General features: G+C 40.1%; 1 protein-coding gene across 1 annotated transcript; it reads right to left on the reverse strand.

Annotated features, from left to right (window-relative positions):
- Positions 1-1,433: 1,433 nt before the first annotated feature.
- raver2 (ribonucleoprotein, PTB-binding 2) lies at positions 1,434-53,062 on the reverse strand. Its single transcript, XM_084723544.1, has 14 exons — positions 52,739-53,062; positions 50,571-50,735; positions 30,720-30,911; positions 23,337-23,457; positions 17,222-17,304; positions 17,018-17,116; positions 16,121-16,232; positions 12,919-13,274; positions 11,186-11,294; positions 9,093-9,274; positions 8,201-8,311; positions 6,137-6,238; positions 4,337-4,555; positions 1,434-1,840 (listed from the first exon to the last, which is right to left on the reverse strand). The coding sequence occupies exons 1-14, from the start codon at positions 53,060-53,062 to the stop codon at positions 1,700-1,702; spliced, it is 2,316 nt and encodes a 771-aa protein (XP_084579670.1). The 3' UTR covers positions 1,434-1,699.
- Positions 53,063-60,948: the final 7,886 nt, after the last annotated feature.

Raw genomic sequence — 60,948 nt, forward strand, 5'->3', positions numbered from 1 at the left:
ACCCCCCAAAAAACATACTTGCTTACAATTTATAGGAAATGCAATACGTGCACCATGTAAACTGCATCTTTGCAATATCACAACCAATTAAACTTCAGAGGAAGCAACATAGTTATTTTTCCTGGAGACAATCCACCTCCATCAACCATTAATTTGAAATTTTTCCATCAGCTCCGCAATTTCCATCAACAGCACACTAAAAAAAACAGGGTTTTCCAAATGCATACCGAGTGATTTGAGTATGCAAACGCACTGCATACTGCAACCTTAGATTCGGGACACACAGTCTCAAACTTATGTTGTAATGGCAGCTGGAAATGGAAGTAAAGCTCCTGTTACAGTCCCACAGACAGTCTGAGAGGAGAGGAGAGGAGAGGAGAGGAGAGGAGAGGAGAGGAGAGGAGAGGAGAGGAGAGGAGAGGAGAGGAGAGGAGAGGAGAGGAGAGGAGAGGAGAGGAGAGGAGAGGAGAGGAGAAAAAGAGGACTGTGCCCTAAATATTTGGCTTCAATGTTAAAAACCAAAGCAGATAACTACATTTAAGTCAACACAATTTGATTCAATATTAATAAAAGCCTTGAACTGCCTCAGAATATTATTATATTATATTACAAATAGATAAACAGTATATACTGAAAAAAATCAGACACGTAGTAAATGTTTTCCTTTCATTCATGTTGTACAATTTGCTCACAAAAGAGCAGGGAAATGTCCATTAAATATGATATTGTCTGTTACGCATGGCTTTATATATTCTGTATTACACACTGTATTTACACCAGCCTTTTATTTTCTGCCCAGTCTTTATAAGAAAGGTCCATTCATCGAGGGAAGCTATTGTAAGTCACCACAATCAAGGGCTTTGATTTGTTCAGGCCCTTTGTTTCCTGATGTGCTCCCAAACCTTGGGATTGAAATGGCTGACACTTCCTACAGAAACAGCATATCAACACGCATAAACACACACACAAGCACACACACACACACACACTCTAATTCTCCGCAGGGAGATATAAAAGAGGAGCAATAAAAGGAAAAGAGAAAAGACACTGAAGCGGGAACAAACAGATGTCAGTTCGACTGACGAATCAAAGCGTTGAGTGTGCAACAACAGACGCATTTTTGTCTTTTGAAAGGAGACAAAGAGGGAGACACCTGACTGTACGACCAGTCCTAAGACAGTTTCAGCAAGCAGGCAGACAGACGCCTGGCTGCAAATACAAAAGCAGCTTATACGTACAGATACAGTATATTTAAGTTTACATTATATTAGAAAAAATGTACAAGATAGAAGATTAATTAAGTACAGCTGACACACTGAGAAACATCAGTTTAAGTTAAAGAGTTAAGGCTTGAACAGGACAAAAGCAACACCATGTTTGTGTCTGTGTGTGTGTGTGTGTGTGTGTGTGTGTGTGTGTGTGTGTGTGTGTGAGTGTGTGTGTGTGTCTGTGTGTGTGTGTGTGTGTGTGTGTGTCTGTGTGTATGAGTGTGTGTGTACATAAGTGCCAGGATCAAAGAGCACTATGGCTTACTTTCACTTGAGCCATTTGCAACCCCAAATTCTATTAAACTCAATACCTACTGTAGGGATGCAAAATGGCCGCCACAGAAAGGCCACTAGAGGGAGCCGTGACATCCAGCAGACGCTGCGTGTGCCTCCCTCCGTAAGCTTTAGGCTTTAAGGTGGTTTGGTTCATACTAGAGCCTCTTCCTCTTGAAGTAGTCAGCGTACTGCCCTCCCAGACCTTGGGAGTGCTGCCCGATGTAGGCGCCGTCTGATGATGTCACTTCCTGCACCGCCAGCTGAGGGTACTCCCTCTTATGGCCCCTAGTCTGGTTCTGAGGAGACAGGGATGAGAAGAAGGGGAGGAGCTAGAGGTGAAGAAATTATTATATTTTTCTCTCTTTTAATGCAATTACAAAACTCAATGAATTCATCTTTTCACATAATTATTTATTAATAATTCATATTAAATAATCTTGTAAATAAACAATTTAAATTGTTATTTAGAGATTTCCCAACACTTATATTTTTGCTGATGTAATTTTTGTGTTTTTAATTGTTAAAAAAAGAGAAAGAGAGAAAAAAGAAAGAAAAAAGAGAAAGACAAAACCCTGACATGTTGTTCCAAGCATGAGGATCTTCTTCTAAATTTCCATACATTAACGTTTGATTGACTTAAGCTCATTTCATGCTGAAAGTCAAACACTGCTGTTGAAATATCTTGACAAAGTTTTATTTCTCAATTATTTTTGTAATTAAAGGGAATTTTCACTGCTTATTACTGACATGAGCTTCTGTAGTCAATATATCCTTGTTGAGGTAAAGTTTATGATTAAATGGTCACCAAACATTGATTTCTGTTGTGTAGAATATTACTGAAATAGGTGCACGCTCACTGTAAGTATGTAAGGACCAGTGTGTGGCATTTAGGGGCGACGTTGTAGATTTCAACCAAATAAATAACACTTGCATGTAAAAGCAACATGCAGGCGAAACTACAGTGGCTGCAAAACTTGCTAAAATGCAAAAGGCCGTATCTAGAGCTGTGTTTGGTTTGTCTGTTCTGGGCTTCTGTAGAAACACTGCAGTGCAACAGGCTGGACTGGACGACCCGCGCCCTCTGTAAATATGAACTATTCATAAGGTAACGAAAACACAATTCTTATATTCAGGTGATTATACACTAATGAAAATATACAAAAAATATATTTCTGCCATATTCTGTCAATAATACACACATCACATTGAGTGACACCTTAAGCTAAATTTAAAAATGACTGGAACTGTGACTAGTTTGCTTTAGGTTTAACGGTCTAAATGTCTCCAGTGAGACAGGGACACAGAGGCTGTCTGGACAAACAAATGTGAATCTTTCTAGAGACGAGGCTTAGTTCAGGCGTCTGGATCCTGTCTGCTAACGTCATCGTGCTTTCTGTGTCTCAGAGTCCTCTCCGCCTCTTCTTCTCTGAATTGATTTCACAGCCTCAAGGATCTACTTCGGCTCTTCTTGCCTCATCACAGAAATAAAGCCACGACATTTCATTGACAAAACACTTTCCTGTGGTTCCTTTATTCTGAAGCAGCCATTCAGTGACTATTTTCTTTATGTTTTTATGTTACGTGTTAGTCACTGCAGTACAGAGTTCAGATGTGTAAAATAATAATCTGTGATAATGTCTATTATGTTGTTTTGCCCTTTAGAATTGTTATTACACATAAATTCATCCAGTGGAAGTTATTTCTGAATTATTTCTTTGGTCTAAATTCAACCAACTGAACAGTGACCCTCTCCTTCAGCTCCCCACTGTCAACACATAATGCTGCCCACTAATATCAGAAGTAATAGAGGAAACACTGAAGTAGTTAGCTGCAATATGAAATGTTTGGATTTTGTCACCTGCTGAGCGGCTCACTCCAGACCGTCATTTCAAAATGGAAAGAAACGTGGGAAAAACAGTGGAAAGGCCAAAAAGATATTTTCTCCAGCTTATCAACTTATATTCAACTGAATACAGTACAAAGACAAGATATTAAATGTTCAAACTGATTAACTTAATTGTTTTTTGTAAATATACACTAAATCTTAAGCCTACAACACGTTCCAAAAAAGTTGGGACAGAGGCATGAACTGAGGAATGTCATGGGCCCCCATACCATCACAGATACTGGCTTTTGAAGTTGGTTCTGGTTACAACCAAGATTGTCCTTTTCCATTTTAGTCCAGAGGACATGACGTCCATGATTTCTGGACTCGTCAGACTTCAACACTTTGCCTCGGTCCATCTCACAAGAGCTCAGGCCCCAAAGAAGTCTGCAGCACTTCTGGATGTTGTTGATATTTGGCTTTCACTTTGCATAATAGATTTGTAGATGTCGCATCCTTTATTCAATTATGTGGGTTGTTCAGGCAGTTTTTATTGCAGTGCTGCCTGCAGGGTCAAAGATCACGAGCATTTAATGCTGGTTTTCATCCTTACCTTTTATGTGTAGTGATTTCTCTGGATTCTCTGAACCTTTTCTGAAACGTAGAAGCTGAAATCCCTAAATTTCTTGTAGTTCTGTGTTAAGAAATGTTGTTCTTAAACTGTTAGACTATTTGCCCACACAGTTTCTGTGGTGAACCTCACCACACCAAAACACAACGTTTATCAGTTTGAACATTAAATATCTTGTATTTGTCCTGTATTCAACTGAATACAAGCCAATAATTACTTGCAAATCATTGCATTCTCTTTTTATTTATGTTTTATAGAATGTGACAACTTTTTTGTAATTGTTGCTGCACTAAAAGTGTCACACACTGTATAAGAGCATGAATTTGCTCTACTTACGTAGTAATAGGTGTTCCAGTCAGTGGCAGCAGTGTGTGCATGCGTGACGGGGTTTGGCGTGGCTGCCGCTGGATGTGGCGCCCCGAGGAAGCCGGGCATTAAAGGCAGGGTGCTGTAGGCTGGGAGCACGGCAGCAGCTGGCAGGACAGCCGGTGGAGGGGCCGCGCCGTTACTGACCGCGTGCAGAGAAACTCCGAGAGGCTTACACACATCTACCTCCTGCAAGACAAAGACACACACACACACACTGAACGACAGGTGGTTGACTGTAATTTTAGGGTCCATTTTGTTGTTAGGTGGCGTAATTGTTATTGTTAAACCTGATTTGGCAAAGTAACTGACTCACATTCTTTTATCTATTCATTTATTCATTCATGTTAACCTTTTTGCCCCCTTTTGGCTAATATGAGATACACCGATGTCTACAGACGACACACTCAACCAGGATCACTTATTCCCCACACCTGCCAGCAATGCATCTCACCTGAAAACACCAAGAGCTGCTACATTATAACCACAAAGATCTCAGCACACAGCTATATTTGAATATTCCGCTTCTTTATGCAGGAAAAGTACAGTTAGACATCACCTGATGGAAAATCATACCATATGCGACTCTCTGAACCATCCAGACATGTTGGACATTTCCTGAGGTAAATCTTTCCATTTCCTGAGCTGTCATTGTCCCGTTTAACTGTGACAGGCACAGCTGTTTCAGGGGTGAGCATGGAGACACACAGTCCATGTGCCAGACCTACCACCTCGCACCTGGCATTTATTATTAAAATTTCAATTTCAAGGGTAAAAAATATTAAACTAAAGGTGCATTGCATGCTTATGGATCAATTTATGACGATTATTCATAATAAAGTCTGAGGGCCAAGCAAAATTACAAGTTTCCCAAAAGAGATAACAAAACAGGAGGGGGGGGGGGGGTGGCCATGAAATACAGGAGAAATCTGGAAGGAACTGGAGTGTTGGCAAGTTTGACACTGCAGGGTTGTTCTTTCTCCTGAGGAAAACGAGCCAAAACAAAATGCCACAATGTCGTGTCAACATATTTACAGGTCAGTTAAATGCCAGGAAGCAACGTTATGTCAGAACACCACCGTATCGGTTTCTCCAAGATATCAATTTCTCCTCCAAGAGTGAGCTCAGAAGACCAGAATGTAACTCTGCCACACAGAAAGATCAATGGCTGCATCTTCAGGCAAACACTTCACACACACACACTCACACAGCGTCCAGCAGCAGGAGCAGCAGATAAGCCTGAACCTGGCTGCTCAGGGTATGTGTGGAGATGTCCAGTATCAGCTGCTGGGTGCTGAGTGATGTGTTCCCTCTAACCGGGTATCAGTGTCTCATGGAGAGGTCACTGTCCCCAAATAACATGCAGTCACACTGCACGTAAATACCAGCATGCTGCTCTGAGAGCTGCTGCTGCTCTGCATGTGCAGGACAGGATGTTGTTTGCCTCAAATATTCAAGATGGGTTTTAAAATTCTCCTATCATGGATCTTTTTTTTCTGATAATTTGTACTTTGTCTACTAAAATTAATAATTTTTCCTTAGAAATTAGTGAGTCGATATCTCAAACTAAGAATTTTGCATCCTTAAAATACATGCTTTCATCAATGTCTATGTTTACAAGCGCAGCAGTTTTCCAATATAATTTTAAATATGACAATATTCTGAACTTGACACAGGTCATATAAACAGCCAAAACTGTCATTAAACCGCTGTTTGATGGCCCTGTGCGTGTGTGTGTGTATGTGTGTGTGTGTGTGTGTGTGTGTGTACCTTGCTGGTGTATGCCTGGTTGGCTGTTGCAGGCTGGGAGTAGTACTGAGTGACCGCCTGCATGTAGGAGCTGTAATCCCCGTAGGTCGACACTGGTGGAGCCTGGAACACAAGAAGGTGATTTTAAGCACCGTATCTCTCATTGATTAATTCTCATTGTGGTGCTCAAAGTGCCAAAAAATACATTTTGAAAAACTCAGCAGCAGTGTCTCTTCGCAGAAATGATGACCCAGTAGCTCCAGATAATCCAGTTTCATGCAGGAACTATGTGCTTTTTACTGCCGCAAACCGTGTTACTGCAGAGAAGTAAGCATGCATCTATTCACGGATGAGATGTTACAGCTCAGCTGAGGAGGATGACGTCCATGTTTACATCCTGTCAAAAAGCACGAGCCTCTCACCCATGAGTGGATGCACGCTTCCTTCTGTGAGGTGATATGGTTGGCAGGTGTAGTTCGATAGAAAGTAGGGCTGATTTTTTTCACTCAAAATCAGATTTGGCTGTCCAAAACGATTAATCAACAGTGCTCGTTTTTCTCAGTTCAGTGCACCACATTAAACTCCTACAGTAAATGAGTCTACATGAGTATGTTTTAGCAGTAAGCCTCATGTTTTAACACCTTTCTTTATTGTTGTAGATCAGAGCTTTTCTCCGCTGTCCTGCATCACCGGCTCTGCACGCTCCACACTCCTCCATGCTGTGAATCAATGATTTATTTCCAACGAAAGCAGAGTTGGTGACTGTTGGAGGAGTGGAAAGAGGAACCAAGACGTTTTTGGCGAGTTTTATTTTGTTTCTGTAGAGTCTGAATGAAGCTGATGATGATGTTAAATATACAAGGAGTCTTGTGATTTTGGTAGAGCTATAAAACATCTGTTTCTGGTTAGACAAACTGTATCTTACTCTTTAAAAGAAACTCACTGTAGTGATTCTTTCCATAATGCCATCAGGCACATAGAATAACAATCTGAGCGCATAAGTGGAAAAAATAAGCACAAGCAAACAAGCGTCACCTACCCTGCACACTCCGGTGCACTTTGGTGAAATGGCTGAGAGCGCATCAGCCCGCACACTTTGTATTACTCTTATCTGCTTCCTTCACAGTTAGTTTTGTGGTTTGTGGTGATTTAGAGACTCGGTTTATAAAGTTTACAGCCTATCATGCTGTTGAATTGCTCTGTGTACAATGACGCAGATAAAAAATACCAGAGTAACACGTGTTTCACCTTTTCTCATCAGTTAAGCACCATATGGATGTCTGAGGATTTCTGTGGATCTCTGTGTGCATTTGTGCAAGTTTCTGTTTTATCCTCTTATTATATTGCACATAACTTGCAATGGGGAAAAAAGGACTCGACTTGAAGAATCTCATTTGACTGAGGGGTCTCCGACTAATAATTTGAATCTTCTGACTTTGAGGGCGCAGCCCAAGTAGAAAGAAAATAGTTCCTACATGAAATTGCTCACAACAAGGTGTGTGGATTTTCTAGAGTAGATGTTGGTTTTGAGTTTTTCACATGTATTTATTTGGCTCTTTGAGCACCACAGGCCGAGTGCCATCTATCTTGTTCCATTATATTCAAAAGAAGACAGCCATCTCTACAGCCAGTATCTCATAAAACTCAGCAACGCACACCAGAACAGTCCAGACGGATAAATATCGCTACAGGTGAAATCAAAAATATGTGTTATTGATTTTGGGGTGAACTGTACCAGAACTATACCAGCTTAAACACAAACAATCAGTTTCATTTTTGGATGAATTTTGGTTAATCTGCGTCATCTTTTTTTCTCCCCCTTTATCTCCTCACTTTGAAAACATACTCTGATCTACCCTCTCTTGTTTTCTGTGACCTGAGGTGTCATACTTTGATGTGTGGGAACATAGTTCAACCAATCTGCTACTTTCTGGTGGAAAAAAATCCTAAACACTAAAAATAATGAGCCATAATTTTGCACCCATCAAATCCCACACAGTTATTATGAGTGTGTGTGTGTGTGTGTGTGTGTGTGTGTGTGTGTGTGTGTGTGTGTGTGTGTGTGTGTGTGTGTATGTGTGTTACCTGTGTGTGCTCCTTGCTGTAGTCTGTGGTGGTGCCGTCCTGTGGAGCAGCAGTGTTGTAGGTGTGAGCTTGTGCTGCTTGGTAGTGCTGATACCACTGCTGCATGGCCTCCTATGCCACACACACACACACACACACACACACACACACACACACACACACACACACACACACACACACACACACACACACGCACATCCGCAAACATCAGGTGAAGAGCGGCTGCAGCAGACAGATGAGTGTTTGCTCAGTAATTTTCTTGTCTTTGCAGATTTTTTTTGCCTCCTCCTTTATTTCCATCTTTCTTTGTCATTCATTAACTATTGTTCCTGCCGACGGCTCTCCCCTTTTCCCCTCCTTTGTCTCGTCTTTCCAGACAAATTAAACCGACCGTTTTATTGGTTATCTAATCATGATTCATTTGTTTGGATGAGTAGATTGTAATTAACATTTAAAATTGGGTTTGTATCGCGCTGCAAATATCAGATATGTCACTTGCTGCTGGAGGAGGAACACAGAATGACGGAGAAGAAAAGAAAGAAAGGAAGAGATGCAGACAAACAGCCAGCAGGGAGGATTCATGACTTGTTCACAGTGGAGTGTTGAGAGAGAGGAAGGGAGCAGGGACAGATGGAAAGACACAGCACTCCCTGCCAAATCCTCTTTCATTCTGTCTGTCCAAATATCCGAACCCATCCTCATTTCTCCCACCTCCCTGCCTCCTGTAGTTACAGCTCACTCTGTCACTGCTGCACTCATCCATCCTCTCATTATCCTTCTATCCATCGATCATATATTCACACCATCTCACATTTTAGGCCAAGCAACACTTATTAAAAACAACTGTGAATGTCTCTTCACTTGTGTATCTGTGTAGTGTGTCTGTATGTACCTGTGTGTAGGCCTGGTTGTACTGGGTGTAGTCGGTGGAGGTATCAGCGCTGTATGGAGCGGTGGTTGTAGCTGCTGCACTGTGGGAGAAGGAGCCGGAGCCCTGGGAGACGACGGGAGCGACCGAGGCGCCGTACACCCCGGAGCCAGGCTGTCCTCCCTGAGCTTTACTCCCCACTGACCCTGAGCAGAGGAGGAGGGAACCATGGAGGTGAAACAGTGAGCTAGATGATAACTTCTGTAATCACACTAATATAGACTGTAAAGCCTCTGAAAATTTGGCTTGAAGTGGTAAAAAGGCATTTATAATATACACAATGATATGAAAGTTGAGTGTGATGATTTCAGGAAAAAGAATCGAAGTAAGTTTAAAACTTAAACAACATTTTAGACTTGGATTAAAAGTAATTTCTAATGCTTTTTAGTTGCTTACTAATATGTACATAAGATCATAAATGAGAGGGCTAATGTAGATTTGGATTTCCAGTGGCTTTAACATTTTATATCTCAGAAATCCTCGGTCATAAAACTGCCCTCTGACCTTGGCTCGGGGAAGTGTGTAACGTGCTCCGTCATGGCAACTGTAGTCTGTTTAGATAAACAACAGTCACTGTAAACACTTGTCGAGCGTGATCCCCTTCTCCAAAGTTGACCCGTGTCTTCAGTGTGAACCAAACAATCCTCACTCAGCTTCTGAGCCAAGAGGAGGTGACAGTGTGATACAGATGCAGTGTATTTACAGTAACACTGTAGCACTGAGAAACTATTAGTGTTTAACATGCTGAACATGCAGACTAATGTTGGTGAGTGATTATGTTGCAGGAGAGTTTTAAAGGAACAGTTCAACATTTAGGGAAAATACGATAATTCTTGCTGACGTTTCCATGAGAAGATCGATTCCATTCTCTCATGTTTGTACGTTTAACATGAAGCTACATAAACCAGCCACTGGTTAGCTTAGCTAAGCAGAAAAGACTGGATAAATCTGTCTACCAGCGCCTCTAAAGCTCACTAATTACTGCAAGAGGTACTGTATCTTCTTTGTTTAACCTATTTAAAAATCAACGTATAAAACTGAGAAAACAGTTTTATTGGGAGGTGTTATTTCTTGGGCAGGTGCAGTGACATCCTGAAATCCGGTCGTCACTGTGAGGCTGAATGAGCGCATTTCTTAAAATACTGAACTATTGCTTTAAGGAAGTTTCTATGCACATTTTGATCCAATTTGACAGATTTATTTGACACGACTCTGGATCTCTGTCAGAATTAATTGGGCCACCTTTCAGCCCTACAGGCAGTTAAATATTGTTCAGAATGAAGGGGAATAAGATCTGTTTCTCAAATCAGATCATTAAGTTCACACTGTAGTTTGCAAATGTTCAGATTGGATTTGTGTGTCTGGACATCACTGACCTGCAGGGGTTGCTATGGTAACGATTTAGGTGTAGTTACTATCTCTACACTGGTGACACAGCTTTCCAACATGGAAGCATGAGAAACGGGCAGAGCCTGCAGAAGCCCTCCAGAAAAGTGCCAGCAGACAATTTATTTCAGCGTCCACAGACTGCTGTTCTCTGTCTTGTCTTGACGTTGTCGTGTGTGGTGTGAAATCCAACTCGAGTTGCCAGAGTGGCTGGACTGACACGCATCTGTAGAAATCCAATTGGAGCAGCATTTCACCACCACCACTTCCAAATGTGGCTTGGATCAGATTTGCAAAAAATCACACTTCATGTGATTTTTTTGCTGCCCAGACATTCTAAAATCAGTCTGGATGCAATCTGGACGTGCCAAAAGATTCAGGATGGTAGTGTGAACAAATTTTGGTCTTTGATAGTCGAAAAATAGATTTTGGGAGCAGTATTTATTCAACCGTAGTCATATAGTTTGTCTTGTTTTTGTTAATAGAGGTGAAATAGTTTGCCCAACTTCAACCGAGTGAGTGTCTTGAGTAATTTACTAAACAGAGGAATTGATATGCTGTTGCAAAATAGTCAACAGTACTGAAAGAGTTACCTCAATGTAGCAGATTGCACATACAGAAGGACAAGATAAAAGTGTTAGTCTTCATTTGTTGTGTGTTTTGGTGCTCACCTTGCAGAACCACGCCTGGCATTACGCTGGCCAGGTTCAGGTAAGGATTGGAGGGCAGTCTGACTTCTTTAGGAGGATCGCCCAGCAGAGAGCTCTGACCACTGCTTACCTACAGCGAGACAAACGGATTTCAATGGTATTATTCACAGTGCCATTAGCAGGTTTTACACGTCATAGAAAACAAACTTCAGGCTGCCCTTCAACCTCTGATCCACCACTCTGCATCCTTTCTATCCTCACTCTTAACTTGGTTTTGTATCAAAACTGAAGTTGCAAAAGCAACACTGTGGCCTGTGGTGCAAACTATGTTACTGCAAAAGTAATAAGTATACCAATCTCGACACAAGGTTTATAAGGTTGCAGGTTTTCAATGTTGCAAATATTCTGTTGAAGAGCTGAAGAGGCTGCGGAAACCAGGGAGGACTGTACTCTGTTAATTACACTTTCCCTCCATTAAAGAGACTTTAGAGAAGACAGCGCTGGGACTGGAATCAGTTCCCCTAAGAACTTCAGCGCTGTGATTATCTCTGTACATTAAATTATTATGGATGATGATGTTAGCATAGCGGTGCTTTATTTAAACCAGGCCTAGTCAAAGAGATGCAGAGGAGCACAAAAACTGACAGGAATTCAGACGGTGCAGACAGGCAGGTAGAGAGGCTGGCAGGGCTGAAGAGAGAAGGCAGACAGAAGGCCCCATACTGTATCAGTAAATAAGGGTGAGGAAGAAGTGCATTATGGGAATTTCCCAAAGGAAGAGCTCTTGAGGGAGAGCAGCTGCTTATGCGCTTACTTAATGTGTGTGTTTGCGTGTTTTGAAGGTTGAGACCCGATGAGGCTAAATTAGGAATAAATACCGTCCACAAGAGACAGGAAGGGTAGGAAGGCAGCAGTGTGGGACTTTTGTTGCTGTTGTCGATTTGATTTTATTGTGTTGTAGCCTATCAACCATAACGAGACGCAGCAGGTCTGTTAAGCTTCAGATTTCTCAGCATGTTGAAGCCTTGTGCATGAGGCTGTGGTAAAGAGTGACACTCAGAGTTTAAAAAGTTGGAAAGATGGTGTCTTTTCTGAATTTCTAAAACAAAAAGGACAAAATAAAAAGAGTATATAATGAATAAAAGTATGCTATGTATGCTTTAACATAAGAGCTAACTGGCTAACTACTTACAGCGATGAACTAACAGTTGTTTCTCAGGTCCTTTATTCTATATTTTTTCACATTTAGTTACATGGGTTTAATGAGCTCTAAACTGCAGAAAAAAGCTAAATTAAGATAAATGCTGCGTCTTCTTGCAGCATGAATGAATGAATGCTGACATTTTGTGCTGATGACATCATTTGGACTCAGAGACTGCAAGTAGTGACCCGAGTTGGAGCCGCAGTAACCTCCTAACTAATTAAAACAAAACGTTGTTGAACACATCAGCATGATGAGATCTACCTAAAATGACAGAAACTGTCTCTGGGAAAAATTTACCTGACATGTGCTTTGAATTTTTACATGCTAACACTGAAGGAGCCAGATTTATGACCAATACTGCAACCAGCCACCAGAGGGCAATGAAGATGTCTTGGCTTCATTTTGGAGAGCTCTCATATTAAAAGAAGAGGGAGAAAGTGGGGTAATATGGCCCAGTGGTGTGTGTGTGTGTGTGTGTGTGTGTGTGTGTGTGTGTGTGTGTGTGTTTGTGTGTATTTACTGTGTGTGTGAATGTGTTCATTATGCTCACCATGCCAGGCAGGGAGCAGCCATCTGAGCTGTTGTGCTGGCCTGCTGACGTAAAAACTCCCCCAGGAGGGTTGGGTGGAGGAGGGCCGAGGCCTGAGTTACTTATCCCCAAGGAGTAGCTCTGTCCCTGCGGGTGGGAGCTCACCATGGTCCCAGGAGGAGCTGGCTGCCTGTCACAGGAGGAGGTGGAGGAGGAAGAAGTGGAGGAAGAGGAAGCAGATGGGGTTGTGGAGATCGAATGGGTGCTGTTCGCTTCTCCTCCCCCAGCTCGACCCTGGAGGTATGGCATCACACCTGCTGCTGACACCACCACTGTGGCACTGTGGGTAGATGATGGCACTGACTCCTGGGCCAACTCTGTAAGAGGAGAGAGGAAAGGAAAGGTGAGGAAAAGAGATGACAGAGAAGGAAAGGAAAGCAAGAGCAAAGGAAAGGAAATGAGAACAAAGGAAAGATAAAGGAGGGGAAAGGACAAAGGAAAAAGACAAGTTAAGGAAGGAAAAGGGAAACAAACAAGGAACGTAGACAAACAGGAAAGACAGAATACAGAGGCACGGAAAAGGAAAGGAAAGGACATTATAAGAAAGAGAAAAGAAAGTACAAGGAGGGAAACAAACAGAAAGAAGCGGGGCCAGGGAAAGGAAAGGAAGGAAAGGAAATCAGAAGAAAGGACATAAAAGAATGGAAAACAAAAAAAGTCAAGGAAATCAGAAGAAAGGAAAAAAGGGAAAATAAAAGAAAGGACAGAAGACGGAAAGGAAAGAAAATAAAATAAATAAGGAAAGTAAACAAAGTAGTCATATTAAGAAAAACAGGAAAGACAGAGTTTAGAGGCACAGCATAAGAAAGGAGAAGAAAGACACATAAAAAGGAAAGACAGAGGAGGAGAGGAGAGGAAATGAAAGAAGATGGGAAAGGGATGGAAGGCATAACAAAGGAAATGACAAGGAAGGAAAGAGCAAGAAAAAGGGGGGAATTAATAAAAAGAGGGAGAGGAAAGGATGGAAGGAAAGGAAAGAAAGTAAAAGGAGGGAAAAGAAAAGAGGAAAAGTAATGAAATAAAAGTAAAGAAAAGGAGAAGAAAGAAACAAGGACAGGCAAGAAAAGAAACAAGTAATCAATGCAGTTAAAGAAGGTACAGAAATTAAAGGACAGAGAAGGAAAGGAAAGGAAGGAAAAGGAAGGAAATGAAATAAAAAGAAGGTAAAAAAGAAAAAGGAAGCAAAGGGAAGGAAAAAGAGATGACGATAAGAAACAAAGTCAATGAAAGCAAAATATGAGAAACACAAAATACAGCGCAGAGGAACAAAAAGAAGAGGAAATTACGTGAAGGGAAATGAAAGCGAGGAGAGATGCCAGATAAACACGTGAAATGCCTTTTCACCGATGACCATCAGTGTCTCTGTCTCCTCTGGACAGAGACGCATCACTCAGACGGCTGTAAACTGAGCACTCAGCCCGGCCGTCTCTGTAGAGCCCGTTGTAATATTGAGAATGGCTCATACATCATCACTTATCATGTTTATTTACAGCGCAGCACTTTGCTCCACACTCCCAATATTTCACTCACTGCAGGGTTTAATAAACACAAATATGTACACACACATACATATACACAAGCACAAAAAACATACATAGACATAGAATCATGAACACACACAATTTAAATTTGCACACACACACACACTACAGGTAAACACACACACAATCACACTTATTATAAATCCAATATTGTTGTGACAAATGGCCTCCACAGCACAATAAAGGAATCAACTCTAACAAGCCTTAAGCTAACAATCCCAGCAGACACATGCACTGATACAAGCCTCACAACACACACACAAAACTGCTAACTCGCACACACACACGAACGCGTCAGCGCACGTACACGCAACCGCTCATTTTTGTGCACAGGCAGGGTCCGTGATATATCATTTCCATTTAAAACAACAACGGTTTTCTCAGCTGGGGATCTGAATTGTAAATGCACTGCAGTTTCCTGGAGGATGTAGTACAGTGAAGTACAACAGTGAGACGTTCAGGTCCCTGAAGAGGGGCGACCCCGACGCCTGACATTAACATATGATGATTGAGGGCTATTTACATATCATTTTACATGTACATCACCCTGTTCTTACACCAGTTACTGTTCAGGAACACTGCTACACATCAAGCATGAAATTCACACTCAGTAAGAAGAGTAAGTCCTTTTTATAGCAGTGAGAAATACTTGAGAAACTACAAACACTCTCTGTGATATTGAGGCATTTGTACAGGCTTTGCTGCTTGAAACAGGTGGCCTCAGCTTGGATTTATATAAGCTTATTTTTCATGGCAAAATGTTGGTTTGTGTTGGAATACAGAGTTGCATACCTGTACAGCTTTCCTTATCTCAACAGCCTTAACACGAGACCGACTCTGAGCTGAGGCACTTAAAGTTTCTCAGTACAATGCACTCCTCTTTTATGGTTAAAACAGGGGGGGGGTTTGGTTATAGTTCAGAGAGACAGACAGAGTTCAGAGGTTTTTTTCCCACATTTCTAGAGCCAAAAATTGAAATGCCTCAGGACAGACCCTTTTTATGTACTTAGCAAAGTCTGAAGTTATGTAAAACAGCAATATTAAGCTATGCTGGCTCACCGCTCCTGGCTACACAAAGGCAGACACTAGAAATCCAAGCTGGAAAAGTCTGCAGTTCTTCCTTAACACCAACTACATCACTATGACATCACTGGATGCAGGAATAACGACAGATTTTGCAGCAGGAGAACTCGGCTTTCTCAGTCAATATAGCAGCACTGAGGGATTTATTGCTTCGACTGACGACTGATCTTACTTGAAAAAGCAATAAGTCCAAGTTAAACCTACGTCATTTCATGGGCAATGAATCATTAACACACTCATTTTAAGACCTTCGCTGAGAAGCTGCAGAGCCACTAGCAGCCTTGATCTTGATTTTACTGTACGTGCCACTCCGTCCCTTTACAAGAAGTCTGCTTTACAGCCATGTGAGAGATTATGTTACACCACGTAACGGGAACAGGGTGCAGAGTTTATTAATCAAAAGTTTTCAGATGCTCTTACGATGGCGGATGATAGAGTGAGTGAAAAGAACAAAACAAAATAACAAACACAGCCAAGGGACGTTCTGTAGGTCTTGCAGTAATGATGCATATGTCATTTCACAAGGACGTCCTGCTCACCTGTAGGCGAGTCTCCCAGGAGGCCTTTCCCCAGTGGCACAAGGCCCGGAGGCCGCAGAGACAAAGCTTTCTGCATCAGCAGCCTGGACGGGTCCCCAAGCAGACTGGAGACCTGAGGAGGAGCAAGGCAGAAGAGGAGGGAGAACATTATGTAAACAATGAGAGACAGAGTGGAAAGGAAATGTTATCAAAAAGAAAAAAGGGAGGAAGAGGACATAGAACACAACTTATTAAGAAGATAAGGTAGAGAAATGAGAAAGAAAGAGGGAGACTAAACAGAAACAAGACCTCGGTAGAGATACGTAATGTTGTGGACTGTAAAACGCACAAATAATTTTATGGGTACAAGTCATGGAAACAGCAGAGTGTTCAAGTATCATATGCATATGATGGTGTATCTTTTTTCCTTTTCTGCATCTCATTTTGCACTATTACAACTGTAAGTGAATATTATTTGGTAAGTCACAGGAAACGACGAGGAAGAGAAAACAAAAAAGCCAAGTAAATATAGATTTTAAAAAGTGAAGGGTCAAAAAATACAGAGAGAAAAATATACAGAGTTTTCTCCTTCTCTGAATCGTCATTATCCAGTTTCTAAAACAACATCAAATATTGCACACTGTGACTTTCAACTTTCACTTCGGCAATTAAAGAAAACACCGGAGACATTTCAAAATATGCAAATCAAAATGCAGAGGGAAATCTCAGCACCTCAAGGTCTCAGTTTAAACAGAAAAGAAGCAATTAGGTGGCGTGACTTTGGGGTTAGTTGGTTTCATTATGCGTAAAGTGCTGAAGATGAAAATGTAAGGGCACATATGCACATGCCCACAACTGCGGCTTCAACTCTCACCACCAACCTATGCAAATTATCACACACAAAAACAGGTGTCTTACACTGCTGATGCGTTTGTCTTTGATGTGTAGAAGCTGTTGTTGTGCGAGCTGCATGTGCAAGAGGTTCTGCAGGACCAGTCCATTACCAAGCATAGCACTCTGCAAGATAAAGGAAAATAGACATTATTGTTGCAAACACATCAAAACACAAAAATTAAAAAAAAAAAAAAAAAAAAAACACCACACAGATGTTGTTGTTGTGACCTGGTGTGCTTTTCCCAGTGTGAGCAGAGCTGTGGTGAGAGGGGGTCTGAGGAACGGCAGGCTGGTGTGACGCCCGTACTTCCCTAAAAACACACACACACAAACACGTAAAACATCAATCAGTGCTTGTCTTTGTGATTTTCTTTTATAAATTCTGTTTCCACTAATGCAAGAATCAATCATCCTCTCAACAAGCACACACAGCCAGAATTATTAGTCAGACAACCAATCCATCAGTCATTTACAGCACATTTTGAAAAATCACAGTTTTATAACAAGCACAATGTTGAGCACAAAGCAAATTGCCTCCCTCATAACTTCAAACTTTTTTTCCAAGTTTAAATTTCATTTTGATGTTGAAGACACAGCTGAAAAGAAGCTCAAACAAACAACAAAAGAAGTCAATAAAAAAAGAGAAAATGCAAAAGTCAGACTTCTTCAAACAGTCCTTATTTTGCACCAGTGCTCCTGACAGTTTCCTCAGAAACAACAGAAACAGCCTTGAGCTTCAGCGCCTCCCTGGCTGTTTTTCACAACTTCGGAAGTTTTTTATCTATAACTGTGAAATGCAAAAAAATCGAATTGTGTTGCTGTAGTGTTGAGGCAGTTAATGGAAATTAAAATCCCTGTTATGTAAAGAAAAAAAATGGCTGTGAAACATGTTGAAACAACCTCCACGCTGAGACGACTTCCACAGTGAAAAATAATCCCAAATGATTAAATATTGACAGCTTTTATTTACTCCTTAAACATCTTCATTAGAGAATTATGTTTCAGTACTCTTAAGTGTGCCATTTTGCTAACTTAAACATATTCTACTTTACTTTTACTGGAACTTGCGTATCATCAAAGTACATCCAAATAAAGGTGCTCATTTTGTCAGTGACAAGCTCAGACTGTTTTCTGAGTGTCTGACAACATTCTGCTTTGTATGATTGAATATGTCACGATAAAGTTGACCTTTAACAAGGGGATCCTTTTCATACGGTTAAAGAATAACAGCAGTTCTATCCCTCTCACCAAACCCACCAGACTCCATTTACAGAAACAGCAATTTCATCATCATAAACACACTTTATTCAGTCGATAAAATGACAAATTATTGTGTCTGTAAGTGGAGTCTGGGGGTTTTGATGCAAGCGATGAAACAAAAATGATATTATCCTTTATTCTTTAACAAAAGGCTCCATCTCTGTAGCGAACCTTTCCATAATGTTGACACTTCTGAGTCTGTCAATGGCAAAAAATAAGCACTTTTAATGGATGTACTTTGACGGTGCGCAGATTCCCCAAAGGGATTATATCACAGCCCTTCTCACAGCTGACAGCTGCAGCGGTTTCACTCAATATTGGACTAATTTCAAAAACATTTGTCACTTAGACACAAAACAGGCTGAAAAAATATCAAAATTATCCCTTCAGGTAAAAGCAGCAATAACACAGTATTGAAAAAGTCATGCATTCAAGATTTTACAATCGCTTCAAATACCAAAAGTAAAAGTACTCTTTATGTTGAGTAATAATCTACATCTTTGATGCATGTATGTGTTCACTGGTGAGTTGAGTAAACAGTGTAATATTTGCCTCTGAAATGTTGTGGAGTAGAAGTGTAGCAGAAAATAGAAATGCTCAGGTAAACCACTTCAGTAAATGCACTTGGTTACTTTGCACCACTGACTTCCTGCAGGGATTTAATGTTGATCTTTGATGCAGAGCCTCTTCAGACAAGAGAGTCAATTTAACAAATTTTACAGCTGGTATATTCAGTCTTCTTTTTTTAAAGATACACTTGGTCTAACTCTTGTTTATGGTATCATAATTCCCTCCATTTGTAGTCACTATTATTGTACTTGCTGCCGTATTTTCACTTCTGCTTCAATTAAAGGCCTCAAAGGCCAACTGCTGTGTTAAACTTTTATTGGAAGCGTGTGTAGCTCACCGAGCAACTGTGATAAAGACAACCTGGTTGGTGAGAAACGGAATAAAATGGTTACAGCTGAGCGTATTTATGCACCATAATTGTTGTCTTTTGTCTTCTAAAACAAGTAATGAATAAACAACAGTTTCCTTCTGCTGTTCATGCTGATCAAGTCTGGAGGAAGAAGAAGAAGTAGTACGGCCAAATTTTAGTTCGTTCAACACCCTCTGTGGTTTTCTTTGTAGTGCTGAACAATTTGAATTGAGCACAGAATAATCCATCCTCTTGCTTACCATGGCAACAACATGGCAACAAGAAGAAGTAAGTTTGTGTTAAGTGATAATCATTTATTCTGACTAGTATGATGTGACTTGTTTTTATTTAATGGACAAAAAAAACAAAACAATACATACTGAGACTGATTCAGTGAAATAATGGCCATCCATCATACAGATGTATTTTGATTTATTTATCTCTCTTTTGTCAGCAGCCAACATGAAATGTAAAAGAAAAGACAAAGTTTTAAATATCCGTCTGTTATTTTAATGTCTCTCAAGCAAGTGTCCCTTAATAAAACAGGCCCAAACATTTAAAGCGAGTATTTTATATGGGCTCCTAATACGTTAGCATACCAACAGAAACTGTATCAAATTGTCTATATAGAGGCACTTTGGTCAATATATGACACAAATATGAAGCAAATGAATGTACCCGTGCAGAATAGGGTTATTTTGGGGTTGTATGTTTTTCCTTTGCAGCCATGTTGGCTCTTTCCTCTGCAGCTGCATTACCTCTGACTTTTAAAGTTACCATGTTAACATCTTATTTATCGCATTTAAATGAACAAATATTAACTCGGGCATTTGTGAATTTATGTCAGAAAAATACAAAATGCATCTCTTTGGCAGTTACGCTTTTATATAAATTTAGGAGGGTTTGCCCACATTCACTCACAAATTCCTTGTTTCAGGATTCAAATCTGAAACTTAAACTGGTCACAAGGCGTCTCTCACCTTCAGGCGATTACCACCCTACACCAGTACACACCCCGCTTTTTTTTGGCTCTTGTGCGAGTTGTGTGAATTACAAGGTCTCCTCATAATAAATGTAAGCGTCAATGCTAATGGTAGCTTCCACCAGAATAGGTAGAGAAAGTTTAACATTTAATCAAGGTCCTAATTTTAGACTTTAATTGTGCATGCTCTTCTTTAAGAGAGCTCCCCCACCTCTCCCATCTTCTTCTCTTCCTGTTCTCATTTGTTCCGCTAATGTCACACGATTTCATTTTAATACCTGATTAGCCATTCATCAAATAATGAAGCCGTCGACTAAGTGATTACAGTATATAGGAGGGCCTAACAGAAGGACGGACTCGTACAATGGATCTCTGATCATCAGCCAAGCCCCTCAGGAGAGGAAAGACTACTCAGAAGTCCAGGAAGATGATTTGCTTAAAATTATTCAAAACCTGCAGTGTGCATGCAAAAATAATATGCTATTTTCAAATTGAAAGGGCAAGAGCAAGCTGCAAACAAAACGGAACATTTTATTTAAGTATTTTGCGAGATTAGCATCAGCATTTAAAGAAGCTGCAAACTGTCTTTTTAATTTTAATAGTTTCAAAGTGGGAGGAGCTACTTCTGAATGACAACAATGACCACCGACACTGTTATGTGACTCACAGTTGAAGCACTAATACAGTTTGAATTACCATGAATTAATGAATTAATTAATTAATTACCATTGAATTAACAGTTCAACAGATTAACAACTGCAGTAGAAAAGAACTGTGTAAGATAAAAAGTAAAACCACATTTTGGCAAAAACATCCAATCACAGAGCTTTAAATTCTCTTAGGTGTGCCGCGAGCAGCAGGAAAGAAAAACAAAAACACAATCTACACTTTAAATGAATCTTAAATTATGGTTTAATTCTGCAACTCTTTAAATATGTTTAGGACTTTTATGCCTTTAATTTAACTTAAGTGAGGACAGGAAATGGGGAAAGAGAGTGGGGGGACGACACAGACACACAGCCTCAATACATGGGGCGCACACTCAACCAACTGAGCCACCAAGCCGCCGAATTCAGCCATTACAATGCAATTTATTGTTTATAAATACAACAATGAAGCATTTCAAAATTTCTACAATACTGATTTATGCCCCTGACTGACTTTTCCTCCATAGCAACAGAGGCCAAGGCTCATGGGTATTGCAGGATTTAGACCCATCCGTCACTGCAGACTGTTGCATCAAACAAGATTTCTCAGAAAAGTTGAGATAATTAATTAATAATATGTGATCATAATATAAACATGCAGAATTGTACCATTATTTGAGAGCTGTGTGTGTCTATGTGATGGAACATATTTTAAAAAATATGCAGATATCAGTATATAGTTAGGACCTGTTTTTTATAATCATTTTGTGTGTGAGGACTCTTGTACAGGACAGTATTACAGTGAGGCAGACGGATGAGACCTAACCTTGTCTGTACCTTTTGTTATCTTTTTTCTCCCCCCAACCACACTGGTGTCATTTCCTTGTGCAGGTGTTACTTCTTCTCACCCAACCTTACACTGGATGTGTGACATCTCCAGTTGTGGCAGTTGATCTCTATCAGCACTCCTCTCTAATGCACTCCCATCCATTTCAGCCCCTCACAGATCACATCAGGGCAAAGCTTTGATATTACCACTTTGCGAGCGCGAGGTCGTTGCACTTGATCTGCTCTAATGGCCCAAGGTGTTGTTCACTACATGATATATGCTGATTAAATTCATTATGTATAATTCTGACGGCTAAAAGAAATCATGAAAAAATTATTGGAAATATTACAAATTCAAGGACTGTCTATCAGACCTTCTGGGGTTTTAGCTACAAGACTTAAAACCAAATGAAATGCTGATCCATGCAGCAGCACTCATCAGTAACCAGGCTGCTAAATTTAGCAGAAAATCTGCAACATGAAATACAAATTCATCCGTGTTTCCATTCATTATCACTACATGAATATTAGAAGTTAACTGCCTTGAGATAAACGGTGGCACTAATTCTCCAGTCAGGTAACATTAATCCAGTGCAGAAGAAGACGGTGCAAGTAGATGATGTAAGACTCAAAAGCAGAAAAACGTGATGAAAAAATTATTTTAAAAAATTTTATCTTTTAAGTGACAGTTTGCTTTGTGCATTAATTTAGAGGTGGTTATGTCTTCTCATTGCTCAACACAGATTTGATGTTTTCGTCTGCCACTATAGAGGGCATGCAGGTGATGTCACAGTAGGCAGAGTCGCTGTGGTTACACTCCTTTGTGGCAAAAAGACGACTGAGTGTCAGTGTTAGCTTTCAGGTTGAAAGCCATGAAAACACAAACAACACATCCAAAACTGGAAAGAGCTGCAGTGCGATTGACTGAGCAAACAGATTCAACAAGAAACTGGAGCAATCTTTTTACAAATTGCCTTAAGAGAAGCAAACGGTTCACTGCAATTCGCAGAAACAACTGGAATCCACGGTCTAAAACCATTCAGTTACCATTTTGTGTTGGGAATGCTGGATGTTTTGCTAAAATCATACCTGAAGTTACATGATGTAGTCAATAGCATTACTTATTCATTAAATATTTAGCATCTTTCATTTACATTTCGCACAACTGAGCCTTTTGTTCTACAAAAGTTGTAGTAACCAAGCCTCATGTTTTTTTCTGCCTTCTTTGCTTTGCGTTATTTTCCCAGCATCAGAATCAAATACATATAGATTCCCGGCCACATGTCATTGTTCATGGATCACTGTTTCTTTGATAAGATGTAAAGGATCACAGCTGAGTCCAACTACTTTAACTTACGCAGATAATAATTTGTTTTACTCCTGGTTTCGCAGATTCCCTTACCACAGGCAGCCATGTTGCAGGATGTTTTGCCAGTCAGTCCGACTGAACGGCCACTGAGAGGCTTCAGATGATGCTTCATGTATATCAATATTTATTCACTAAGTCTGTTTCTACTGCATTTGCCATATTTTGCTTATCTTGATAGACCAACTTTTCCTCCTCAGCCAAACGTAAAAAACTTTTTGCAAAAGGTCACATTTTTGGTGGGATGTTGGGCGTCATCACTGAGCTGTTTAATGCACAAATTGATAACACGCACAAAAACAGGTGGATGTAAAGGCACCTACTGTCATCCACAGTCATACCTCCTCTTTTCCCAGAGTGGTACGGTCTCATAAGGATCTGCAGGGCGGCGGGGTTGGTCATACTGGTCAACAGCTGAGCCAGGTTGGGTTCTGGTAGAAGACCTTTCCTATTACTCAAAATCTGGAGAACAAAAAAATGAACACACACACACGAGTTAGAGACAGAAAAGTGAGACTGTATGTGTGTGTGTGCGTGTGTGTGTGTGTGTGTGTGTGTGTGTGTGTGTGTGTGTGTGTGGGTGTGTGTACAGTATGTGTTTTGATCTTGTCATTAGGAGTCCCTGATGGCTGTAGTAATCATTACACTAGTTTACATCATCAGGATATGACTGCAATGTCAGCAGAGGGGAGTCGATCTGGGAGACAAAAGAAGATAAGGAAGAAAGAGATCAAGTTGAGAAACAGAAAAGGAGCTGGGGAGAGAAAGAGATGTGAAAATAAATGTGAAAAACACGGCAGAGGAAGCGTTTGGAGGAAGAAGTTAAGGTGGAAACTTGAGAAAACGTAGAGGCCACCTTGCAGACATGCACTAATTCATAAGTTCTCTGCCAATTTTACGTGTCCACAGTTTTAGAAAAAAAAACCTTGAAACATTTTTCTGTAAATGTTGTGGCAATCTGCCACAATCTTGCAATGTGAAGGTGTGAAGAACAGAAATCACACTGTGAGTAAAGGCACAAACAAGACAATCTTACATATGATATTTTAGTGTAAATCAGAGGAGAAAACTTAGTGACTTTAAAGCCTCCAAACACATGATTTCAAATTTTACAAAATTTGAAATCGAATTTAAGCTAAGAAAAGAAGAACATCAAGTTTTATTTATTATATTTATTAAAACTCAGCTAATCAACTTCATAAGGACTGTGTGGGTGGATGAGATCTGATTGACAGTGGCCTGGCAACATAAGCAAACAACCTAACAGCTGTCATTGCATTGCAAGTAAAATACATCAACATCAAGTTTTTTCTAAATCCTACAAACTTCAAACCAAGGAGAAGAGAGAAAAAATATAGTATTTCACGTGAAAGCATAAAACCGTTTGAAGGTTGGCATAAAATTGTGTGTTTATGGAGGATGACAAGACTCAAAAGTTGGTTTTCAGGATCTTTAAATAATTTGTCTTGATTATGTGGCAGAGGAATTTTGAAACCACATCACAAGGAGCACACTTTATAAAACAGATGAACCAAGAAATGTTACTGATCCCATATTTGAAAGAAGATATGGATTCTACAGGGGGAGTAACAGCTCTTTCTTTTCAGCACTCGACCAGTTTTAACTCTTAGAAAAAGTAATGTGGCTCACATCGAGGTGCGGCATCTTAAGCTTTGAGCCTGTCTGTCTCTTTTGTTTGACTTTGTACAAATATTTCAAGAACATTGTAGTCTTGTGGCTGAAGTGAAGCTTGGGTTATTAAAAATTGTCACTGGCTGGGTCCTACGTAGGAAGTGGAAAACTGTGTCCCTACCACAGCTACTAGAGTTACTGACATATGTTTAGAGCTTGAAGCTCCACCTCAACCTGTCCATCTCCAGTACGATTCAATTATGCACCACTTACTTGTTTCACCCTGTTTTTTGGTGCTGCACAGGTTTTAGTTGTTAGTTGTTTTGCATTTAAAGCTGCAGTAGGCGACAGTTTAACATACTCAATGCAAAACCGTCCACCTCTCTCTTCGCTGCCTTGTATCACATCCTCTAAGCCCCTCCCACCAAATCCACAAGCTCAAACATAAGCAGAAGGAGTCGGTTACTCTGCAAAACCTCTCTCCTATCTCCACAGTGGACCTTCAGTCAGGGCTAGACTCGTTAAAGCCTCAAACCAAGCCAGGAGGAGGTGCAAAAGTTTAGTTTTGTCTCAGACCACTATAATTACAGTACGCTGAAAGGTCGTTGTGGAATATTTTGCCCAATGCAGGGTTCCTCCACCTTTTCCAAAGTCAAAGTCAAGCACTTTCCAGCATTTCTACGACTAGAAATAATTTTCTGCTGGAAAGAAAGCAGTCCCTCCATGAAACTACTCACATCGATTATCCTGAGTAACTGGGTCATGACTTCTGGAAAGAGAGGCTGGTTTTGTGTTTTTCAAAAATATTGTTTTTGAGCACCACAAGCTGAGTGCCATTTAGTCCCATTATATTGGAGAGAAGGTAGACATCTCTATGACCAATATCTGCTGAACTACTACTGCAACTCACACAACAATTAAGATGGATAAATGGCATTGTAGGCCAGGGGGAAAAAGTATTTTTAAATCAGGTTGAACTGTCCCTTTAATGTCTCAAAATGATGTAGCTGAATGTTAATTGTTATTTCATTCTGCTCTTAGTACACATGAAAGTTTTACCCTTTGTGTTTCCCCTTTTAAAAGCAAAGCTTACATTGCATTTGACACAAGCTTGATTTCCTGGAACTGAACAGATCTCTGCTCACTTGCTCTTAATCGAAAGACATACTGTAAGGCTCATTCCCAAATAAGAATTCAATCACCCATTACGCTGCGAAATTTAATTCAGCGGACTCAAATGAAATCCCATTGAATTAGACTGCGTCAAATCGAATGGAGCAGCCCCTCGCAGATCCTCCTCAGCACTGACAGTGTGCCGGCAGAGCTCGCTGGCTGGCCCCAAAGACACGGCTATTTAAAACAACATTAGCAGGATGGTGATATTTCCTCCTCGTCTGCCCCTGAGCTACAGCATGACTTCAGCTCGAGTCAACCTTGTTTCCTCCCTGTCACATCCTGAAGAGAGAGCTTTACTGACGGGGATGGAGAGGGTCTGACTCCAGCCCGTCAGCAAGAAGAGGGGAAGAGGAGAGACTGGTGCACACATACAGTACGTGTATTTGTGTGTTACAGCAAGAAAAACTGGTGTGTGTGTGTGCCTGTGTTCAACAAGGCCAGTCATAGCTGACAGCGTCTTTCAAGGGAAGAGAGAGGAGGAGGAGGACAGGAGGAGGAGGAGGAGGAGGAGGAGGAGGAGAAGAGCTCTTTCTTTTCCTTTCTCTCGCCGGAGAAAATGTCATCATGCATCAGTCTGTTTGGTTACTGGCACAAAATCCAGCCACACACCCACGCACCAACACACACGCACGCACGCCAGGGAGGTAAGGAAGCCGCGAAGACGGGAAGGCGAGAAGTATCACGTAAGGAGAGGGATGGAGGGAGAAGAAAGGAGGAGGGAGGACGAGGCCATCTGGTCCTCGGCGTTCACACTCGCATTCACAAACTGGAGGAATGAGAGAATCGCCTCGGAGGAGGAAGAGTGTAGCCAGGAGTAGGTCTTGATCTCGTTCTGAAGGTCTGATGTTGCTTTTACCAGCTGCTCACATTCACTGTAATAATCTTAAAGGAGCCTCGGGGTGCTAATGTAACCTCCTCACAGGCTTCAACATTTCCTGTATCTCAACCTCATCCTGGTCTCTTTCTCTAACGATCCCCCCCGCTTTTCTTTCACTGTGTTTATGTCTTCCTTCCTCTTCATGTCTGCCTTATCTTCCTCAGCTAATTTATTCAGAAACACATTTTCTCTCGATGTCTTTTCATCCTCTTCTTTGCGAGTCAGGCTCTGTGACCGTTCCTGCTCTGCTTTTCAACCTGTAATTTTCAAACCATCCATCTCAAGGCTACCATCTCTTTACCTGCTAACATCAATTCACATATTTAAATAAGAATAAAAACTCTAAAGTGGAAGAGTAGCAGTCTGAAATTAAAGAATGAGTAAATTACAGCACCCTAACTGGGCTAATGTAGATGTTGGTCAATGGATGCAAGAAATTTCGTGAAAACCGGATCGACAGTTTTGCTGTTAAGGGTCTTTTTGTGACTTTTAATTGTAGCCTTCCATACACTCAATTAGTGTTATCTAAAATATTTATCATCAGATGGGAGTAAAGCAGCAAGCTGTAATGGTTTCCCATGGCCTATGGGTAAGTCATAATGGACCATAAACCTGCAATTCATGTGAAAATATAATTGAGGTTTTCCACGAGACTGTTGTATTTTGTGCCTATAGGCTGTTCTCCTCAAATGACTACTGACATTGTGAATGAGTGCCACCATTAACTTTGGATTATTAGTTTGCTGGTAAAGCCATATTGTGTTTGTTTCAGTGAGAGCTTATCTTTTTATGTGCGTGTATGTATATGCATATTTATTTATGGAAGATATATTATAGGACAAGTACGTGGCAGAAACCGGTGCCACAGGCCACAACATCTACAGCTAATTTATGATGGCCTAGCTGGGCATTTAAAATACATAAAACTCGTAAACACAGTACAAAACACGCACCCAACAATAAATATGAACATTAAAAAAAACTCAACAACCCAACAAGAAAATATAGAGAAGAGACAAAGTGTAATACCACCAAACAAGAAGCACCAAATTATTTAATGACTACATTTATGATCCTGCTTAAAAAAAAAACAACCAAAAAAAAAACTGTTTCAGTTAGTTTAATTTATTAATTTAATATTTACTTGCACATTTCTTAAGTTACCTCTTGCAGTTTTCCCAAATATTGCTTATGTTTGTAACTTTATGACCTTGGAAAGTGCTTTGTGCTTATTGCAACCTGTTACTATTATTATTACTACTACAAATAAGAAAACCTACCAAATCTTCGTTATAATGTGTGTATTTACTGTGCTCTCTCACATACTGTACATTAAAGACTTTTAGGGAAGACTGGGAAGGGAATAAAACAAAACAGTACGCCAATACACCACATCATAACATCTTTTCAATAAAATACAATGAAGAAATACACATAAAATACACCTATAAAGAAATAAATGATTACAAATAATCCTAATATTGTGCAAAAAATACAAATATAAATGAACCTAATTCTTAATTGAGTTTATGTAAATAATGTGAGTCTGGTTTGTATAATTTTTTAAAATTATTTTGCCATCTACCAAGAAAAATAGCATTTACTAGTTGATTGGTGTATTAACAACCATCAACACTCATCTGTGCATTCATTTACTTTGCTCCTCAGAAACACACTGAAAGAGACAGAAATGTGTGAATCCATCGAGACATTTAGGTTTTGTCGTTGTGTGTGAGACAATTCGGCTTTTTAAAAGCAATTTCCACAGAAACAAACATTATCTAATATTTTGGGTTAGCACAGAGGTATTCACAACACTCTGCCCGTCTCTCTCACTCTCTTACACACACACACACACGCATGCACACAGACACACACACACTTTAACACTCAGATTTTGATTGCAAAAGAACTGAGACTCAGCTTGAAATGTTTACTCACCCACTTTTCTATCTAGATCTTATACCTGTGAATGCATAATTATATAAAAATCCATGTATCCATGAAGATTAACAAGTACTGTTCCTTTTCCACAACTAATTGGAACTTGTATTTACATGTTGTGTGTGCGTGTGTATGTGCTGGGTTTGAATGTGTGTGCGTGAGTGTCATACTGTGTCCCAGGCTGTGAGTTTGGTTTATTTCAGGCAGCAGGAGACAGTGGAGGAGCCCAATCAGTCTATAGAACTATAATTATCATGTCAGTGCCTCTCTGCTACCACAGCACTGTGTAGGAGGGATACCACAGCCACACTACACTATTTCAGCCGGAGAGTGTTCATGTGCACCGTGTCAAACCTCAGTACATATGAACACTGGATGTGAAATAACTAGTTGGCACTGGCTTCACAATTAGATGTAGCTGTGAGCACATCTGCTTGTTCGTGTGTCTACATGCAAGTCTAGGAAGTCCGATGTCTTGGCGCAGCAGGGTAAGGACTTCCAGATTTGAGGAAATGTTTCTATGGAGAAGATTTCCAAAAGCATCCCAAGAGATAAAGGCTTGTTTTTAAAATGTATGTTTATATTTTTTATATCTTAATCCTCACATATCTGTCTAAAGCAGAGCTGGATCTACTGAAGTCATACACTGCTTTTAAATGCTGACAACAAGATAATAATCCTGTGGATGCACTATACTGTATGTAACAGCTACCAACTCCATGAGAGGCGATTCAGGCAGGTTTGCATATAATAAGCTCTTCACACATATGGCCAACGCACCTCTTTCAATTGGGTGCTGTAATTAAACCATGTTGCGCTGCTCTCGAGTTTCTGTTTTGCTCTGCTGTGCCAGATGCTAAACTGTTCACCAGAAAGTGTTGCTATAATTGCAGCAATCACTTCTGTTCATGCGGCATTTCATAAACCCCACCTCCGTCCCACCAGCATCACCCCCCGTAGGCTCTACGACTAAGGCCTCCTGGGAGAAGAGATATCATCGCCCTGCCTACCTGAGGCACGATTTATAAAATGTATGTAAACTTTATAGGAAAATTCTCCTTCATCGCATAAAATAAAATGGTTGAATTGTCAGTGCTGCAATAACAGTTGAGCAAACTTGGTACCTTGGTCAACTTTCTCTTTTTACTGTAAAAGTGACTTAGGTAGCACAGTGAAAAGGGGCAGGACTTGGGAAGGGTGTGTTATCTTTTTTTCAGTTCATGTTTGGAAATCATATGAACACATTCACACAAAAAAGTCAAAAACTGTAAAATAATTGTTCTTTGGTGCCCTTATTTAGAAGGGGTGGTGGGGTTAGACATTGAAAGTGTACAAAAGAGGGCTGAGTTGACTTGAGGGCTCCACTAATATATTTTCAGTCTAACATTTAGACTTTGTGGCTTGTAAAATGCTGTCAGTGCCTGACGACTCAATGAACAGCCTCATACCCACTAAGATCACTAAATATGGTTAAGTACATCTGTCTTTTAACAGCAGTGCTGGGATTCTGCATGAATATCAGAATAGCCACTAACATTTAAAATGGAAAACGGACAACTTTTCACCCCTCGCTCTGCTGTGAAATGATCAACACCACTTTGGAAATAAGAGAGAAGACAGAAGCATGTTTGCTGAGGACGTACGCTGAAATGACCACAATTTTATATTTAAATTGGAAACAGGCGAACGCTATTATAGTGGCACGCTGCGTAGTAATAACAGTTTGAACAATGTTACTGCTTTGCACAAAGGAGAACGGTAAGGGCAGCGATTGGCGTTAGGGTGGAGGGGGTAGTAACAGTAGAAGAAAACATTGGGAGAAAAAGTGTGAATTTAGTCTATAATGGAAACATAATTTTCTGGGAAATACCGTAGAATTGCATAGTGAAAGTGAGGCTTATAGGGAACCAATCAGAACGTAGATCATTATTCTATAACCATTACACTGTGCAATCAACATTTACTTCATGATAATTTAAAGCAAAAACATGTCTATTTCCTCTTCAATCATGTATATTGGTGATATATGCAGTATGTGTGTGTGTCTGGTGGCATATATGGCGGTTTGTGCCGCTGTTGCGAGCATCATACTCACCATACCCTGGGCGGCAATGAGTGCAGCCAGGGTGCTTCTCCCTGAGGTGCCGGGGGTACATAGTGACAGACGGACCTCCTGTCCTCCCACCAGTGTCCGGTCCATCTCTATCAGCACAGCCTCCGCCTGCTCCGCGCTCTCGTACTCCACCACGCCGAAGCCTCGGACAGGGCTGCCCTCATCCTGAGCCAGCTACAAGAAAAAAATGTAACTATTACAACTGTTTAATTAAGGATACAGCTTTTTAAACTGTACATAAATATGTTTAAAACATGTATATTATGAGTTGAAATTGAAACTTTTAATGGTACAAACCATGTGACAAGTCATCAATAAACGAACAAAAAGAAAATGTCATATCACGCACAGATTTTAGAGGAAGGATCAAAGGCTGGCAGGTGAGTTTTCAAAGTCAGGAATCTCAGCTCACAGTGAAATAATTGGTATTGACTTTACTCTCAGCCCTTCACATATACACACACAGTACACACACAATGCATTGTGGTCGGTTTATGCTTCAGGGCAAGAAAAACTTCACTTACAGACCATTTCATTTAACCAATAAGATCATTTATGATTGTGCAACAGCTTTGCTCACAATAAAACGTAATCAGACCTCCTCTGCTTTGTTTTCTTCACCGCTGTGAGATTTATACTTTTGGTTCTCTTACTGAGGCTCAGAATAATTTCATTAATTGGGTTACATTCATATAATTATTCTGGTTGTGTACACAAGTTGATGCCTTTTGTCACTTGCTCTCCTGTTAAAGTGGCTGATTAAAATGACAGGGTGCTGGCTGCTTCCTCTCATTTCTTTGCTGCTCCTGTTAAGTCACAGGAAAAACTACTTAACAGACCTGTCTTTATCCAGATGCCCTCATCAGCTGTACCGACATGTTACTCCTCTTTGGATCATTTTAAAAGGCAATTACAGTCTTTCTGTTAAAGGTCCTGGGGCTTTGTTTCTGTGTGGAGGATTCATGGATCTTTTTGTCTGCTTAGCTTTTGGTGACCTCCCATAATCTAAGAATGTGTAGGGTCTGTGAGGCGGCGTGCAGGGAACATAGTAAAGCAGAGGTGACAACCTCAACCAGATGCATATCCGTATGTTGTTTTTTTTTTCAACACGCTGCACCAAACTGTGACTTCTGTGTACCTTTACAATGATACAGATAATCGATGGATGGGTTATCTGAGTGCCTCAATACAGATCTTTCCTGAACTAGTGGAGCAAATGAAACCTACAACCTTGGTGGATGAATACAACAATGCTGACGGTGCTATCCCTTTGTCAGCATGAAGAAACGAGAACTATGCTCCAACACAAAACACTACATGAACCACTGAAGCCACTGTTAGATTGTTGGAAAAAAAGAAGACCTTAGATCTGATTAACTGACACTAAAACCTAATGCCTACACCCATTTTCCCCTCCAGACATCACCAATTATCTGTACGAATGAAAAACGAGCACACCACCAGAGGCATTATCGCCACGAGTTGTTTTAATGGAGAGAATGTGTTTTAGAGTGGCTTTTTTCTTCCATATGAAAGAGGAAATGTACTCCCTGATAATTGCAATAATCTAATATGAGCTGCATACTGCTCAATAGAAGCCCTTTTTTCATCCCCCTCAGAGAGGGCAACACGCCTGGAAACATTACTTTCATTTATTCCATCTTTTAATAAATCATCAGGGCGAGCAGAGGAGGTCCCTGCAAACAGCCTCTTTTCTATTTCTGCACAGGTCCACGACTCTATCTGGGAATAGTGATACCATTTATCCAGAAAGCTATAAAAATATATATTGTGATTCAATGGCCAAAATGCAATCTCCCCCAGAGCAGGCTATCTATGAGGCCGAAGTTACCATGGTGATGAGCGAAAGTGAGTCACCAGCGTGGATTCTAAAGCAAAGTCCAAAGTTGCTACCTGATTGCTAATTCATTCATATTGTTTAAAACCAACAAGAGCTCACAGCGAGGATCTGTGTTACCAATATAACTTTGAACAAGAAACTATTCCACTTTCTAGCATCTGTGTGTGTGTGTGTGTGTGTGTGTGTGTGTGTGTGTGTGTGTGTGTGTGTGTGTGTGTGTGTGTGTGTGTGTGTGGGACACTACGGTAAGTGACAGATAACTGTGTGTTGTGGTGGAGGTAAAAGAGCTTGTCTCAGCTCCTTTTGTCAAAAAGGATAGATAGAAAATGACATGATGTAAGAGATACATCCTCTTCCTGCACTGCTCCAGGGAGTGCACGCACATGTGCACACACACATGCATGCATGTTTCTGTATGTGTGTCAAGACAACAGAAATATGGGCCGATTTAAACCAAGCAATGGCAATCTTCTGCTACCAAATTAATGGCCACATCCAACATACAGGGCGCCAGACTGCCACGTAGTTGCGGTTTGCAATGGAGCAACTAAATTTTCAGGAGGGGAACAACAATTGGTGTGTGTGTGTGTGTGCGTGTGTGTGTGTGTGTGTGTGTGTGTGTGTGTGTGTGTGTGTGTGTGTGTGGAGCCAGGCGCTCCGTGTTTGCATGAACGTCAAGGTTTGGTCGGTAACCTGGACGTGTGCCTGGGATGTCAACACAGACTGAATTACATGCTGAATATTCAATTCATTCTCACTGCAGGATGTCCAAACCACAGGAAAGTTCAGGAAAATGTGAAGTGAAATGAACACACATTATTGATGAGCTGATACTCACTTATTGGACATTAATTTAAAAATCTTTGACTTTTCAGGATTTTGTGTCTAATAGTCTACTACTGTAACTTTTGGGATCAAAATGCTGATCTGTCATGAACAAATAAAATGTACCTGTAAACTAGTTTGTAATTCTTATTAGATAATATATTATGTATCCAGGGGTGTTCTGTGAGTTTGTGTCTCCAAACATGACAGTGAAATACAACAAAGTACTACAGAAACATCACTGCATTGCATATGAACATATATTTTATGTGTACGTGCATGAAACAAAACTTGCACTTTCCAGCAGCAACGTCTGTGGAGAGTGGAGAGTCTATGGGCATGATGACACTCTTCATAGACACACAATTTTAACACAAGACAGTTGTTATCTCATCTCTCGGTCAAGATTTAGTTACAATCCTGGACTAATGTTTGATGGAAAGAAATGGATTAACATTGCCTATTGATTAAATTAAAACAGGAAGCGTGCAGTCTTATCTTAAATATTGTTTGTTAATACCTCATCCTGTTCTGATAGGTCTACTTATTCTTTGAGCAACAGACAAAGCAAGCTGGTTTAAAGGAGGGAGGATTGTAATGGGAGCACTGGGGCAGCAGGTGTAACTGTGCTCATGGGATTTTAGCAGGGAGCAACAGTGCTACCAGTGGAAAAAATGAGTCTGGAGCCCTGAACATGCCACATTTTCTTTATTGCGGCTGGTCAATAAATGGATCTCTCCAGGCCAGACAGCACTGCTCAATAGAAACATTACTTCCGCAGAAGATTAGACGTTTCTGTCAAGAAGGTTCAGTCATTTCCAGTGTGTGAGGAGCAGCTAAATAATGCAGGCAGGCTGATAGCTTAAAGCTAATGGATGGCGTTGGATAATGATGATGCCTAAAAGCTAATGGTTTATAGTTAAAACACACCACTTGACCTATTGTTGGTCATGGCTGAAGTCAATTAAAATACTTAAAATTACATGAGGAGCGCTTGATTTACCTTTCAAAGGATGTGTCCACAGTCTGAGACTGTTCAAGTGTCTGGAGCAGAGATCAAGTGTCCAAGAGCTATTTAATCCTGTATTGTCATACTTGCATGTTTTTGTAAATTACAAGTGAAGTGACTAATTACAGATTTTGGAGACACTGGATGTTCATTGTAGAGCTAGATGGTTTACCTGGCTGGGTTGATAAATCAGCGATGAATAGATTGTTGCAGACACATGTGGATCTGTGTTCATGGTGGCCATATTAATAGATGTCAAAACAGAAATTCAAAATATTGATTGGCTGCATGACACGGGACGTCCTGCACAAATCTGGCATTTTTAGATAGCCAAGCTGCAAGCGATGTCACGATTCTTTAAATGCATGTTTCAATTTGCCATCGTTAGACTTAGTTTATACACCCTGACTTTCATTTACATTTTCTAATTATTCTTTAAAAAGAGTCTTTATGGTATCAAGAGTGATGTAACAGCTGGAAATCTATGCTGTGTCATCTCTTAAGTGTTGCTTTTTTTCCCCTTCGGACGAGCACCAGACGCTGCAAGTAGGCAACTGGATTAAGATTCTGCCTTTTTGATTTGATTATTTAATTTTAAAGCTCATTTTCATCTATTTTTCTAATTTAATATTGAAATTGTGACACTCCTACAAGCTACTGTTCCCTCAAAAATGACAGGCTGCAAAAACACTTCATGGTCCACTGACGAAGTGCAGAAGTATCAAGTGCACAATGCCCTAAATATGTTACAGGAGTCGCATAGCTCGTGTTTGTGCGCAAAGTCAGTGAGGGAGAGAGAGTGACGGTGAATTAAGCAGAGCAGAGAAAAGTTTGAGCAGTGAAGTTATCAATCTGTCAGTAAATGCACAGTGTAGGTTACAGTCTGTCAGTGCATAAAGGCTGCAGTTTTTCAAGACTCCCATCTGTTGGAATAACGTCCCTATGACATCAGTCATCAGTCCAGCCTACGTTCAGGGAGTAGTATCTGCTGCAGAAAAATGAAAGTACCAAAAACACGTGGAGACGAGCTGTAACATGCTTTTGAAATGTGGATTTTCAGACACATTAAAGTGACCAGATGAAATAAATCCAACTACTGAGCTGGAAGAAGAAAAGAAAGTCAACAAGAAACCAAAGACGCTGAATTTGACTGTGCCTTTTCTACTTTTGATGTTCTCTTCACTCGTCTCTATTGCAGTCAGAATGCACACGGTCTGAAAAGTGACTGCTATAGTTCTTTAAAGGTCTTCTGTGGAGAGAGCCGACTTTGAATAGTGATAGCAACTGAACAGATCTGAGTAATGCGCCTCAGAAGCTCCAAACCAGACTGTGACTTCAGTGTCAAAATAATTATTTTAAAGGTCTGGTGTGTAAGATTTAGGGAGATCTGTTGGCACAATATGGCAGAAAAGGAATATAATATTCATACGTATGTTGTCATTAGTGTATAATCACCTGAAAATAAGAATTGCTGTGTTTTCGATACCTCAAAATGAGCTACAGAGGGCGTGGCTCCTCATCCAGAGCGGCCACCATGTCGCACTGAAATGTTTCTACAGAAGCCCAGAACAGACAAACCAAACACAAAAGGCTCTAGACAAGCCTTCTGCATTTCCCACAAGCTTTATGGTCACTGTAGGTTCTCCTACATGCTCGGAAGGGGAGGGTGAAATGGTATGTTTGGAATTAGCAAGCTCAGCGCTACGTTCCACTAAATTTCCTCCAATGCTATTAAGTATACTATGCATACTACTAAAGATCATTATAATAGATGCATCTGCCAATAATTTTTTTATTAAAAGTTTGCTCTGGAAACCTGCTTCCCAAACGTCAAGATACCATCATCAGATTGCATGTTTTGCCCAACAGCCTGAAGTCCAAAGACATTCAGTTTATTAGCATAGAGGACCAAAAAAAACACCAAACATTCACAACTGAAGAGCTCCTGACACAGAATGTTTGGTATTTTTGCCTTGAGAAAATTAATAGACCTAGAGGTTTATTATTTCTGGACCTAACTGTAGTTTGTATTGATTATTTATCATTATAAAAAACCTAAGTTACAATCCTTACTGATTAATTTTCTGCAGATAATCAACAGTTTAAGTTTTAGAGTATAACAACATTTACAAGAAAGATACTGAAGCAATAAGTTTCAGAGGATTTGTGACTGCAATTAAATATAATGAACTGATAATTGTAACAGACGTTTTAGTGTAAAAGTGGACAGATTACAGATCAGTGAGAAACAAATGTATTTGTACTTTCTAAGCCTGAGCACTGATGCCTGTTCCCGTCAGAACTCAATCAAGTGGCCCTTCACTTCCTCCCTCCCTTCACCCCTCCTCTCATTTGTCTGCTGCTCCCTCCGGTCTGAACAGAGGATGGATGGAGGCAGGGAACGAGAGAGGAAAATGGATGTATGTGTGGAGGAGTAGGTCGATAGGCTATTATCATCAGCATACATTAAGCAAACTGTATGGAAATGACCTGAACCACTCTACCTCTTGAGAGATAGATGGATGGAAGAGGGATTGAGAGCAGGAGTGATGAGGGGATGGAAAGAAAAAAAGAGGAGGAGGAGGAGGAGGAGTTACGAAGAAAAACATCAGTGATTGATGAGGCTAACTGTGGACATGAGCCACAAAAGACAGGAGAGAAAACATAAAAACTTACTCATCATCGTCTGTGTTCACACACAACAAATAAAAGTAGAAGTGGGTAAACTGTGAAACATACATTATATATTCAATTGGATTCAAATTGGATTGTGTGCAAATGGTATTCAAGCTATCATCAACTATGTGTGTGTGTGTGTGTGTGTGTGTGTGTGTACATGTGTGAGTGATGATGTGAAACCTGAGTGAGCCTCTCTCTACTGAGATTGTTCTCAAACTACACTCACGCTGTATAAAATATTCAATCATTACTCAGATCTGCACAAGCAATTACGTAAATCCAATGCCGGCATGTGTGTCTCCTGTATGTGAGCGTTGTATCTGCCAGCTGTTGTGTTGTTCTCTCCCTGTTGCGTTCACGTATATGTGTATCACCCAAAAATACAAATAAATTTAGCACTTTTACTCTTTCAGAGCTGCAACCATTAATCGAAAAATTGCTGATTAGAAATTCACTTGAAAGACTAAGTTTTTAAATGGTGACGTAGCATATATGTGGTTTCACTTCAGTTTACAGTTCTGTTATAATGTGCCCTTATTACCCTCCAGTAAGACCCTAATACTGCCTCATAAAGAACAGATTATTTCTAGTTTTGCCTAATTAGATACAAAGTACATCTGTCACATCTTATTAGAGTACTGTAAAATAAAGTGCAACTGAACAAACTAAAGTTGACATTATTATCATAGCGTGACGCAGCGGTGTGCACATTCTCATGAACACATAACAAAAAAAATTTAAACCCATAATACAGAAGGGCTCCCAATAAAAAAGTTGAAATTGTGTTGATCGTTATGCAGCATTTTGTTTGATATATTAAAGCTTAGATACGTTGGAGAAAAATTGGCAATCTAAAGTTATTGAAACATCAGGCACCATTAAAGTGAACAGCTTTATTTTATTTGGACCCCCTTTAATGTTGTAGACACCTTTTACTTCTTATTGTAATGTATGGCAATTGCTCTACCTTGTCCTCAAGGTATAATTTGGAAAAATTAAAGAGTAATTAACTGCATAAATTTGGTACTTCATTCTTCATGCTGTAAATTACCCTCGATGTAAATCAAAAACAGATTGGCCCAGAAGTAATTCTCCTCCTGCGAAGGTAATTACCCTACATCAGTCTAATTAACAGAATTCTTTTTCAAAGCTTGGAGTAGAAATAATGGGCTAAACTAACCCACAGCAGCATGAGGTCTATGATGTGTCAATCAGCAGGTCAGGATAGATGTGGCTAACATCTCAAATAAGCAGTGTGTGTCAGACTTGTACACAAAGAAACATATACAAGTACAACATATATACAAGAGAGAATCACATTTTTGCATTTGATCCATCCAGTGTATTAGAATGGTTCAAAAGCAAAACGCCACACAAGCTGCCCCAGACAGAATTCAAACCCAGGAATTTCTTTCTTCTTTAACCACTGAGCCAGAGTGTCCCGTAAGGAGCTGGTCCACCAAATCGCCTTTTCCCCGCTGATACCAACAAGCACTCTTCTGGAAGCGCTTTAACGTATTGGAAGTGCAGCTTTTTACAGCACATCTGCTGAAGTAACTTAATTTTCCAGATAGCGTGTGCTCCAACCATCGAGATAAATAAAAGATGGATGCCGTGGCTTTACTTTCTCTGGCTGCACGAAAATGAGGCCGAAATATTCCAGATACGAGTGCTGCCGTTGTTGCTTTTAAACAACAGTAGCTCAGACGCTACAGAGACGGTCAGTCGTCTGCAGCGGCCTGGGTTTGATTCCTCGTGTCCTCCCCAGACTCCCCAGCACAGAACAGACACCCAGAGCCTCATCACATGGCTGGTCTTTGCGATCAGAGCAACACATATTTACAATATGCTACAAACAACTGGGAGAAAAAAAAGAAAAAATCCTGCTGTTCTCAGGAAAAAAACAGCCTCAGGTCTTCACTGTTCACAATGCTGAGCAGCTGTATGTATTGTAACAGAGAAAAAGAGATACATGTACAAAGTAAGAAATGCAAGTTGTTGCATAATGTTGGAATATATCAGAGCATTATTTTTAGTGTGCTGGAATTAAGCTGAAATCAGGTATTTTGTTACATCATACTCATTATTTAATCCCCCCTCGACAACATAATCAAATATCTCTGCAAAATGAGTCAAGTCAAAGTGCAGCGGCACTCAAGAGGTAAATTGATTTTTTAGCATAATTAACAGCAGGTGACGACTGACTGTTATCCTTGTGCAGTATGACAGCCTGCCATAAACTTATTTCAGTTTTTAAAGATATAAAAGCCTGACGTCAAGAAGTTCACAGTTAATAAACACCGACATCCTGTTTTTTGTTCTCAGCTCTTGATTTGTGTTGTTGGAGTTCATGCAGATGTGAAGGTGAGTTAGTGAAAATCTGACCAAACCTCTAAAATCAAGGAAAGTATTCAGATGGACACAGATGTTATGTTAGCAGCTTTTACATTTAGATGTATCCTAAAGTGCATCTTGAGTAACTTGACTTGTGATGTTCAGGTTTCAAGGTTTTTTATTCTAAAACACAGGGTCGCAGAATAAAATGCGAGTTGTGTTCTCTGAGGAAAGATTTAAAAAAAAAAGCACCAAACGCCACCACATTAATACCTTAGCTGAATTATTTTTTTTTATTATCAGCAAGTATAATTGGTTCAATAGCAGAAATATTAAAATACAAGTGAGGACTTTCACTGAAGTCAAGACCAGACTGATATTTAATCAAAGACTTAAGTTATTATGGGACACAAAGATATTGATATTCTCTGGTGTCACGGAACAGTTTTGCAAGTACTGAATAGATTCAACAATGGAAACTTTGTAATAAATGGTCTTCTTCTAAATGTGTAATGTGTTTTGTGTCTGTGTGTGTTAGGGCTGTTGCAAAAACCACAATTTTGAAATCCCACACTACTGACAAGCCAACTGTGGGGGATGGCAAGCAATAGCAAACAAACGCTACGTTCATGGTTTTCCTTTCTTCCGTCTTGTTTTCATTTGCATGTTGTTGTAGAAATATCTGAACTATTTTGTTTCCAAATTTTCAGACCTATTTATTGTCAATTTATGCTTTTTAACATGTTTTTCAAGAAGTTTATCTGAATTTAAGCATAATATTTGACAAACCTAGATAAGAAATCCAAGATATTCATAAATGTGGTGAAAGGTCAAACTCTCAGGTAGTCTGTAAGAATGAGTGAACTCCAAGTGCATGGCTGACTAATGCGTTTGTGCGCTGCACTTGCATGGCTGATTGGAAGAAGGAACAGTCAGAGAGATGTTGGTGGCTGCAGGCCATGTGGAGGCACTCACGCGGGTTTAATCCATCCCTCACACAATAATACACAAGTTACTAGTTACTATTACTAAACAAAACGTGCATCAACAAAACAACCCAATCCAACCAGTATCCCTCTGCAGCTGTTGTCAGTTTCTATTAGTGGAAGTTGGCAACCACACACACACACACACACACACACACACACATATTTTGCAGAAAGAAAAGGCCATCAGCAGTGTGCAATTTGTGTACAGCAGAAAAAGTCTGCACTGGGGCAAGGAGAAAAGATCGACTGTAAGTTTTGGTGAGTTTTATGAGTTTAACCTGTCGGGTGCTCACACGGGCTGGGGTGATGTGGGACTAATGTTGTAATACCAAGGGGCAGTTGAGAAAAACTGTGTGAAAATTAAGTCTCATTTGAAGCCAACTAAGTGACGAGAGCAGCAGGTTTTATGCTGGAAGTTTATGCTGCCACAAGAGCTGCATTAGCTCAGTTGTTGGTCTGGTCTGTGTCTTTGTTGCTGGTGTCCATCCAGCAGCTAGCTTGCTCTGACCATAAAGACGCCAGCTGGGCAGTGAGCTCCACACACAACATTACACTTACTGCATTACTGCACCTAATTACTTTGTTCATCATAAATTCACTAATTTGCAGAAACAAAGAAAAAAAATTCTGTTCATACTGCATACTGAGCTGTTGAGCCGAGCTAAATAATCGCACAGGAAATTCTGTCACAACAGCCCTATATTGCATGTGTGGGTGTGCGCGGCTGTGCCTGCGTGTGTGCATGTGTGTAACGGCGCAGAAACCAAAGATGCTATGCTAATCAGTGTGTCTGACAGCTCTTGACCCTAAGTCATGGTCCCCAGCCAAGAGATGCTGACTGAGTCACTGGCAGGTTGAAGACTGGGTGGAACTCCCCTGCCAGTTTGTGTGTGCGTGTGTGTATGTGTGTGTGTGTGTGACAGAGTTTAAATGGCCATATCAGCTGTCTGAACTGAGTGATGAGGTCACGACGGCCCTGTCACAGCTGTCTGTGAAGAAAGGTACATGACCTGTCACAGTGATGAGTTTAACAGTAAAGATCTGTATGAAAAGAGCTGGATGAGTCCGTCCGTGTGTGTGTGTCTGTGTGTGTGTTATTAAAAGCAAACTAGATAAAACAATCAAGAAATCATTAGTCTTAAGATTGGGTTAACCCACATGAAACAATTCTACTAAACTGAAGCTCAACTTCACCAAACGGCAAATATTTGCGGAGGTTTTTTTCATTATCTTTGTGCGCAGCATCGCACAATTAAAACATGACACCTATCTTAGAGTTACTCCTTTGGATAAAACTTTGAAAACACTGCAAGTTTCACCAAAGGGGGCAATAATTGTGTCAAGCTTCTAAAGATTGTACTTGGAAAGACTTTAATTAGCTGTGAGACAATCAGTGCAGATGATTGTGAGGAACATGTTTTTTTCCCCAGAGTAAATCACATTACATATTCAAAATGAGCTTTTTTTCTGTTGCTTCTGAATAAAACTGCCTACGTTTTCTGACAGCAAAAGAAAGCTCATGATATGTTCCTCTTACCGCCTCTTTTGTTCATTGTTGAAAAGTGCTGCTTTGTAAGCTTGTTCATCCATCTTTTTTGTCAATCTTTGTATCCGTCTGTCCATCCTTCTCTTTTTATGATCTGTTTTGCAGTGCTTATTTTCTCAGTCAGTAGTGGAGGAAGTATTCAGAGCCTTGACTGCTATACTATTATATATTATATCATTATATTGTTATCATTCATGCATAATTTAAAAGAAGGACTTTTGAAGTTGGTTGTTGGATAACTATTTTTTGTATAGATTCGCAACTAATGATGATGGCTTCAGCTGCTGAATATTTTCTTATTATTAAACCAATTATTGTTCTTAAATTCTGAAAAAGGTGAGAAATTGTCACATTTACTCAGAGCCAAAACTGACACCTTCACCATGTTTGCTTTATCAACTCAACAGTCCAAACCTCAATATATAAAAAAAAAATAATCAAAAGGAGTAGCAGCAAATCCTCATAGCTGTGAAGCTGGAACCATGAAATGTTTTTGCAAATCATTCCAGCTGTACTTGTACATCCTCTTATGTACTTTATTAACGAAACGCCATATTTTTGTGTGCAAAAACCTTCATTTGTAAAGTAACTAGAAACTAAAGCTGTCAGACAAATGTAGTGAAGCGAAAAGTACAATATCTCGAGTACCTCTCGATCTCAGACTCAAGTATGACACAAGAACCATACATTCATACTCAAGTACAGTACTTGAGTAAATGAGCAAATGCTCTTAATGTACAAATGTGCGACCACATGTATCCAGGAATATCACAGATTCCTCCCACATTCTTCTACACCTCATTTTGTTTTATTTGGTGCTGAGAAAAATACTGAGGCACTTGTATTCGTAATTCAGCAGAGATCTCTGTTTCTCAGTTATTTCTACTATGATTTTTTTTTTTTTACTTTGCTTGTCAATTAAAAACTGCTGCCAGGATACATTATTTTCATTTCTCGTAGCAATTTCTGCTACCTGCTGCCTCTTCTTTTTTGTTCCAAACAAGCATCTCCAAAAACAATTCAGACATTAAAAGCAGGAAATGTAAAAGCTTGAATTAACTCAGGATAGTAAAGGAAGAATTGCACACTGTCCTCAAATTAATAAGTGTTACTTGAAAGAGCAGAATAAACATCTCAGCACTAGTTTAACCACTTCCCCTTAGCATTTGCATACTGTAAAAAAGCACCTAAGGGCAGACACTAACAATCTGTTTTTAAGGTCAAATGCATTGAAATTCTGGGATGTGGTAAAATTTAAGGCTGTGCAGAAATTGTACAGTGGAAGTAATAATTTATTTCCTGGCAACATACAAAAAAACATTCTTGGAGCGAGTGGGGGGTTAAAGCTCAAGAGAGAAATTTAATTTGAAACAACACCATTTTCGCACCAATCTCAAATGCACGTGCGTATCAGTTTTTGGCGGGGGGTTTTCTCGAAATGCCCCGGGGGAAGAAATCAAACAGATATTCAGACAGTTTAAAAAGATGTACAAAGAAATTATTTTTGAGAAGCGAGGAAGAGGAACGAAAAGCACATTACTGGTGACGTTACTGGTTTTCTTTTCCTTTTCAAATTCTCCAGTTCAAAGTGTTGCTGATTGGGTATGAAGAGGACTTACACAGTAGTTTAGATGGACACTGGGGAGAAGAAAGGGATTATGTGATCAATTGCTTATTGATGGATTAGTATAAGAAAGGGTAGGATTTGACAAGCATGTTGCTTCCTTCTATTCCTTTTTGGACATGTAATGTCGTGTATGTTTCTCACTGAAAGTCTGTTGAACATTTATTTTGTTTTATTTGACTTTTTTTGGGTATTTCATTATTCTGTTGTTGTGTTTTTGTTGTTAAAATCTTCTAAAACTTGGAACTTGACAAATCACATCCTCACCCACAAAAAACTTTAAATTATTACTACTAACACTAATTTTGTTTTGGTCTGCTTTAATTTTTTAATATCTAAACTCACCCTCTGCCAGAAAACACCCTGGTCGCAGCCAAGAAACTTCAAACAATTAAAAAAAAAAAAAAAAAAAGTGTTAAAAGCCCAAAAATCTAAAACTAACAATTCACAGGTGTGAAAATGCACTATTATATTCATCGTCATTTTAAAATGTATTTTTTAGGAAAATGTTGGCGAAGATTTCTGTCAGAGTTTTACAAAAACATGATTTAATCAGGCATTAAAAAAATAAATAATAAATAAATAAATACAGCTATATCCAGAAGTCAGATACTCCCTCTTACAGAGTTGACATCTGTAATGTTTGTGTTATAAATGCTTTTTGTCTGTCTGACGGAGTTGGCAAAACTCCATTTCATAAAAAATTAAATAGAATTAAATTAAATGCAGTTTTGTCCTAATTCTCAAGAATGAGTGACTGAAAAATAATCTCAAATGGAATATTTCTAAATGTCTGGTGCCTGATTGTTTATACATTATCACGTAACATCACCAGATTTAATTCTGCTGTTCTGTGCAACAAGCGACCATAATCTGCTGCACTAACTGTGTTCTAGTTGTTGTTAAAGAACATGCAGGAAAATAAGAAAACAGATATACACTGTGTGAGAGGTGTCATCTGCTGTATGTCACTGTACTCACATATGACATGGACAACTTTATTGAGCCAGACAAGAGTAAGTGTTTCTGCTGAGTCTGCCATTTATTTACCCTGTGGCCTGTATAGAGTAGGAGGTATTGTCTTCATTAAACTGTCTTTCTGTACTCTACGTAATCTTTGTGCTGCTCCTTAACTCTGAGAAGCTTCTCCATCCCTTTGCAGAAAATCCTGATCAAATCAGTAATTCTGTCTCAAAGTAAATTTTTGACTTTTTTTTTTCGCAGCCATCATTATTAAATTTACAGCTGCGAATATGCCAACAGTCTTCTTTCTGTGACTGACAGTCCACCGCTCTTCACCATTTCACTTCAGCTCTCCATCTCTCCCCGTCTGCCTCCCTCCCTCTATTAGGCCTGACACTGTCAGCCCTCTCCTCCCCTCACTCCATCCTCTTCTCTAATAAGTCTGGCATTCTCAGCACCGTCCTCCCTCCTCCCATCTCTCCATCCCTCCTTACTGTCTCCATCCTGCTGTCCTTCCCTCTAATATGGTTGACATTCGTTAGCCTCTCCTCCCTCCATCTCTCCTGGCTGACTCAAGCTAAAGTGCTGCCTGGAGGGCCCTTTCGTGGGCAGCAGAATTATAGCACTCAGGGCCAAGGCCACAGGTTAAGTGCACTCTGAACACAGGAAAAGTGACACTCTGCTTGAGTTCTACCTATGTGCTCACAACAGGAAGATGGTTTATGTAAGCCAGACTGCAGGTGATGACAGTAAGATATTAATTAATGATCTAAGATGAATGAAAGCATAAACAAACTTATTTTGGATATCGTAACTGGTGATACAGTCAGCATCTTAAACGCTCAGGCTGCCAGAAGCCTAAATATCACTCTTTTATGGTGGAAACTGTTAAACCAAACAGACTGCACCGACCACAGTCGGGTATGTCTTAAAACAGAGGTGGTGCACTGGGATTAACGCTTTTCACACAATATTTGTATTTTTTTGCTTTGAAATCCAGAGAATCCCCAGTAGCATCACACTTGACTAGCTGCCAAACTTGTAAAGTGTCTGCAAACAAATACAACAAAAAACAATATGCTTCAAATAAATGCAAACCTGTACAAAACTTTTCAAAACAGCTTTGTCATAGGACAATTTTAAATGTAGCCAAGATTGTAAGTAAAGGTGATGTATTTCAATTAAACTTTGAAACATAAATGTTGAAAATGTTCAAAAAGTTGGAACCATAAAATCCCATTTTAGCTATTTGGGAATTACAGAAAATCCAAAGGAACACAACAGAAGCTCAGTGTATGAAAGGTTAAACGTACCAAAGTGCTGGAGGAAAAGCTAAGATTGCTAATAAAGTGAAATCAAATGGTGACAGAGGACAAGATATTGTCTAGATTTTGGTTAGAAGTATATTTGATGTGGCCTAAATTAATCTGATGTGTTTAAAGAGCTATTTTAGTTCAAACAAAGCTATTGTATTTCTGTACTGCACTTTGTTTTTACTTCTTTTTATTTTAATTGGGCCAACATGTTGATACCAACAACAACATTAAGCGAATGTTGTTAAATGTAAATAATGACGCATTTGAAACCTCTCTCCGCTCTCCGCTCTCCGCGGCCTGAGCCTCGCCAAAGCCCTTCTCCTTCTTGCCATTAAGCATCTTCTCAAAGACGCTCCTCCAGCACTTTGCAGCCCCGGGGCAGAGCGCCCCAGGCTTCAGAGGCAGCTGTGACGCCGTCTAACAGTAGGATGAGAGACACGTACATCTCTCACGCACGCATACACACACACACACACACCATCCCCTTTCAAAAGTTGCTCCCCACTGTTTGTCATCACACCTCTTTGCCACATGTTGATACAAGCACCATGGCATCAAACATAATGAGCCTGCAGCTCCGTATGGAGCTGTGACATGTTGTATACTATATGCTGCTGTAGTCAAAGGAGGTATTGGAAATGTATCACAAGTTGCAGAAATTTCTACACCATTTTCCAGCACTGAATCAGGCTTTCACCATCTGGAAGGACATGCGTGTGCATCTGCATCTGTAGAACAGCCAAAAGGAACACATGACCTGTGAGTCTCCCATCACAGGCTAGCTTTGTTTTTTGTTTTTTTTTTCCATTTTTTAAAAGCCTGAAAACAGAACTAAGAGAAGGTGCAGAAGTCTAGTTTTCTCTCAGGCTACTTGAATTACAATATACTGAAAGGTTATTACAGACTTTTTGTCCAGTGATGCCAAAAATAACCTGCCTACCACAGGTATGACCTGGCATTACATTACACACAGCCAGTCCAGTATCACACTAGAACTTTTTTTCCCTCCACATTAGCAGTGTATAGAAGGTATAATGCAGGTACAGTAGTATTATACCTTCTTATACATTCAACATCATCATGTTAACAGTGTGAGCATGATAGCATGCTAATGTTAGAACTTTGCTCCAAGTGCCGTGTGTCAAAGTACAGCCTCACTGAGATACTATAGTCCTAGTTTGATTCTTTTTCTCGACTGTGTGGTTGCACTCACTCCTGTGGAACGGATAGGAGGGAGGAAAGCACATTAATGTTGGGGAGGTGCAGACCATGGAGAAGCTCAGGTTGTGGGAGAAAGTACTGTAGTTGCACACTCATAGTCATGGTGCAAAAGGCAGTACTCTTTATTTTGTTTCAACATGACAACCTTCTTCAGGAGACTGAAGAACAATATACTCAACAGACATTTGCTGTGTCTTAACTTGTGTACTTTTGTACTTACACTTCCTGTTTTAAGTGCATTCACGTTGACATTTACAGTAAAAACGAAGAATATTGTGAGTACCTGGATGCTGCAATCAAAACAGCCAAAAAGTTGAGTGTGGAACACTGAACACCTCTTGCCCTCAGTGGTTGCCATCTTGTTTACGTTTTAGAAGAGGCGGGGCTACCAAACTTTTGAACACGGCGGCCCAGGCGGTTGAGGAAGCAGCTGCAGTGACTACAGTGAACACCGCTTGGTATAGATATAATTTATGCATGTAATTTTATCAATAAGTACCACTATACTGTTTATAAAGATTTGGTACCACGAATCAAATACAAATCAACACATTGGTGTGTTTTCAGCCGGTAGGAGGAGGGAGGCCAGAGGAGGCAACGGAGATGATTGCATTTTTTTAACCTTACGAGAAACAAAAGCAAATAAAACTGAAAGGACATTCATGTTGAATGGTGTGAAACTGAACACATGAATAAACAAGCCTGTAGATGCTTTGCAGTAAAGCTCCACCTGGCCTCAGTTTGCCCATGAAGAAGAAGCTGCGATCTGCCTTTCTGGCGTTTCTTTGATCTGATGGTGATTTGATCAACCCACGAGTTAGTCCTCCCCTACATGTAGTGCGTTTAAACCTGTAACAACTAAACTGAACTCAAGACTGAAGCAGCAGTCATAGTTTAACTGTCAAATACACTGACTACTCTCTTGAATGTTTGTTGTACGTTTTCATATACATGTATGGGCTTTTCTGCATCCTGTTCATTGGTGTTCTGGGTTTCATAAGCTTTGTGCCTTTAAATATTCTAGTGCCAGAATACACACACACACACACACACACACACACACACACACACACACACACACACACACACACACACACACACACACACACACACACACACACACACACACACAGGCAAGCACATACTGTACGGTACATAAAAAATGCTGAACCATAGGTCAAAGCCTGCTGGCTCTGCAGCAGCGAAGCAACATGAGCTAAACACCCACAAAGCATCATGGGACCAGGATGATGTGGGTGTATTGATTTTTATGTGGGAGTGGGGCAGAGGGGTGGAGCTAAAACTGGAAATGCAGCAGATGACAGATAAGCATTGAGTGATGCCTAAATGGACATGTGGGGGTGGAGTGGACGTGATGGGGCAGGGTGGTGTATAACACGACTGAACTGAGCAGGTAAAAGAAAGAAAAAAACAGCAGAGAGGGAGGAGGGGAGGTGAAGGGTGGGGTTCGTGCCACAGCAGCCACACCTCACCATGGAAATGGTTGCTTAGTGATACAACGAGGTTTATCAATAGGGACGCTGACCCCAGAATTTTATAACAGCGCCTCTCATCTGCTGGTTTGATAGATAAAGGTGTGTGCCTGTGTGTGAAGGAAGAAGAAACCGTTTCAAAGTGAGTGTATCGTACATATTATGAAGAACAGATCCTTTAGTTTGTGTGACATTATCAATGAATAACATTTTCTTAACAGCCGCTGCTAGATGATGAGTCTCTGAGAAAATAAAAAGGAGAATTTGGGAACATTTATCTCAAACCCTGGTCTCACAGCACTGACATGCTCAATGAGCCGTAACCTCTTGGATACATAATTTCTGCAGAACTGATCTTACTTGTACGAGAGGTGAAAACTAAAAGGCCCTGTCACATTTTTTTTAGGCTGTTATTGTACTTGCTAAATTGCCTGTCATATTTGGATGTCTCTGCTTTCAACATACTGTGAAATGGTTTGAATTAATAACCTTCTGTGCAATGCACTTGGAATGCAAAGAGTCACAGAATCTGTACAGAACTCAGCAGCGAGGTTCCAGAAGTAAAAATCCCATCCATATCCTGAACATAGCATCTGGTTTATCAGCCATAATGTCGTAATCGTTCCAGGTAGACTTACTGTGAGCAAAAAGGAATGGTATATGCTCCTGTAGAAGTCACAAGTCTGCATATCAGCCATGTTTTAAGAAAAACATGTTTTATTTGTGATGTCACATCATGGAGAAGTGTACCAGAGATAACCCTGATTGGTGGAGCTCGCTGTTACCACACAAATGTCAACCACACCAGCGAACAGGAAGTGAACCACGGACATGCATCGTACTAATGTTGTTATGCTGCTGCTGATTGTACACACACACACAAACTAGGATATACTGAAGTACTAAAATACAGTAAAACTCTGTAATGATGACAAAAAATTAATTTAAGAAGAAGTATTAATTGTTTATGGGAGAATAAGTTCCTTCACTCATAAAATAATTATGTACACTGGGGATATCAGTTAATTTTGCTTTTGATAGCCGGCACTTATTAACTGGCAACTAACTGGTTTTAAAAAAATGCAAAATGATATGAAATACAAGATGTGCTCTAGTCCAGTGCTCCCTTACCTCAATGAACTCTGGCACAGCAATTTTAATTTTTTTTTTAGAGTTGCTAAAAAGGGCTTTGCTGCAGTTTGGGAAGATCTAGGCTATTAAACAAACAGAAAAATTGTTCCAAACGTGTTCTTCATCGCTGAACAGCAGCAAAACAAGTAAGCCTTCATCAAAGACATGAATTTAAGGTTTTGCTTTTGTTTTAACATGACTGTAGTACATGTACAGTCTAAACTGGTGTTTGGCTGCACTGTGTAGAAAAAGGACCAAATCCACTGTTTCAGGATGTAACGTATTTTGTTGAGCTCTGAGCACCGATCAGCTGAGCTGACAGAGCACATTCGATGTGCTACTGTGTGCAACGCTGCAGCAGCATGCATGCGTTTGAGAGCAAAGGAGACAGACACAAGCTGGACCTGCCCGAACCCGTGGATTTTGTGATAGGTTGGCACGCAGCCACTCAACGCTTTACTAAATTACTTTGCAGCATATAAAAAAACACTTTTGAATTGTGTAACGTTATATGGCAAAGGAGCTAATTTTTAAGATCTTAGTGAAGTGAAGTAGGTCAGGCAATAATTGTATCCAATATTATTTGCTGTGAAGTAGACAAGGCATGCAAATTCCCAAATCTAGGGTTCCTCCTGCAGACCCAAACAGAGCATATGTGTATGCAAATTAACCAACATGTATAACTGGTTTTATGGTCATGAGCTGGTTGGTTGGTACTCTTAATATAAGGATTTTCTGATATGGAGTGAATCAATGGGAAACTCACTTCCGGAACCAGAGCTGTTGAAAAAGTGGGCGGTCACTGTAAAGCTCTTTGTCTCGACGTCCTGTCAGACACTCACCTGGCAGAAGACAGGTTTGTAGGTTTCAGAAAAGAGCTGGGTCAGTTCTTCAGAGTCACAGAGGTCCAGCGGCAGCCGGTTCACACACAGACATTTGGAGTGCAGGTTCTCCTCTTGGCTCAGCTGGTTGACGTCCATCCACTGCACCATCAATGAGCGATCCCCCTGAGCAATCAAATAGTGTGATAGAGAATCAGATTTTAAAGACCCTGAACTAGTTTCACACTCCTACACTACATAAGTACCCACTAAACTCTGCTTTCATTATGAATAAATTAGTAAATATGGATTTGCTTGCTATCATGCATTCATCCTTTTGGCTCTAAAGTGCTGATTTGAAAGCCTGTCAGCTCTTGAGCTGCACTTCCATCAACAGTTTTTGTTTCACTGCTCGAGCTGATCACAAATGCGAGGTCAAACTGTTGTATAATCTAAAGTAAAAGGATTCTGGTGCACTAAAATTAGACGGAGGTTTTCGTGTTTTCATTCCTTCCCACAGACAGTTTTTGTGTTTACACTTTATATTTTACACTCGCATTTGCACTGATTATCTGCTCTCTCCTGTTTGACTATCAAAAACAACTGATGATTACAAGTTTCAGCCAAGTTTTGTGGAAATAAACAACTCAATGTGACTCAAAAGTATCATTATTCTGCTTTTTGCACATTTTCATGTTTGAATCAAATCAGGCCTGCTGCTCTCAGTTTGGTTTGGAGCTAAATGAAATAAAATATAAATATATAAACTGCTTTGTTTTGGCCAGTAGTCCAATCCAATAAAATCAAATCATTTGTTACAATCGAGTAAATTAGAAATAAAATGTGAGGCACAAGTTTTTAAGCCATTTTGAGTGAAATTATCCATCTACACTAAAATGACTAAAATGAAACCTATCAATCAAATTAAAATTCTATTTGTTTTCAACAAAGGGGTTAAAGGGGTAAATATCTTTCTGTCTTACAGATAAATAGCTGTGTTTACATGGACCCAAATAATCCACTCGTAATCAGAATAAAACTGCCCCAATCAGAGGGGACCAGCCTGATCAGAAGGAATTTTCAATCAGGTTGAGAGGGGTAGTGTAAATTTTTGATATTTACCTATTGAAAAGACCAAGAGGAAAATATTAACCCCTAATATTCATGTAAATACTCATACTAATGCCCCTGTATTTTATAGCTGCGACAATTGATTGATTATTAAACTGATCACCAACTATTCTGATATTGATTAATTGGTTTAAGTAAAGTTTTAAGGAAAAAAAAAAGTCAAAATGATCTGATTTCAGCTTCTTAAATTAAATATTTTAGGTTGCTTTACTCCTCTACTGCAGTAAACTGAATATCTTTGGGTTGTGAGTAAAACTAGAAATTTGAGGATGTCATCTTAAGCTTTGGGAAACACTGACATTTTTCACAATTTTCTGACATTTTAAAACAATCAACTATTAATCAAGAAAATAATGGACCAATTCATCGACTATGAAAATAACTGTTAGGCTACACAGGTGTTTGCTTCTGTTGGCTATAATAAAAGAGCGTACAGTAACAGTAGGTGATGTGAACAAAACAGAAACACTTCCTTTGTTATACTTCGGGCAGATCAGATACTTCACAGCCGGCGACACCACTTTGTGCACAGTCTTGCATGGCCAAACTTAGTGGTGATGAAAAGACCGGCTCAACACATTATCATTCTGCTACAGGGGAAAAAACGCTCTGGCTTGCTTGTATTTCTCTAGTTTTGTGTTGCACTGAGCCCAACATGCAGCAACTGTACCCCCTGCAAAACAGAGTAGAGCATTTGGATGTTGGGAGGTAAGCCCCGGTGCTAAAACGGCCGGTACCTTTTTAAAGTTCATACCTTTCATTTTTATAGACCCTGGCGCTAATTTGCCATTTTCAGCATGTAGGTCAGTAGCTCAGAGGTAGTTGTTGTTTCGCAGGAAATTTGAAAACACAGATAACAGATGCCGCCTGAAACACCCAACCAATGGCAGGGCTTATACCCAGAGGGTATCTTATCCACTCAATATATTGAGCATCCATGTAAAAAAAAAGCTGGAAAATCTAATCTGAGTTATTTAAATCTGGTTGAAAAAATATCGTCTTTGTAACCACATTTGTGTTTGTAGCAACAACGTGAAATAAAGATCATGCGAACATACCAGCGGTCGGCCCAGCAGCTCAGAGCGGGCCCGTGAAGCGGAGTCCTTCTTCATGTACTCAACAAAGCCATATCCCTTGGAGTGGCCCGTCAGCTCGCTGTACACCAGGAAGGAGCGCTCGATGTTTCCATAGGCGCGTACCAGCTCCTCAAACTGCTGCGCGGTGAAGGTGTGGGGCAGGTTGGTGAGGCAGAGCAGGGAGTCGGTGGGCTGCAGGGTGACGTTGATCAGGCGCCCCCGGACAGTGCTGTGATGGAGGGAGCGGATGGCATCCTGAGCCTGGTCCCCGTTCAGCAAAGTCACAAAGGCTGGAGGAGGGGACATTATGGAGACAGCGACGAGAGGAAAAGACAGACGAAGACGAGACACAAAGAAAGAGATGCACAGACATAAATGGACGGGGACACGTGAAGGACGAACACAAACATACATTTAAAGCAGACATTCAAAAACAGGCAGAAAGCAGATTGTGGAGAACGCAGAATGGAGACGAACAGTCAAAAACATGCAAAAAAACATGTCACATGAAAAGCAAAGAAAAAATAAATGACAGGCCAAATGTGGCAAAGTGACAAAAAAATAAAAGATAAAAGACAAAAAATGGGCACGAACAACCAAAATCACAGACAGTCATAAAGACAGACAGACAGATACACAGAGAGAAAGACAACACATTAGCTAGAAAGCCAATAGGGAGCCACTATGTAGGGGGAATCCACTGTGACACACACACATACACACCTTATTTCATTTAAAAAGGACAGCCTGATTGGTGTTTATGAATATATGTCTACATAGAGTGTGTGTGTAAGTGTTTGTGAACACATATAGGTAGCATTTCTAAATTAAATACTAATAATAAACTAATGATGATACCTTAAAGGGAAAATGCAGCACTTTTCATGTGGATGTGGATTCCTCAGTGATGCTATATTGATTGAGAAAGCAGTGCTGCTCAATTTGTTCTTCAGCCTATTGTGCAGGGCCGGGTTTTTGGCATGATAAATATGCTGCACTTGACGTCATCGCATCAACTAGTAGCTGCTAGCTGTAGCTACGGCAGTGGGCCAATCATATCTTGCATTAAACTGAAGAATGTTAGCGGTGATTGGCTGCAGGCGAAACCACACAAACACTCATGTTTTCCTAGATCTTTGTACAAAAAGGATTGAATGAAGGTATAGTTTGGCTGGAGAAGTTTCGATACCACTTGGGACTTATTTCAACTCATATTTTACAGACATTGAGTACAGATACCCGGCCTTACAACTCAAGTCACAGTAACGTAGTCTGTGTTGAGGCAGAACCACAGAGTATTTCAGCCTGGATTTCTAGTTTCCACCTCAGGTTGCCGAGTGCACGCTAGATGAGTATTTTTGTGATGATACACAGCAAAATGGGCGTGGGCGTCAGAAGCATGTAGGCACCGCTGGCACGGCTCAGTGAGCAGGAAAACTCAGCTTTCTTGGTCAGTATAGCACACAGTGAGGAATTCATATTACACTGACAAAACATCCACCTGGAAAATGCTGAAATTTCCCTTTAAGACAAATGTTAGCCTCTTTTTCATGCCACTGATAATATTTCTTCATTTCACATAAATACTACTCCTTTTTAAAAGACAAAATACAAGAGGTCTTGCCTAATGTTAAGTTATCACATAAAGAGCACATGTCAGATCAGCCATCAGAGCCATGCAGAGCTTCCCTCTCCTCTCTCTTTTTTTTTTTTTTTTTTAAGTGGAGCTAAGGTGGAGGCAAAATAATTCCCTAACAAGTTAGATGACACTACTTTTGTTGGCTTGTTTCTTCACAATAACTGAATAAGATGCAAGCTCTTCCAAATATTTGTGATTTTTTTTTATCACTGCTCACACACATCTCCCTGCTCTCATTTTATATTTTGAATCTGGCACCCGACAATACACCAAAATGACTGATTTTCAGCTGGTTATGTGGTCTGCTACGCTGAGGTGATTTGTGTTTGCCTCCGGTTTTTCTTTCGTCTTGCCTCCAGCAGTCATAATCATGACGTTGGCGCTTATTATCACAGAGTTTCTCTTCTAATCACTGCCTGTGTTTCATGTTTGTTTTTGAGTTTTTTTTTCTTTTCTACAAGATGATCTATCTCCGTTTTCTGAAACTGAAGACGTCATTTGCATTCAAAGAGGTTATCATCTGAATCGAAGCTGTCAATCTTCACAGGGAGCTCAGCGTTTGTTGTCTCCTGAATTTTTATTGAGAAGGCTTAGATATTTTATGTTCCATTACAATCCAGTCAGAAAGCTAATAGGCTCCCATGTGATCAATCAATCAAAGTCTCATTAATAAATCCACAAACACATAAAAAAAAATAAACTTATTAGGCTGAAGAGGAGGAACAGAGTGAATGTCTCGAATATTAGAAACTTTCAAAGCCTTTAACAGCCTCATATTCATCTGAATGTGTAGCTGTGTGTGTGTGTCTGTGTTCATGTTTGTGTGAGTTACTGTCAACAGTAAGAAGAAGAAAAAGTGAAGAGATGTCGCCGGTTGGGTATGTAAGAAAAACACTAAAAGTTAACATGAAAAGATCTGAAATAATAAAAACACTCAAAAAGACAAAACTGATCAGGAGAATCAGAACTAAACCACCACAAATCTTAACAAGAAGGAAAACTGGGATTTCTGCTCAACACTGATCTGTACTGAAGCAAATCACCAATGACCCCATTACATAATGTACACAACACTGAGGAGATGATTACAGTGGACCCAACTATTCAATAAGTCAAATGTAACTTCCAAGCAGGTAATACTTCACAACGTGGTGTGAAAACAGCTGTGACTTCTGACCAGAGAATCATCGATTCGATATGGAGAGAGAGATAGAGAGAGAGAGACTTTGCATCAACTCCCTAAACAACTCATGTTGGATCAAGTGAGCAAAGCCCAGTGTTTCCGCTGCTCCACTGGACCTGTTCAGAGGTCGGCGTAACAGTGACGCTGCATTGTGCAGCTCTCAGGTTTGACTGTTTAAGTCAGCAGGCACTGCTGAGAAAAAGAATAAGTCCAGATACAACAAAAATATATATATAAAACCACAGCAGCTTCTGGCACCGATGTGTCAAAAGACTAACAGAACTCATTTGAATTGTAAATAAGGAAGAAGCTACTGTAGTAAGAACACACAGGCCGTGGGCAAGGCCAATACAAACAAGCACACAAATAAAAATAATATCTGATACTGAGAAACAATGTCTGAGGTCCAATGGAACCACAGTGAAGTAGTTAAAATATTTTGTGATAAACAACTTCTCTTAAATCTAGATTTTATCTTATTGCATCACTCAGTGATGTTGATAGGTTTAAAATGTTGTGAGTCCTCAGAACCCACAGATGGTCATTTGAGTGCATGTCAGAGAAACTGAGTGGGTGGTCCCCAATAAAATGCACTTTTTTTCTCTGGACAAATTGTAGCATTCAACTCGCATTTGTTGTTGTATGGTTATAACTATGGTTAACCTTAAACATCATCAAAAGTAAAATGAAAACATACACATTAATGCAGCAGTAATATTAATCAAAAAAACATCATATATAACAGTATAACACTGACAGGGACCAGTTTACTGCACAATAAGTAATACTACATTTATTTTCTACACTTTGACACTTCTCACATAATTTCACTTTAGTAAGTCTTAGAACACAAAACATTAAGTAGGTTTGTGGGTAATCTGTGAGTGTCTGGGTGTCCCTGCTCAGACTGCTGCCCCCGCGACCCGGCCCCGGATAAGCGGAAGATAATGAATGAATGAATGAATGAATGAATAATAGATACTTAAGTATTTATTTATGTTATTTCAACAGGGATTTGCTGTTAACAATGTACCAATCAACATCACTGATGACTTTCTAACTATAAGATATAAAATAAAGTGCATTACTGACTCGTAGTACAGAAGAATAGCACAGGTTTGTTTAATCAAAGTGAAACACGAGAAGCGGTTTGTGTAGTATTTTTTGGAGAGCTCCATTAAAGTGCACCTTGAACAACTAAAGACAGCTGTGCCCTGCACTATGAGCTTTTGACCTGCAGGAAAATATCACCGTGTCCCAGGACAACGCTGCCCCTGAGGTCACACACCTGCATGAGAACACAACCCAATGACTTTTATCAAAGCTTGAACCTCGCCTGCTGTTATCCTGACCCTGAAACCAGGCACGCATTGTTGAAATTGTGTTTTTAGAGTTTCGCCACTGGACATACCAGCTCCGCCATGCAGAAATTGGCTGCTGTTGTGGAAACCACTGAAACCAGCATATTTCAAAACACAAGGTTGACTTCTTTAGCATTTTACAACACAGGGCTATATAACGAGATTAAGTGGCAGTTTTCTTTTTGCTACTCACAGAAACAAACATTATACACAAAAATTATATATAGTAGATCGGGTGAAAAAATAATGAGTCAAAGGAATAAAAATAAAACTATTTAGTGTGGAGGAGTGCCGAGGATGAATCAAGACCAGATGGAAGTAGCTGCTCTTCAGTGTGGTGGGACGGCAGTGGATACTTCTGTATCTCTTGTCAGACAGCAGCAGGGTGAACAGGCTGCAGCAGGGATGGATTTTGTCTTCTACTATCCTCTGGGCTCTGTATCACCGATGCTCAGAAGAGGAGTATCAATATTGTGGGAGGTTTTCGTTACCTGCTGCTACAGCTGAGTGTCATTAAAAACAATGACAATACCAATACCAACAAAGAGATACCGCTACCAGTTCCTGAAAGAATCCTCTTTTTTTTAGACATCAAAGCCATGTAGTATAGTCACTCTTTTGTTACACAGTATATTAATATAATAAAACGTTATTTCAAAATAACTAATGGTATTTTAAAAAATATCCACCAAAGCCATTTTGAATTTAGGATTTATACTACTATCCTGATTAGGACCGTGTTTTGATCTACCCCATTTCTGTGTTTCCATAATGATGCTCAGTGTTGGAAGTGAAAGTGAGAGCCTGACAATCAGCACTGTGGAGGATAAGCTGAGAGTCACTTGTATCTCTTGTCTTCCATTATCGGTGATAAGATAGAGAAGCCAAATCAAGCAGACCAGTGTTAACATTCAGCATTGTTCAGGTAGCCAAAATCAGAGAGGACTTCATCCTCAAATACCGAGACAAATCCATTCATGTTTAAATAATTTAGGATATAAATAAAAATACATCCAAGAGTCAGTGATTAGAAACCTGGATAATATGATAATATGTACATAGTATACACAATGAGATTGGTGTTACTCTAGTCTAGCTGACATTTTACACCCAAATGTGAATAATATTAACAAAAAACATCTGCATAATCTGTGTTGTAGCTCTTTTCCGAAATGAGGTAGAAATCGAAACATCTTGCTGGCAAAACGATGTGAGTATAAAATGACTGGATGGGTCTTGTGAACATTTTAAGGTAATCCTGGTGACTGAACATCAAGCACAAGATAAGCTACAGACAAATTGTCATCTGGTAAGTTTCGTCTTGGTATTGACCTCAATGCAGCCTCCCTCAGGCCTCTACCACTATTTTAAGCTGCAATCAGTATCAAAAATCGAGGTAGACACATCTGGTTGCCTCTAGACTCTGTGTTTTTTGAGCTATTCCAGACTAAGCTCCAAATGACAGGTCATTTACAGCCTACACTCTTCAATCTGCACAAATGTGAGTGTAGGTGTGCGAGCCTGCCGTGTGTCAATGTGTACATGTTGATGTGACAACAACCCCCAGATGCTGCAAGACAGAACTTGAGTAAGGAAAAGAGGAGGTGATTTTACTCTTTAGCTTCTCTTCCAGGTCTTAAATCAACACAAACACCTTCAGAACGATTCAGCGACAAAATTAGGACCACATAATGCCGTTGAGTGCACAGCATACAGTCCGGTCCCACAGGAAATGGAAAGTTGAATGCTGGAGTCTAGGTTCCCGGCCCATAAATCACTGAGTGATTGTTTGTTAAATTATTCAAATGAAAACACTGGCAGCTGGTGTCTCTGCCACTCATCAGAGGGAGCAACACAGCCAGAAAACATCAGAGCGATGAGTGGTTTTTGGTGCTAAAAAATGGTGCTTCAATCACAAGCAGTGAAAACTGTGATTACTCAGTCGAAGCTGGTTACATCAACGCGTTTCCAGTTCGAAACAGCAGGTTCAGCCCCTTCACAACCTGAAAGCACGACGAAGAAACTTCAACAGAAACATCTCAAACCACAAAACAATCATAATCTACTCTTCCATCATTATTGCATATGTCTGATGGGCTTCAAACTATCCTGACTTCACCATGCAGTAGCTGCCATTTCAAACAGAGTTTCACAGCTATGAAGAGGCAACAACACACTTGAGTGTTGTTTTTAGCTTTGTTATAGTTTAGAGTTAAATGAACATATGACTCGACAATAGAGAAGAAGATTAAGCTGCAAGAGTGATTTGAGAAGTTTAGTGTTGTTTTGATGATCCATTGTAACCGCTGGAAATCCACACCAACTAACTAACTTAAAGAACCGTCTTTCAAGCCTAAAAGAGGTAAATATTTGATCCAAAAAATAGACTTTTGGTATCATATTCCTGGGCAGGTTTTACAGAGTCATGCAGAGTTCTCAAATCTAGATGTCCTACACATACCAGCAAGGTTTAACATCAACTCAAACAAGCACAAAAAGTTATTATGTTTAAGGTTTGGTGAAAATTATGTAACAAGATGTATAACAATGCAACTAAGGCTACAGCTAACAACAATTTACATCATTGTTACATTATTATTTAGGCTGCATTATTCTATAGTGTGAGATCATCTTGTTTGTTTGGTCTGACCAAAAGTCCCAAACCTAAAGATTCAATTTAAAAACACAAAGACAGTCCTCACATTTGAGAGGCTGGGAACAGAATAGTTGGCATTTTCCCTCGATAACAGACTTCAACAATTATTTGAGCAATAAATGCTGGAAGCAGTTATGGACAATCTGGACACTGTCTAAATGTTGGCACCATATGTACAGTATGTTCCCTTTCAACTCCGATGCAGGCACTTAAATCAAACTGTGTTTAAAGGACCAGTGGCATCTAGCAGTGAGGTTACAGACTGCAAACATCTGAATAACCCCAGCCTGATCTGCCCTTCCAAGCATGTAGGAGAGACTATGGTGGCTCCAAAAGGCTCTATCTGAACACAGTGTTTGGTTTGTCTGTTATGAGCTACTGTGGAAACATGGCAGTGTAACATGGAAAACTCCACAGAAGAGGATCTGCATCTTCTGTAGATGGGTGATTATAGTTAATGAAAACATACTTCTTACTTCTATTATATTCCATTTCTGCCAGATTCTGCTAACAGATACAACTCCGTCTAGACCGCAAGTGACTCGAACCACTTTTCATTTGCAGATCTCACACAGCAGAAATGCTCTTATTTTAATCCATGCAGCTGTCTGCGCCAGCGCCGTGCATCTTGCGTCCCAAATGTGAGGCATGTGCCCAGTAAAAAGGCACGTTTTATCCACATTTTGTAACCTTGGCAGAGCAGATAGTGCCCTCCCACGCAACTGGAATCAGGACACATGAAGTTCTTGGACTTTTTGCTGCAGTGTCTTCATGGGCAAACTGTACATTTACTGCCACTAGACAACTTCACTGTTAAACTATAATCCCTCTGATCTGATCGCCAACACCTGTCTGTTCTGAGTGCAGCCACAAGCACTCAATCTTTTTTTCTTTCTCTCTTTTGCTTATCCACACCCACTGTGCGCACACATTCCTTTAACAGTAAAGTATTTGCAGAGCAGACAGAACCTCTGGAAGTGGCTTTAAAACATCTGCAATGCAGGAGGCCTCCAATGACCTGCACACAAACAACAATTCTTTTATCTACACACCAACCAACCCCTGGAAATAGAGCTAGGCAGACACAATGACCAGATTCTTGTTTGGAAAAATGCAACACAAAGACAACAAAGCTACAGTGTAAACTGGTCCTCTGTAAGTGCAGGCATCTGTGACCGAGTGCATGTGAAGATCAGGTAGGCGCTGGAGTCCTGGGTGGAACATTTTAGCCAAAAAAAAGGTTGAAATGAGCAACAATTGGGACATCTGCTCCACAGGCATCTTAGTTTCACAGAGAACAATCAATGTAGGCAGATCTAATGCAAGGTCAGCATTGGGCTAACACATGGAAAA

This window comes from Lutjanus erythropterus, chromosome 7 (genome assembly GCF_056507025.1).
Source record: "Lutjanus erythropterus isolate fLutEry1 chromosome 7, fLutEry1.hap2, whole genome shotgun sequence".
Classification (NCBI taxonomy): Eukaryota; Metazoa; Chordata; class Actinopteri; order Lutjaniformes; family Lutjanidae; genus Lutjanus; species Lutjanus erythropterus.

Bases quoted from the DNA above. Each gene is read 5' to 3' on its own strand.
- raver2 (XM_084723544.1), bottom strand. From the start codon at position 53,062: ATGTCCCCTCCTCCAGCCTTTGTGACTTTGCTGAACGGGGACCAGGCT. The intron at 30,912-50,570 runs GTGAGTGTCTGA...TTTTTCTTGTAG, and splicing joins ACAAACCTGTCTTCTGCCAG to CTGGCTCAGGATGAGGGCAG. The intron at 13,275-16,120 runs GTGAGCAGGACG...CTCCTCTTACAG, and splicing joins CCTGGGAGACTCGCCTACAG to AGTTGGCCCAGGAGTCAGTG.